The sequence below is a fragment of the Nicotiana tabacum genome, chromosome 12 (assembly GCF_000715075.1).
Source record: "Nicotiana tabacum cultivar K326 chromosome 12, ASM71507v2, whole genome shotgun sequence".
Taxonomy (NCBI): Eukaryota; Viridiplantae; Streptophyta; class Magnoliopsida; order Solanales; family Solanaceae; genus Nicotiana; species Nicotiana tabacum.
The window spans coordinates 86,060,018-86,132,106 of NC_134091.1; the positions used below are offsets into that span (position 1 = coordinate 86,060,018).

At 38.6% G+C, this 72,089-nt stretch overlaps 1 protein-coding gene and 1 long non-coding RNA gene across 2 annotated transcripts; both read right to left on the reverse strand.

Moving 5' to 3' along the window:
* Positions 1-17,568: 17,568 nt before the first annotated feature.
* LOC107771547 (uncharacterized) lies at positions 17,569-18,700 on the reverse strand. Its single transcript, XM_016590935.2, has 3 exons — positions 18,688-18,700; positions 17,965-18,575; positions 17,569-17,829 (listed from the first exon to the last, which is right to left on the reverse strand). The coding sequence occupies exons 1-3, from the start codon at positions 18,698-18,700 to the stop codon at positions 17,569-17,571; spliced, it is 885 nt and encodes a 294-aa protein (XP_016446421.2).
* A 12,631-nt stretch (positions 18,701-31,331) lies between these two features.
* LOC142167432 (uncharacterized) lies at positions 31,332-39,650 on the reverse strand. The gene is made up of 2 exons (XR_012697569.1): positions 38,853-39,650; positions 31,332-31,589 (listed from the first exon to the last, which is right to left on the reverse strand). It is a non-coding gene; the product is annotated as an uncharacterized LOC142167432 (long non-coding RNA).
* Between the last annotated feature and the right edge of the window lie 32,439 nt (positions 39,651-72,089).

The following is a 72,089-nucleotide window of genomic DNA, read 5'->3' on the forward strand; positions in this document are numbered from 1 at the left end:
ATCCCAAATGCTTTATTCATGTTATGTTACTAATTGAGGATGTGTTAAAATATGAGTTGTGCATTAATAATGTTTCGACTTTAAGTCAAAATCAAATGAAGGCGATTATGCCAAATTCTGTGAAATATCTCTATGTGCCTTAGACTCTAAATTACTCACATGTGTACTACACACCTTTATTTGAATTGTATTTGTTGTTGATGATGATAATGATATTTGAAATTGATAAGGCGAGCATGAAATACTGAATATGGCCAACGTGCCAAGAATGATCTTATAATTTTGGCCATTAGTGCCAATGAAATGAAAAGATATGAAAGTAATATGAAATGCGATGATTGATATAAAAATGTTGATGACTGAAATAAGACAGCCTAGCCGGTCGGGTCGTGATCGGACACCATGCCGCACACATGGTGGTGATTGTGCGGGAAATTATAATTGAAATTGTGATTGTGGTCGATGTCCCTAATGGATAGCCTAGACGATCGGGTCGTGATCAGACTCCGTGTTAAAGACCGTGGTATTGATATTGAGAGAAATTGTGGTTGATGTCTCTAATGAGATGGCCTAGCCGATCGGATCGTGATCAGACTTTGTGCTAAGAGTACGGTGGTTCTGATTTTGTGAATAATGGTATTGTGGATAATGGTATATCTATACTAAAAATCTCTCAAAGTGAGATATGGAAATTAATTTGAACATTGTTTTGATCCTAAATTAAGGTTTGATGTTTATTAAGGCTTTCATTGATATTATGATAATCTTGTTTGTATTATTTGTCATTCTATTGAGAGGGTGTTTAGTTATACATACTAGTGCTATTCGACGATACTAACATCCTTTTTGCCGAGGGCACTGCATCTTTAAATGGATGCAGGTGGTTCCACAACAAGAGCTATTGATCAGTGATAGTAGTACACCTTCTTCCCAGCTGACTTGGTGAGCCCCAGTTCATCCCGGGGTCATGTATCTTTTGTATTTTGTGTATTCGGTTTGAGGTATAGCCGGGGCCTTATTGCCGGCATTATCATTGTACTCTTTTTTATCTATAGAGGCTCCGTAGACATAGTGTGGGTTGTGTATTAGTGATGGGGAAAGACAAACTATGTTATGTTGTGGTTGTATTACTTGTCCATTTGAGACTTTAAAAATGATGAAACTATTGGAAATGAATTGGTATTGTAGACATGAATACATTTTTGTCTAATTAATGAAAATATGTATTATCTCTATTCGTGAATGTGTTTGGGTAGAATAAAATCTAACAGGCTTGGTCGGTCGGGTTCAGTCGGTTGAGCGTCAGTCGCGCTCCTCGGTTTTGGAGAGTGACATGAGCCCTACTCTATTCCGGGCCTGATGTCATTCGAGTTGTACATTGTGTTTTGAGGTATAGCTGGGGCCTTGTTGTCGGCACTTCCATACTACTCTTCTGTTATACTTAGAGGCTCCGTAGATAGGTTGTGGATGGTAGTCGATGTTGGGTATTGAACTAGAAATGTTGGTATTTGGCTAATAAGTTTTTCATTATATTTATAAACTTGTAATATTTTGGAAGTTATGAATGAAGCTGCTAATGGAAATGAAATGAGAGTTGTTAATGAAATCTTTTCAATGTTTGATTAATAGAGTACATCTCCTCTTTATTCGGTGATGAGTTTGGGTAGAAGAAAATCTAACAGGCTTGCTCGGCCGAGTTCACCCGGTTGAGCGCCGGTCGCGCTCCTCGAGTTTGGGGCATGACAACAAGTCCCTCAACAAAACACATATATGACCTTGTGCCTGCACCCATGGTTAATACCTGACTCTGGAGAGGCGCGTCCATGCCCAAGTGCTTATTGGATCTAAGTCAACGATCAATATCACATAGCCCAATATAAGGCCTGGCGCACACGTCACCTCATGATCAATACCACTTAGCCCATGTGGAGCTTGGCGTACATGTCACCTCATAGTTAATATCAAACCAGCTTTATGTCCCAAAATCATTCATCAACCACTCAAGTCTTAAATTTTCACGTCTCACAATTCTTAGCTCAAACTATGTCACACATATAAGGGAATCAATAGCATGTGAGATAGCATATAAAGTATGTACAGAGACAGTGATATACTACGCAGCTATAGCATCATGACTCTGAGTATGACTACAATTAATGGGAATATGTTAATATAGCAAGAATATCAGTATCATATCTCAAACAGATAAGCACACAACCTAGATATAATTTTTAGCATGAATAATAGCTCAAATAGTCGTACAAGCAGAGAAAACATGGGAATAACGGAGCACAATAGCAAAACAAGGAACATAATAGCCTATGATCTACCTAAATCATGCACAACCCTAGTATACCCAAATACACCCGTCACCTAGCACGTGTGTCGCCTCCAACTTATCTCAAATATCATAGACAATAGGGAATAACCCTCAAACCAAGTTTAGACAAGTTACTTAGCTCAAAGTGCGTGAATCAATAAAAAGTCCTTCCCGTGCAAAACGACCTCCAAATGGCTCAAATCTAGTAAACAACAACTCAATAACATCAAACACGGACATAAGAATTGATTCATTTTAATAAAGCTCCAATCTTTATCAAATTGTAAAAAGTCAAGTAAATATTTACCTAGGCGCACTTCTCCGAACCCGAAAAAAGTCACAAATATTGACTAACCATTCAAATATGAGAACAATTATATACTCACACTTTCCAACACAATAGTCAAACTCCCCAAATTTCTCCTTTAGATTAAATAACCCAAAAGCCAAAATCAATAGTACAATCATGAATAATAACCAAATCCGAGTTAAAAGCATTTACCCAATCCAAAATTACATATGTGGACACCCATGATCCCAGCCAAACTTACATATGCGACCTCATGTTCGCTTCTGCAGACTCGCACCTACGAACCAAACCTCGTAGGCCTAAAAACACCAGAACTAGATTTCCTACAAAGATCATAACATTCTAAAACACATCTGAAACACACCCGAGACCCCTGCGACCCCGTTTAGTCACACCAACCACTCCCAAAACATAACACATATGTACACGAGGTTTCAAATCATACATGGTAACACCAAAACTACAAGTCGAACCTCGATTCAAGTTTAATGAACCAATCAACTTCAAACTCTCCAAAACTCATGTTGAACCACTTCTAGTCACTCAGAATGACCTCGAATTTTGGAAACAAGTCTCAAATGACATAACAAACATAATCCAACTTTCGAAATAACAATATGTATTGGATAGCTTCAAAGTCAACTCCCAGCCAAACCTTCGAACCCACCTTTAACTTACCAACCTTTGCCAATTAGAAGCAAACCAACCTAAGAACTGCTAAATCCTAATTCTAACATATACCTAAGTCTAAAATCACCATACGAACCTATTGAAACAATTAAATCATCAATCCAAGGTCATTTTCACAAAAGTCAAATATTATTCAACTCTTATAACTTAAACTTCCAACTATGGAATTAAGTGTTTAAATTCACTCCAAAACCATACCCAAAAAAAACCAACCATCCACGCAAGTCGCATAATAATAAATACACATAAGGGGAGTATCAAATGAGGGAGTGAGACTCAAATATAAAAAATGACTGGCTAGATCATTACAGTTACTTTGTGGAGGGGTTTTCATCTATAGCGCCCCAGTATTGCTATTGTCCATGGGTTTGAGGCCTTACACAGCATATTGCGATGCTTCACATGTTGGTTTTGGCACAGAGTTAGTGTAGAGAGGTAGGGTGATTGCTTACGTGTCAAGGCAGCGGAAGCCCAATCTTTGTTTATAGATTCATGAGATAGGGCATCTTTGAGCATAGTGGAGTTATTGCTTACGTAGTTGTGTGGTTGCCTTCATTTTAGTGCATAAGAGCTTGTTAGTGTGATGATCAAAATTTGCTTATCCAAAGAGACATAGTATGCGGGGTGCTGCTAAGGATTTTGTCCTTACAGTGTTGTTGTGTGGTGACTTTAGGGCTGGATTTGTGTTTCCAGTATTGGTGGTTCGAAGGAGATGATCCTTGAGAAGGTTTGTAGTTTGTAGTATTTTGTTCATACAGATGATACATAGACGTATCATGATTTGAGGCAGCATTATGGATGGCAGAGGATTAAGAAGGAAATTATTAGGCATGCCTCGCTCTGTTTGATTGTCAGTTGGTCGAGATTGACTATCAGAGACCGAGTGGATTTTGAAATGTCACTATAACTGCATGGAAGTGGGGGTGTATTGTTATAGACTTTGTGGTACGGTGGCTACAGGCCTTGAGGAAGGTTGGTGTGATTTGGGTCATAGGGGGCAAATCATTATGTATGTGCATTTCATTTTCCTGATGATTTCTTTCATTTGGAGAGTTTGATTTTGACAAGAAGGGTTTGCTTTAGCTACAAAACGAAAGTGAATGTGTGATTATCATCTTGCTATACTATACGATGTTGACTTTCAGATGTGTTGATAGATCTTTTAGTTATTCATTAATGAAATAAACTAGATTCATATGGCATGTGTACGAATGTAGACTCGGGAGGATTCAGTGATTACATAGTGTTAGTGCTCATGGCAATGTCATAGAAAGAATTGAGGCTATACAGGTGGGCTATCTCTTGTGAGAAGATTAAAGATTATATGATTTCTTATGAGGTTCCTACGAAGATTTCTACCTTCTATCAAATGGATTGTATGTACGGTGTGAGTCTGTATCGCTTTAGGTAGATGTCACAACTTTCATGAGGTTCATTATGCATTTGGGCTGATAACTTGGGATGCATTATAGTTAGTGCAACATAAACTTATGAGGAATTCAATTGACTAACAATGTGATGTCATGATAACTATGGATGAACGGCCATTATGAGTTCTTGGGTTAAGCTATTATGGCATAAAGCCAAGTAGGGAAGCCTACCATCAACGATTAGATTAGACGATCATGTGTTGTTGCAGTCTTGGACTTTGCTTCACTTGCAAATTAGTTATGGCTTGAGAAGGATGACTTTGAGGTTGATCCCAACAAGGAATGTGCTAGGCGTGTGTTATATTATGTCTGTTTATTATATGTAGGTTATGGAATGGCTCAGGATAGATAGTCCATGGTGGATCTACTGTGTAAAGGGAAAGGATTCGCTCAATTGTTCATTTGGAGTATTCACGTGATGTCGGAGCACTACCAATTCGGCATGATTGGCTATGTATTCAGAACTTGGTCTGACTGGGTGACTCTCAAGGATTTTTCTAGTGGGTTCGAGGATAAATATGTGATACCTAAGGATTATCATATTCGTCATGTGGCTAAGGAGTTGAGCTTGACATTTTTTTGTGGAAGAGACTTAGGGTATCTCTGTAGCATTTTAAGTTCTACAAGGCAGTGTTTAAGAGGTGGAAGGAACAGTTTAAGATTCTTAGAAGATCTATTCAGAGCAGACATTTCGGTTTGAGGTACTATTGGGTGTAACATAGGGATTAATGTAGATTACAAGTCTTAGGACAACTTATTTTATGTTGAGATTACTTGGGATGCGATTCAATTGAGATCCATAGTGTATTGCGAGAGATAAGTGTTGTTGTGAAGGTGGGTCATGGGTAATATGAATAAGCTGAGTCGGTTTAGTCGTGATTTGGATCAGCATGGTAGTAGAGATAATCAGTTCCTTTGGTAAAATGGGGCTTTACAAATGTTTTGTGGAAAAACCTTTCGGGTTTGGTAGTCTGCATGACTTGGTTTATTTAGAGGGATTAATTTTCCGATGGCTTGGTTATGTACAAATGGATTACAAAGAGATTGTGATGATATGGCAATAACTTGAGGTTGATGCCTTCTACAAGTATGGGGAGGTTTTCATGTGTTGTGATTTTCTTCTAAACTAAGTTAAGTGGAAAATTTATGTTCGATGGATTGTGTATCCCATTCGTTATTCAGAGTTTATAATGAGATTCTTGTATTTTCGTGTTATGGCATGATGATGCAGTGAGCCGTGTAGGATTGAGATTGAATGGAAAAGGTTACAAATCTATTTTTAAAGGATTGTCATGAGTTCTAGATGTCATGGGGGGATTTCAGATGATTAGAAGAGTGCTAGCCCTATCTTGTATCGCCTGGGTAGAGTGTGCATTGTGAAAGGCGCATTTTGTTTTGATTTACAGATCCACGGTTAGTACTACAAAGATAGTGTGGTTGGTAACCATGGATGTTCAGGTTTTTCCTACTTTGTGCTGAAGGTTTATGGTAGTATTTCCCATGAGGCGATTGTGTATGCGTGATGTATCAGTCATTGAAGTTGGGGAGATAGGATCAAGTATGGATATTTGTATTCTCGAGGTTTAGAGATTAGATATTTGTATTCTCGAGGTTTAGAGATTAGATATTTGTGGAGGTAGACTGTGGAAGTGTATTAAGGCTAGACGGCCTCTTGTATATGTCATTGATAGTCATTAAGTATTTTAGGTAAGTTATTTACCCATTTTAGGATGATTTGAATCAGTTTGTGGGCCTATTGGTAGGCCTAATGAGAATGAGCATTCTATACTGGATCAGATGTTCTTACTCAACGTAGCTTTTTCTATGGGTGTTTCATTCAGCCGAATTGATGTTATTACTGCCCTGATCTATTTTATGTGTTACTCTCTTATGCTATGATGGGTTGTGAGAAAACTTGATTATTCACGCGCATGTTGTGGCTCTTTTTAGGCTTTGTGGCGATACAGGTGCGAGATGGCTCTTGAGATGTTGATTGATTATTGCACAGTAGTTGTTCTTGCCTTTTTGTATCTCTCTACGCTATCCGTCTTCCTGTGGTTATGTTTATGCACGATATGTGCTTGTTGTTGGGACACGTGTTCTTAGTGAGCATAAGGATTTTGGATCAATGACTATTCCTATGTGAAGAGGTATGATGTGGGATTGAGTTGCACGCTGCAACGTTGATATGTTTGGATATAATTTCTGGTGTGGACTCCGTGTATTTTGTTTCTGCCTTGTGGGATGGATTCACAGCATTGTTCTTTTGTGATTGTATATGTAAGGCTTGTTGGACAGTTTTCTCATTTTGTTCTCGTTCCATTGTTGGCTACATTTTAGTTGTTGCTTGTTTTGTGCATGGATTATGTCGTATGTAGTTCTAAGTGTCATTTGGTGTGGTCTGTCGGTTAGGCAATTGGTACTAGTTGAGACGAGGTTATTGGATGTAGTATTCATGTAGCCGAATTTTTATAAGCTGTGTTTTTTAAAAAAGAATGTCTTTAGTAAACTCAAATATTTTTGAAGTTGTTCTTGTCGGGGAAAAGAAAACCACGACTTTTTGATTTGACGGGTGGTTATGAGTTTCTATAGGTTTCTTTTTTATATGAGGTATATTACTGGTATTGGGTTTGATAACGAGAAGCTATTATGGTTAATAGATTTTGCTATGAGTACATGAGCTTTGGGTACGTCATGTGGTTATATTCCAGGAGTACATTTATGGTTGATACAGCCCGTTGGGATTGATATAGTGTATGTATGCAAGAATTGGATCTAAGAGGGAGCTTTCAAAGTTGAGATTTGGTTAAAAGGAGTGTAAGATAAGATGGAAGAAAGAATATTCTGTCAGATTTTGTTAATGGAAATATATGGATTGAAGTGACGTGGGATCACTCATGAGTATGTGTATGAGGAGCTTATGTAGATATTTGACCACTTTGGGATGACTCTTGGCACTTTTGAGGATGAATGTATGTTTAAGTGGGGATGAGTGTAACAATCCGACCGATCATTTTGAGATTTAGAATCCTGCCCGGTGGTTTGAAACCTTGAGTAGCTTCATAGGATGTATTATGACATGCGTAAAATGTTGGTTTTTATGCTCACAAGGTTCGGGGTTTGAATTGGTAGAATGATTCTCAATTAGGAAGCCTTTCGTTTGAAGAGTTGACCAGGTTTGACTTTTCGGTAAACGACCTCGGGAAACGAGATTTTATGGTTTGAATAGGTTCATATGGTGATTTTTAATTTGGGTGTATGTTCGGATTTTAATTTGGGTATTCCAAGAAGGTTTTGGGTCTAAAGTTGGCAATTTGAAGAATTGGAGAGTTCCTAAGTTTGACTGGAAGTTAACTTTAATGTTATCGGACTCGAATTGTGGTTTGTTCCAAACCTCCACAACACAACCAATGGTGAAAGAAACAAGTAGAAACTCTTAACCACCAACCAAATCAACAAGTCGTAGAGCTCTCACTCCTAACAAGTAATTATTGCTAAATTATGAGCTGACTAATGACATTATTCTTCCAAATAACCTCGTCTTATCCAGTACAAGCTGCTCGACTGACATGTCACATCAAATGCCAACTAGAACCTAGTATGACGCAATCCATGTGCCAAACACGCAACAACTCAAATATAACCAAGGATTGAAATAGAATACAAATAATAGAACTCTCCGACAAGTTCACCTGATATAACAACATAAGCGCAATGCTATGAATCCATCTAATAAGGGAGAAATAAAACACACGAGATAGTACTATTGCAGGGTGAAACCCGATCTACATCATACCATTGCAGCGTGAAACCCGATCCAATATTCCATTCCATATGGAATACCCATCGAGCCATAATGCTCATAATCAAAAACACATGTGCATCAACATCAACTACACAAAGTGAATACACATAACCATGGGGAGACATATAGCATAATGTGCTATGTAAAAGCAAGCACAAGTATAGTGCGATAACCAAATAAACATCTCATGATCCATCTCGCTCATATATCACCACAAGGCCTAAACAGGACTACAACAAGCATGTGAATAATCAAGTAATCTCACAACCCATCATAGCATAAGAGAAAAATGCTGGAAATAGATCAAGGCTTGAATAACATCCATTCTATCGATAGTACACATATAATAAATGCTATGCATGAATATAAAAATCCAATCCGGTGTAGAATACACACTCACATTAGGCCCCAACTGTTTTCAGCCATTCTAAGAAAGGTAAGTAGCCTCCCGGAGGTCCACAGTGATCTACCCGTAACAGATACAATCAGTTGACTGGCCCTCAACACACTTTTACATTCCGAAACCAAAGGAATATTCTGCCTCTAAGAACATTTAGTCCCTAAACTTCAAATTTCAAAATCACCATACCTGATCTCTAACTCTCCCACTCAAATGACTTGCACATTACTCATACACAATCACCTTATGAGAAATACCTCCACAAATTTTCTGCATCATGTAGCAAAAACCTAAACATCGGCAGTCAATAACCAGGCGATTAGTATAATACTAGTCAAGCAATCTACAAATCAACACACAATAATCCCTCCACAACAAAAAATTTTCTAAGGCGAAACAAGATAGTTCTAGCATCCTCTTAAACATCTAAAATCTCTCAAGTTGTCTAAAACTCATGACCTTCCTTCAAAAACTTAACTGTAGCCTTGTTCATACTATCCCAATGTCTCATGACTCACAGCATCTACCATGCTACTATACAAAAGTGCGTGAATCTCATCATTAACTTTGAATCACGAGTAGGATAAACACTACATCAACTAGAACTCTTCTATTTACCTTAATCCAGGAGAACATCATAACATGCAACAAAGCATCCATACCCGTAGAAGACATCAACCTCGAGACGCGGTCAAAACCATGATGAACCCTTTGAAAGCCATTAGCACATAGCCAAACCACTGACACCGAATCCCTCAAAATCAAGCAAGTCGTGTTGATTGCTAGACCAAAACTACCTCAACCGAAATGCTCACTCTAAAGAGATCTTCTGCAAATTCGAAGTTGTTTCTGATGATATAGAAATACTGCAAGTCTCGGCACCATTTAAGGCAAATCTCAAATCTGTAGCCACGCAATAAAATTCACCAAATCCTCAAGATACTACATAAGAAACTTGAACCGACTAGAACCGTTTTCGAGAGTCACTCACTCTAACCTAGCCCCGAATGCATAGCCAAACATGCCGAACAACTACTTTTCACTAGCATATGCATACCACGAAAGAAGCAACCGAGAAATTCCTCAACAAAGGGATAACAAACCTGAATCATTTCAAGATTTCCATATACCCATAAGGTATAGTACATCATGCATCAAGCAAATTATTTGCTAGTCTAGAAACTATATCAACACAGGACCATATGACCTTATCATCGATGGTAATCTCCCTCACTTGGCTCGAAGCCACAAAACACATCATCTATTAATCGACAGTACTCTTTCTTCATAACTACCATGATCCTGCACTGTCATCCAGCTGAATCTCCTCATAGGCTCATACAGCACTAGTGATCACGCTTTCCAAATCATCCGCCAAGTGCATACTCATCCTCGTGGCAGTCGTGCCAATCTCCTCAAGTGATTCAAACTCTAATCGTAGCACATACATCCCACTGGATAAAAATAAAACTCATTATAGAATCCCCATAAGGATCACACAACCTCATACCTTCTCGCAGGAGATAACCCACCTACTTAGCCTCCAACCAACACCTTTCTATGACCCCACCATGGTCACTACCACTATGCAATCAATTAATCCTCTTGAGCCCGTACTCATCGACCTGATAGAAGAATCTGCTTCATCCCACAAATGAACAGCTTAATGATCTATCAACACATTTGCATCTAATACTAGACAATATATCGAGACGATAATTAAGTATCCATAGCCCCCTGTAGTCCATACGTAGAATCACAAACCAACGGTGCATATCTGAATCCAAGTACTTCATATTGCACATGAATCAAAGAGAAATTAACTAGATATTTAGGCTTCAAGCTAAAACAAGGCCGCGATAAGGAAGGAAGAGAAAATAACGTTTCGGAGATGCCATGTAGCCTTTCGAAGATAAGTATGGACATCATTATACCGATTCACAAGACTCTACTAGGCATTTGCTCATGACTCGTAGAACCTATAAACCTAGAGTTTTGACACCAACTTGTCACCACTCAAAATCCCACCTAGGCATGATGGCACCTAACCTGAACCGCTAGGTAAGCCAAATAACAATAAGTCACTACTTTATTGAGAAACAAACATCGATAATGAATAAAATAGCAAAAAAAATCCAATTCAATTAGTCTAAGGAATGGTAGTACAAGTCATGAGTCACTATGATTTAGATTTACAAAACTGGTAAAAGAATAAATACAACATTTGTTTGATATTTACATAAATAAAGATGAAGTCGTAAACTACCATAAACAAATGGTAGCTTCAATCTAGAACGCAGCTACAACTTCAATGCCTGCCTTTATCATCCAAAGCAGCTCAGCTCCAAAATCTACACGCAAGATGTAGAAGTGTAGTATGAATACAACGGACCTCATGTACTGAGTAAGTATCTTGACTAACCTCGGTGAAGTAGTGGCTAGGTTTTTAAGTCAAAAGATACTCACTTAATATAACATATGCAGTTCATAAGAAAGAGACAATAACAAGGAGGAAAAAGACAAGTAATAATGAAAGGAACGAGTAAAATGATTAATGAGCCTGTTTCACAAATGTAACAACCAAATCTTTACGATAAATCAAGTTTGTGAGGCAAAATACAATATTTACGAACAAATACAAGCCATAACTAGAAACCCGTAAAATAAAAAGAGGTATGTTCAAGCTATCATATCGAATGGCACGGCAACACCCTTTGTGCATTTATCTCATCCTCACTAAACATATGCATATATGTCAAATCAAATGATACAACAACACCCTTCATGCATTTCCACTGTTCCTCACCATTCACATGTATAATAACATCAAATAAGGTAAAAGGCATATAGCTAACAGTAACAATAAGATATGAGGCATAGATGTAGCAACAACAAGCAAGGTATAAGGCATATAGATGATAGTAACAGACTAGAAATAAGGCATGTAGGTAGTGGTAACAAAAAAGATAGAAAAGAGATAGATGTAACGACGGAAAGCAAGGTAGGGGGCATATAGGAAACTGAGGCAGACAAGATATGATACACATAAATGACAATAACAGTAATGACATGAGGTACCTATGTAATAACGATCAACCTAAAAGATAGCATATAAATAACAACAACAATAATAAGAAGGTAAGACATACATAAGTAACATTGACGATAATGGCAGAACACACACACACACACACATATATATATATATATATATATATATATATATATATATATATATATATATATATATATATATGAGGAAAATTTTGACTTCATGCCATGAACTCTAATCCTCACTTGCACGGAAACACTCATTGCGTTATGAACTCAAGATAAATAGAGTACAATGCATGTCCCTTGTTCACACTTGTATGAAAATACCTGTCATGTCATGAACTCTCATACACACATGCACGGAAACACCCGTCGTGCCAGTATCATATCACTCTTCCTTACCTAGCACTGAAACATCCTTTGTGCAATAATAATACTGTCAAAAAGCACGAAAATACCCTTCGTGCATAAATAGAAATGGTAAGAAGCACGGAAACACCATTCGTACATAAATCTGGATGTCGGTGAATCCTCAATACCAGTTAAATCTGCAAAACGGAAAGGCAAAGAAGTTGCTTCCGATGATGATTTTGTCGAAGAAGAAGCTATCATGAAAGTTGCAAAAACTATTAGAGTGTCTCCTACTGTTAAACCTTCAAAAAAGAAGAAGGTTCAAAAATCTTCTAAAACTATTCCCCAACAGTCTTTGGAGAAGGTAAAAATTTAGTAGTTTCAAATTTTCTTTTAAAGCTAAAAAACTTGTTTTCATTCTTATGAATATGCATAATTTTTATTTTTGTAGTTGTAAAAATTTTGTCTACATTGTATAGATTTATTGTAGATTTATGTTTTTCTGATTGTAGATAAATTGTAGTATAAACGTAATTATTTTGTTTTTTGGTTTTGACTCTGTTTTTCTGATTGTAGATAAATTGTAATATAACTGTAGTTATTTTGTTTTCTAGTTTTGACTATGTTTTTCTGATTATAGATAAATTGTAGTATAAATGTAGTTATTTTATTTTCTGGTTTTGAAACAAGTTTTAATAACTTTCTTTTTCTTTTGCTGCAGAATGGACCATTTTTTGCACCTCCTGGTGTTGATTATGGGATCATTAGGTTCCAGACATTATCCGACCCCACTATTCCTGGCCAAATCAAGGATTTGCTGTCTGAAAATGGTTTAAAGCGGTTTAAGAAGACATGTTTTGGGTATTTTCTTTCCTTGCCCAAAATATGTATGTAAAATCAAGCAATTCATCTTCTCATGAAGTACGAATTGAATGCATCTGGTTCCGACTTTTTTTTCGCAAAGATAAAAGGTAAGAGGCTAAATTTTAGTTTGAGAGAGTTTGCCCTGATTAGTGTTCTTAGATGTTTTACGGAAGTGACAGACTTTGGTTACACACCTAAGTATGACTGTAAAATAGTGAGAAGCTATTTTCCAAACAAGGAAAAAGTTGGGAAGACATACTTAAAACAAATTGTAACCAGCCGTAGTTGGGTGAACGATGAGGATGCAGTCAAGCTGTATATTCTCTATCTCATAGAATTCTTCCTATGTCCTTCAAACAAAGATAATGTAGGTTTGTTAGACCATTTTAGATTCTATTTGGTGGACTCAGGGCAGTTTGCGAACTACGCATGGGATAGTGAATCTTATACACAATTGCTTCAGTCCGTTAGGCACAAGCTCAACCCTTCTGTTCATTTTTATGTCATTGGAGGCTTTGCACTAGCTATGCAAATATGGTTGAATGAGTGTTGCTCTACCGTCAACACTGATATAGCTACAAGGGTTTCTAATTCAATCCCTCACATACTTAGCTGGTCGGCTAATAAGAACAAGATATGATTATCTTTAATTGAAGATAGAATGATCAAACCATCATGGATCAAAGTAAATGGTTTTCACTTCTGCGCAGACAATCTAATACAAATTATCTACATATTTTATACATGTTATGTCTAAATCACTCATATTTCTTTTTTTCACTCAGTTCACCAACATAATTGAAGCACCAGAAGAGCTTTCAAGAATGAATTTGCCAAATAAAGTTGAATACATCCTTGAAGAAGTTGAAATAAAGTCCGAGCATCCGATAGATGCTCCATCTCCATCTGGACATAAGCAGACAATTGGAATAGATGACAAGAAAGATATTGTGAAACAAATAAAAAATTAAGAAAAGATGTTGACAAGGTAACATATATACATAATCCTAGATGGTTTCTTTAATTTATGTTATGCAAATTATTTCGTTAACTCTTTCTATTTTAATATGTAGGTTGGTTCAGATCTTGGAACTTTCAAGAAAGAGGTTTTTCAAGAACTAGGTAGTATTCGACTGCTATTCAATAATTCAATCAAGGTTGTTTTACAGGCGATAAACAGTCAAAAGGATAACATTGATGCTAAGGTTTCATTTGAAATATATTCATTTTAGACAACATTTTTTACCATGTCTAAGTTTATTTTATTATTCATAAAGTATATAGCCTAACAAATTATATGCCTGCAGTTTACTGGCAGTTCTACAAAAAATGATGAGCACTCCAAAGAAAAGAACAATCAACACTTTTCGGGCAGTAGTGTTAAACCAGTGTATGCCAGCAGCAGTAAAACAGGCATCTACAATATATCTACAATATATCTACATATCTACATTATGTCTACAATATATCTACATATCTATATTATATCCACAATATATCTATATATTGCATAAATTACCAGCAACTAATTTGTATTATATTTTCAATGGTTTTCTTAGATACAGGGAACGTGAATGATATAGAAATTAAGGAGAATGTTCCTGTAGGTGTTGATTTATCTTCCCAATTTGAAGGGGCATTTGATGAAGAGAAAGCAGGTATGATTTAGTACATGTTATCGTCACATTTCACAATACATTTTGCATATCAGCTGCAGGACAATATTTCAACAAATTTACTAAAATTAAACTACAATTTATATGCAGTGATGTTAATGTTTACTACAAATTATCTATAATTTTATTAAGTTATACATATTTATTATAACAGAGAAGAAAACTATGTATGTAGAATCTCCAAAACAGGAAGCTACAATAAGCATTCCAGGAAAACAGAAAAATGAGGAGAATGGGACAAAAATGCAATCTCCCATTCAAGAAGAGAATGTTATACAACAAGGAGATGATCGTTGTGAAGATTTCAGTGGTATTATACATTATATTATAATTGTAGGAAAATAACAGGTTTAATATAAGTTTCAATTTTCAATAAAGAGCTGATGCAACATGTCTTCTTATTCTTTTGTCTTAAATTTTGAAGGTGAACCAGCCGACTACATTAATGTAGGTGATTCGGACAATGACTCCAAATCTGAAAAAAGAGAAGTAACACTTGATGATTTTGAGCTACCAGAGAACTTCTCCCAGATTGTTAAGTTCGGCGAGCTTAATGAAGATGAAACAACCCCTGTGCATCAAGGAAGAACAAGGCAGCCTGGAAAGCATGCCAGATCCCCCTTTCTCCCTTTTTATAGTTCTGGGGGAGCACTTCTGTTGGACCTCCAATTTTTCTCATCAAGCATCCATTTACTGGGGTTATTGGCGAAGATGTTGATCCTGACTTGTTGGAAGAATTCAATAAGTGGTTATACTTTGGTACCAATACAGTTTCAAAGAGGTTAGTTTATACAATTTGTTCATATTTTCGAGCGCATTCATCTTTTGGATTTCCACTTGAATCTACATATTTATTGTAATTACTATGTATTTAAATAGAAGAAAGGCGCCTTATTCTGTAAAAGATAACCAGCTTAAGCCGTGGTATGATCTTGGAGTGGAGAAAGTTGATAAAAAATAGTGGTTTTATACTTTGGCACATCCCGGGCAAGTCCTCAACGGCACGGTAAACACTTACCCTGGCAGAATTTAATGACTAGCTGTAGTATTCTGTAATCTAAAGATTTTGTAGTTTTTTTGTCTAAACATTGTAGTTAAATTTTATGCAACACATTGATGTTATTTTATACTATTTGAGAAAGAGAGGAAAGTATGGTCCTCAAAACAAAATACGGTTTACAACCACTAATTGTATGTTCAAGACTAGAATTGAATAAATTTATCAAAGGTACATCAATGCTCATGCCGATAAGAAGCTTGTTGTTGTGAAACCCCAGGACGTCGTATCGGAATACATATTGGGGGTACAAGTTACTTGCAAATGTTGCATGGGATCAAGTTGATTTTGTGATTATGCCCATAAATATTGTGGAGAAATTTCATTGGTTGTTAGTTGTGTTTGACATTACCGATAGGATTCTATATGTTTATAATTCTATGGTCTCTTCACAAAATCACAAACTTGTTGAATCTGTTGTCAACAAGTTTGCTGTTATGATCCCCCTCTACTTGTCATGCACCGGCTTTTATGGCAAGCATCCAAACATCAACTACAAGAACACAAAGGCATACATTGAAAAAGGTGTTACTGACCGTCTTGACATTCAGTGGTTGGTCGGTGAGATACCCCAGCAAAAAGAGGGATCACTGTATGAAAAAGCTGTTTTTCCTTCTATCTATTTAAAAGATTATTTTTACAATGAATGCTAAATCTTTTCCCCTAATTTGTTTTTGCAGTGACTGTGGTGTATACGTGGCTGCATTTGCAGAATATGTCAGCATTAGAGAGCTAGCAATTTCAAAGGAAGAACTTTCTGATATTGATCAACATCGTAGACACTATGGAGCACTACTTTGGGATTATGCTAGGAAGAAGCAAGATACTGGTGCAATTAGTGAGAGCGAGGTGACTGGCAGATTAGGAAGAAGAAAAGGTACACTAGCTGTGAACGAGAGAACACAAGTCTAGAAAAAGTAGAATTAGTTGCCCTTTTCTGTAGAAAAATTGTAGTTAAATTGTTTAGTTGTAGCTGTTTTGTAGTAATGTTGTAGACAACTTGTTATCTAAGAACAAGGCAGTTGAAGTTTATTTGTAGAAAATTTGTGCTACAATTGCTTTACCCTATGTTTTGTTATTTTATCCAGGATACTACTACTTAGAATAGGAAACATTTGTTGTTTTTGTTTTTTGGTTGAAAGTTGTTAGTACTTGATATCGTTATTGTTAGCATATAATTTCTTTACAACTTAACTACAATTATGTATTATACATATAAAAAATACATAATCCAATCAAGTTATGAAAGGCTGAAACGAATACACTCAGTAATTAAACAAAACAAATACAAACCAACTGCATTAAGAGCTGAAAATATTTCATTATAGGAGACAGTCTTTATTCAATTTATCAACACAATTACACCTCAACTATAATTCTCCAGAACACCTCAACACAATTTATCAAAAAATCTTGTGACTTTATCAAATTTTATTTCCTCTTGGGATCATTCTTACAAGATCTTTTGTTATGCCCTTCTAGTCCGCAGTTGCCACATGAAACCTTGTACTTCTTTGTATTTACTTCATCATATGGTTTGTATCTTTATTTTTGAGGTCTTCCTGGCTGTCTTTTCTCAGTAGGTGGCATTACAACTTCTTCAGCTATATGTTATGGCACATTCCATTTGCTTTCATCAGGCAATGGGTCTACTGGTATTTCATAAGTATGCAAAAGGCTCTCCATCGTATAATAAGGAGAACAATAGTTTTCATAAGACTCATTCTTGTGCCTCAAAGCCGCCAAAGCATGTGCACAAGGAAGTTCATCAAGCTGGAATTGTCCATAACTACATCTCTTGTTTTGAAGACAAACAATAAAGTGCTTCACACCATCTATCACTGTACGGATGTGATCTGTTGAAGCCCTCACCTATAATTTCATTACAAACACACAACAAGTTGTCAGAAACATATACAAAATAACTACAATTATACAACATTTTATCTACAATTAACAGTACATATTGATGGAATTAATGATCTGATGTTACTGGATATAACTTACTCTCATTTTTCGCGATAATGGCCTGTTGTCCTCCAACTCTTTGTTGTATTTTTTCCTAAGGTATGTGAATGTACCATTTGCTTTCAATAACTTTTCATTAGTCCAACGTTCAAGAATAGTCCTCATGTACTCTAATAGTTCTACTATGGGCATCTCTCTTGCATCTTTTGTTACCGCATTCAATGACTCTGCAATGTTTGATGTCATCGTCCACGTTTTGTTCACCGTAGCATGTACCCGAGACCATCTGTGATAGCCAATATCGTATAGGTATGCTTTAACATGCATATCGATCTCTTCAATCTTTGATAATCTTTCATTAAATTCATCAAGCGTGTATGATCGTGCCGTGGCAAAGTACAATTCGCTTAACTTTAGATGACCCTTCGTGAACTTTGACTTTATATATGTCAAAATATGCCGCATACAAGCATAATGTGGCATGCCGGTATAAACAATAGATGTTGCCTTCAAGATACTCTCATTCCGATCCGAAACAACACACATATTTGGTTTTTCACCATACGCATGTTTGAATTTCTCAAAAAACCACTTCCATGATGCGTCATTTTCTGAATCAACAACAGTGTAAGCCAATGGTAATATTCTACCTATCACAAGTAGCAAAAAGAAATTCAATTTCCATAATAAAACTGGGATGAGAAAAAAATACATACTAAAAAACAAATTTACAACAATATTTCTACAATGAATCTACAATACATGCTGCATCCATTGTGCTAGCTAGGGATGGCTAGTGGGCCGGTTAGGACCGGGACCGGCCCAGGACCGCAAGCCCACATGGGCGGTGGGCCTAAACGGTCCTAACCGGATAGGACCGGGACCGTGGGGTGGTGGGCCAGGTAGTGGGCCGGTCTCATAGAGGAGGCCCGCGAGACCGGGACCGTTTAGGACCGGGACCGGCTCAGAAGTGGGCCGGTTCAAGCGGTCCTAAACGGGCCCAACAGATAATTTTTTTTAAAAAAAAAAATTTACCGTTTGGCCATTTAAAAACTAGCCATTTGGTCTGCCAAAATAGCCGTTGGCTATTTGCAAAATAGCCATTTAACCCCTCAAATTTTGTTTTAACCCCAAACTTTTTATAATTACACTTTTTTCCCTATTTTCAACTATAAATACCCCCTCATTCTTTCATTTTTCTCACAAAATCATCAATCTCTCTCTAATATTCTTCTATAATTGCTTACTTAATTGTTACAATTTGTGCAAAATTGTGAAGTTGGTGAATTGAAGTCTTCAAGTCTTCAACGATAATTATTTTTCAACAAGTTGTTCGTCAATTCGGTAAACTCGTTCCAACTCTTAAGTTTTAATATTATAGTTTTGTTTGTTTTATTTACTTTGCTTGATTAATTAAGATGGCTTATTCCCTAAAACAAATGTTTAGTAAAAATAAGGGAAAATCCAAGAGTGGTGAATCTAGTGGCCAATCTGTTCATCCTCCACTTCCCCCGGCTCCCCGACCGAAACCTGTTACCCGTCCTACACCTGCTATTCTTGATAGCGATAATAGTTTATTACAATTTACCGAGAGTCAATTTTGCCATAATATTGTACCCGGTGAACAATTAAATCATGAATATATGAATGCTCTTTATTGTAATCCAACTATTGATGAAAATGAAAATGATGATGAAGAAATAGATTTTGATGAAACGCAACCGGATGACGATACACCCACTAGTCCTGCTCCTGAAGTTAACCCAACTAATAATAATCCAAATGATCCCACGTCTGACCCTCCTGTTACTGCCCTTACTTTTTCTAGACAACCTTCTAAACGGGCAGAAACATCTCTTGTTTGGCCATTTTTTACTCAACTAAGAGAAAAAAATAGGGCTAAGTGTAAAACTTGTGGCAAAGAGTTAGTTTTTAAATATGTTGGAAGTCGGGGGGACGGGAAGTTTGACTAGACATATATTGCTACACCCTCAAGATAAAGCTAGATATTTTCGTATGAAAGCTTTGGCCGAGGGGACAAGTGCACCTAGTATGGCTGACCTTAGTACCGGGTCAAATCAATTTCAACCGGGAATTAATACTGTTACCGTGGTATTTTATATTATTATCCAAAAAAAGATCGGGAAGAATTGGCAAAAATGGTTACTGTTATGTGCTTACCCTATAGTTTTCCTTCTAACCCTCACTTTGTGCATTATATTAGAAAAGTTTATAATCCTACTTATAAAGGTTTTTCTCGCACAACCGTAAAGAGTGATATTTATAAATATAAACATGAATATGAATAATATTTGCGCTATTTATTTACTCATATAAATTATCGTGTTGCTATTACAACTGATATTGGTAGAAGTGGTAATGACTGTGATTACCTTACTGTTACCAGTCATTGGATTGATGAGGATTGGATAATGCAAAAGCGCATTATTACTTATAGAATAATTAATTCACGTCACACAGGGCAGTTTATTTCTAGCACGATTACGGATATTTGTAGATATTTTTACATTAGTGATAAAATAATGTCAGTTTCAATAGATAATGCTACTAGTAACACAAATGATGTAACATTGCTTACCACTACGCTAAGTCCTGCATTTAGTAACATTTTTCATGTTAGATGTATTTGTCATATTTACCATTTAATTGTGGGTGATGGTATGCGAATTTTAAATGTTGAAATTGAAATGGTTAAAATGGCTCTTAATTGGCTTTTTTATTCAAACCGTAGAAGTAGACTTAGAGAATATTTTAAAAGATGCGATGAATTTGGCCTAAGAGAAAGAAAGGTTCCTAAACCTTGTCCAACTAGATGGAATTACATGTATGAAAGTTTAGTTGTTGCATATGAATATAGAAACCCCATAAACTCAACGTTTAATACTCATGTAAGTGATGATGATGAGCACCTTACAAATGCGGATTGGGCTAATGTTAAAATGCTTGTAGATTTTTTAGAAAAATTTCATATTGCTACAAATGAATTTTTTGGGCAATATTATCCTACTATTTCTAACTGTTTAGTTTATATTGCAGATTTTGCAAATTTGTTTGATCATTTTTCAGAGGGTGGAGAAATTTATCAACTTGCTATTGATTTCATGAGAAAAAAATTTAATTTTTTTTCCCTATTCCCCCTATTTATGGTGTTGCTGCATTGTTAAATCCTACTATGAAATTAGGAGGTCCTCAATTTTGGTATGAAACTGTTTATAATGGTTTAGCACTTGAAGATGAGGGGTTGTCTACACTTGCGGACGCAATAGCCTCAATTAAAATAAATATTCAAACTATTTATAATGCTTATCAAGTTGCATTAGACCATGCTAGACCAAATGTTCCAACTCCTTCTTCTTCTAATTCTCAATCATCTAAAAGAACTGCGGGAGTAAGAGCACTTAGTGCTTGGGCAGGGTTCAGGGGTTCTCAAGGTTCTAGTACTAGTGATTTTTCACAACTAAATGAGCTTGAAGATTATTTGTCACAGGGAATTGAGGAAGTGAATCCCGACGGCTCCTTTAATATTTTGGAATGGTGGAAGGACAAAGAAAAATACTTTCCGATTCTTTCAAGGATGGCCCGAGACATTTTAACTATTCAAGCTTCAACAGTGGCATCAGAGAGTGCTTTCAGTCAAGCAAGACTTCAACTCGGTGATTATAGAGCGTCTAGGAGGGAGAGCTTGGAAAAATCAGTACTTTTCAGAGATTGAATCCGTTCGGAAAGAAGAAATTTTGGACTTGCTGAATCACAACCAGAGGTAGACGAAGCTTATGAAGAAATGCTAGCTGAACTTGCGGAGGATGATGCTTCGCCTGGAAGCGGTGATGACCAAGCTTCATTTCCGCCACCACCAACGGAAATTCCTCTGGACTTTGAAGGATTTATGAAATTTGTAAGAGATACCATGTAAATTAATATGTAACTTGTATTTTGGCACATCTTGATTAGTTTCTTTTTCTTCTCAATGGTGGTATTAGCACCTTGTTGTGCTCATTCCATAGGGGGGAGGAAGACTAAGAAAGATATTGCCATAATTTTTTAATGCTATAATAAAAATATAACGCATTGCTTTCAATCAATATTTTTGTTTTTTTATATACCTTAAGCTATACATATAGTATAATATAATATATACTATACTATATATATATATATATATATATACATCTTACTATATACATAGTATATAAGCCATATTCGATAGTATACATCTTACGATATACTATATATACATCTTAATATAGTAAGATGTATATATAGTATATATATATATATATATATATATATATATATATATAAATCGAATATTAATGTATAAATCTTAAGATGTATATATAGTAAATCGAATATAGCTTATATATCTTAAGATGTATATATAGTATAGTATAGTATATATATTATAACGCATTGCTTTGAATATCTCTTTACAATATTTTTGTCTTTAAATTTGAATTAAAAAATTTAGGTGACAATTCTATAATATAATTTATTAGGAATTGCCTTAGATATTTTTATTACCATTTTTTTTCTCTAACTTGTATAAAAATAATTTAAAAAATAAAAAGTTTCCGTTGGGCCCACTTGGGCCCGCTTAGGACCGTTTGGGCCCGCTTAGGCCCGAGACCGGCCCACTTAACACGGGACCGCTAGTTCGTGGTCCCGATCCTGGACCGGTTCCAACGAGAAGCCCGCAAAACCCGGGACCGCTTAGGACCGGCCCACTTAGGACCGGACCACTTAGGACCGGACCCGCAAAGCCCACTTAGGACCGAGCCCAGCCCACATGCCGCCCCTAGTGCTAGCCGTTAACATTATTTCCCTATATGCCGACTTTAAGAAGGTCTCATCAACTACTACAACTGGTCTATAATACTCCCAACCCTTGATGGACGTACTAAGCGCAACAAATGCATACAAAAAACAGTCATCGTCAGTCTTCTGCAATTTAACTATCGACCCCGGATAAGTCTTATCCAGAATATACAAATAACTTGGCAAGCGACTGTAGGAATCAACATGATGACCTCTCAAAAATTCCAAAGCCTTTTCCTTTACTCTCCAAGCTTGCATGTATGTTAAGTTCACACCGTTTTCCGACAACATATCAGTTTGTATGTCTTTTGGTGTGTAAATTGTCTTAGGATCCACATATTTTGGTATAACCATACTACTAACTACCGTGGCAGTAGATTTGCGTTGTATGTATGTATTGTCTATCAAAGAGCATGTGTGCAAGCTGTTGAATTTTCGAACCTTGAACAATGTTGAATTATTTATGCTGGTGGACTTGAATTGCCATGTACAATTGTCCCCAATACATACCAGGCAGTAGCTACAGAATAAAAATAATTTAAAGAATGATATGAAAAATGTAGCTACAAAATAATAGGTTGTTTAGGCATAAAAATCTTATATTTAACAATTTATATACAAAAAAACTACAAATTATATACTCTCTGTAGACTTGGCCTACTTCAATAACATTTGGTGTATGTTCTTTATGATGGTACTTTCATATTCCACTATCGCCGGAGATGTTGGCATATCAATCAACTTCAGTATTCCAGATGAACCTGTACTCAATTAAAGCTAACTACAGTTCATACAAACATTGTAGATAGTTTGTAGTAAAAATGTAGAACACGTGAAATTCAATACTTCAATATTCATAACAGTTGAAATACACTTGTTATGTAGTATTTTTGTAGCTATACTGTAAAAAAACATCATCACTGAAATAACATAGCAAACCCGCAATTGTGTTAGAATTAGAGATACTGCATTCCAAATCGAAATCACGCATTGTTATACATAGCGGATACATTCCTAAGCTTTTGTTTTCCTTTTACGTCTCCATGTATACTCGAACTCCCATATCGTTCCGAATTTTCATTGGAGGACAATGTTCGTTGACAATGTATTTGATTTCGATGATTTTTCTGATGTATCGAACATTAGATGCTCTGCGATTACAGAATTCAATTGACTATAATTTGAATCATCGCTGACTACAATTCCGTCAACATTAAAATCTCTGTATCTCCCAAAGCTATCCCAATTACCATTTAGCTGAAGCATAATAGCTATTTTAGACATTATGTCGCGGAATTCAATACAATTATAGATAATTGTTTGCAATTTTTGTTTCAAAACCCTTGCTTATGGTTGTGAAACTAGAGGAGATAGAGAAAAACAGAGTATCGGGTATGATAAACTGAGAAAATCGGCGTAATAGCAGGCTTAATTCAATTGCGATGATTGCGTCGCAAAATTTTCGGAAGAATCCTACGCGATCCAAAAATCCCCCCTCTAAAAAAGGAAGGCTACTACAGAAAGGATTCTAGTTTAAATAAATGTATATAATTTGTAGACAAAACGTTTTTAGGCTGGGTAATTAAGTAAACATGGACATTTTATGTAATAAAGTTTCATATAGTGTATAGGAATGAAAAAATCCCTATTGTTATTTGACATACAAACACAATATATACATGAATAATAAAAAAGTAAATAAGAGAGCTTAAACTCTTATTTGGCCGACATGGATCTGGCTCCCTTAGCTGCAGGAAACCCTAAAAAAGCAGCGAGGAACAAGGACAAGCTCAAAGCGGTGTAGCATTAGCCCAGTCGCTAGGACTGGGTTAGAGTTCAAATGAACTCAAGCAGGCCCAAAAAGGAAGTGTTCATGCAAACAAAGAAAGATAAGGATTGGATTAACTAACCTTAACCACGTAAGATATACAATAACAACGTAAACAGGTAATGTTATGACAATGGCAAATAAAAGTAAATTGTGAGTGCTTTTCCTAGAGGATTAATAGGAATCATTTTTTTCTAAGTTTACCCAAGGTCTATGTATGTCAAAAGAGATTGTCACGAACCAACTCCCACCGGAGCCGTGAAGGCGCCCAACTCTACTCGCTAGGCAAGTCAGCAGATTCACAATAAAAATAAACTTAAGAAACAAAAATTAATAATCTCATAAGCGAAAATATCATGAAAGAACTCGGGAAAACAACAATAACACGACTACAATCAGCCCATAAATCTTGCGTCAACCAGTAAAGGAGCATCACTAAATGTCAAAATACAAGGCCATATCCTCAATACAACTGTCTGAATTATAGAACAGTAATAACACGAGTAAATGAAAGAAAACTCCAAGACCTGCGAACGACATAGCAACTACCTCGTAGTCTCCTCAAATTGTACCATTGCGAAATCTAGCAATCACCACGCCTAGAAGTACCTGGATCTGCACATGAAGTGCAGAGTATAGTATGAGTACAACCGACACCATGCACTCAATAAGTAACAACCCTATCCTTGGGCTGAAAGCAGTGACGAGCTTAGAAGAAATAGTCAGTGACCAATATCAATAATCAGTAACAGCTCAAGATATAACAGAACAGTATAAGTGAATAACTCAATGATATCATGTTCAGCTCGATCACATTTCATGAATTGAAACACGTTTTTCAAGTATAACAGTTTAAGCCAAATACGGATAAAACATGTTATTTACCATCTAGCATGAGAAAAGTACATCGCTATACCTACATGTCAAATATACATGTCAAGTCAGTGTCATCACAGTGAAACAATCAAGAGTAACCACACCCAGCACGCTCAAGGTGCCTAGCACAAGGCCCTCACCATCACACACACAACTACACTCAGCACTGTATGGGTGCTTAGCATAATTGCCCCTCACCAAAGTACGTATATATCATTGTGCCTGCGCTCGTTACAATATTAGACTCTGGAGGGGCGGATCCTGGCCCAAGCGCTAATCAATAGTCAATATGACCTGTTGCGGCATGCAACTCGATCCAAATATCACGCACAATATGGTTTTATGGCCCACATCAGTCATCAACCTATCAAGTTTCAAGGGCTCACAATCTCATAAAACTCAGCCCAATGAGAATCACATATGGAAAACAAAAACATGTGATGTAACAAATAAATAATGTATAGAGATTGAGATATGACATACACATGAAGAATTATGACTAAATATATAACTACAGTTAAGGAAAACAACTTAAAACTGAATGAATATCCCCATTATGGTTCAACCAAATAAGCATATATATATGATTTCTAATATAGATCATAGCCCAAATAATCATACGAGTAGAGAAAACAAGGATATAACAAGGCATGATAGCAAAACAAGTGCGGTAATAGTCTAAATATCCAGTCGGATCAAGAATACTCTGATGCACACATACACGCCTGTCACCTTGCATATGCGTCACCGAACCACATCTCATATATCATAGTTCCCAGGGTTAGTTACCCTCAAATCCAATTACTTGCCTCAAAACGCGGGACTCAATACTCCAAAAAGTCCTTCCCACGCGAATAGGCCTCCGAGCGACTCAAATCTAGTCATAACAACTTAATATTAACAATAGAAGCCATAGGAAACAATCTTAAACAATAAAGCTAAGGTCTTTATCCAATTACGCAAAGTCAACCCAAGGCCCGCACCCCAGAACTAAATGTAACATAAAAATTCTGAACACCTATTCCGATATGAGTCAAAATATATGTATTTCATCCAATTCCAACCACAAATCGACCCACAAATCAACAAATCTAACTCTCCAATAACATAGTCTAAAATCTCCAAATTGTACCCTAAATTTACATAAACTAGATGCAATAATCCATGGTAATCAATATATCATCAAAATTGAATAAACTCCACATAACTCTTCAATTATGGTGAAAAACCTCCCAAAATTTGCCTCCAATCGAGCTCCACAGCTCCAAATAATGAAAAATGACCAAACCCTTCAAAATATAAATCCTACGCAGTGATTACACATCTACGCTCACTTAGCCGCTTTTGCAGTACTGCATCTGCGGCCACTAGCTCGCACCTGCAAGTTCCCTCCATCTGCTGATCATGTGCACCTGTGATCCCTCCTGCGCATCTGCGCATCCGCATATGCGGTCCTTAATCGCAGATGCGCTTCTGCTTATGCGTGCAACTAAATACATCTGCGGTATTCCCTAACCTCCAGCCTCATCTGCTTCTGCGGCCCCTTGCCCGCACCTGCAGACTTGCATCGGCGACCAGTCCTCTGCAGGTGCGAAAACACCAGACTCAGCAACACTTCAGCAATGCAACACAATCCAAAACAAGCCGAAACCAATCTGAAACATGCCCAAGGCCCCCGGGACCCCGTCCAACCATTCCAACAAATCCCAAAACATAACACGAACCTACTCGAAGCCTCAAATGACATAAAATAACATCGAAACCACGAATCGCACCACGATTCAAGCCTAATGAACTTCCAACTTCCAACTTCCAAAACACACACCGAATCACATCAAACCAACCCGGAATAATCTTAAATTTTGCATATAAGTCACAAATGACATAACAATCTTATTCCAACTCCTGGGACCAATATCCGAACCCGATATCAACAAAGTCAACTCTCGATCAGACCTATAAGCCTTCAAAACCTTCAGCTTTCCAACTTTCGCCAAAAATACCAACCCAACCTACGGACCTCTAAATCCAAATCCGGACACATGTCAAAGTCAAAAATCACAGTACCAAGCTATTGGAATCATCAAAATACCATTTAGGAGTCATCTACACAAAAGTAAAACTCCGCTCAACTCTTACAACTTAAGCTTCCAACATTGGGACTAAGTGTCTCAATTCACTCCAAAACCTTCCCGAAACTAATCCAACCACATAGGAACGTAAGATGTGGATAGTGCGCTTGGACTACCTTTCTATTTTTGGATTACACGCTATACTCAGCTCGACCTCAGTTCCTAACTCTCACTACACTGCTCTCCAAAAATGCAATCTGAACCAAGTGCCTTGATCCGAGATAATAGACATGGGCACATCATGAAGGCAAACAACCTCACGATTGTAAATTCGAGCCAGCTGCTCTAAAGAGTAGGTAATTATGACTCTATTGCAGTGTGCAGACTTGGTCAGTCTATCCACAATAACCCATACTACATCCAATCTCCTCAAGGTCCGTGGAAGTCCAACTACAAAATCCATAATGATATGCTCCCACTTTAACTCCAAAAAATCAAGCCTCTGAAGCAAACCAATAGGTCTTTGATGCTCTTACTTCACCTGCTGATAGTTCAAACACCGAGCAACATACACAAAAATATCCTTCTTCATCCTCCGCCACTAATACTGCTGCCTCAAATCCTGGTACATCTTTGCGGATCCCGGATGAATGGAATATGGCGAACTATGGGCCTCCTCAAGTATAAACTCTCGCAACCCATCCATATTTGGGACACAGATCTGTCCATGCATCTTCAATACCCCATCATCACCGATAGTAACCTCCTTAGCATCACTGTGTTGCACCGTGTCCTTTAAGACAAGTAAGTAGGGATCATCATGCTGATGCGACTTGATGCGCCCAAACAAAGAAGACTGTCAAACCACGCAAGCATGAACCCGGCTAGGCTCCAAAATATCCAACCTCACAATCGCATTGTCCAATGCCTGAACATCCAGTGCTAACATTTTCTCCACAACTGGAATATAAGCAAGACTCCCCATGCTATCATCCTTCCTAATCAAAGTATCGGCCACCGCATTGGCCTTCCCGGGGTGATAAAGAATGGTGATATCATAGTCCTTTAGTATCTCTCACCACCTTCGTTGGCTCAAGTTCAGATCTTTTTTCTTGAATAAGTGTTGTAGACTTCAGTGATTTGTGAACACCTTACAAGACATGCCGTAAAGATAATGCCTCCAAATCTCGAGCGCATGAACAATGGTTGCCAACTCCAAATCATGTACAGGGTAGTTTTTTTCATTTGGCTTCAACTGACGTGTAGCATGTGTAATAACTCTACCCTCCTACATCAACACACATCCAATTCCAATTCGTGAAGCATCACAATAGACTGTATAATAACCCGATCCCGAAGGAGAAACCAGAACTGGAGATATAGTCAAGGCAGTTTTGAGATTCTAAAAGCTCTCCTCGCACTCATCAGACCACCTCAACGGGGCACTCTTCTGTATCAATCTAGTCAATAGGGCTGCTATAGATTATAATTAATCCACAAAACAATGATAATATCTGGCGAAACCAAGGAAACTCCAGATCTCGGTAGTAGAAGATAATCTGGACTAACTCTGAACAACTTCAATCTTCTTTGGATCTACCTTAATCCCCTCATTAGACATCATGTGGCCCAAGAATACCACAGAATCAAGCCAAAACTCTCACATGGAGAATTTAGCATACAGCTTCTTCTCCCTCAACATCTGGAGCACGATCCTCAAATATTGCTCATTATCCTCCTAGCTGCTTGAATACACCAATATATTATCAATGAAAACTATGACGAAGAAATAAAGATAGGGTTGAAATACATTGTTCATCAAGTGCATAAAAGCTATTGGGGGCATTGGTCATCCCAAAAGACATCACTAAAAACTCATAATAACCATGGTGGGTCCTAAAAGCCATATTTGGAATATCTCAAGTCTGAATCTTCAACTGATGGTACCCCAACTCAAATCAATCTTCGAGAATACCCTAGCACACTGAAGCTGATCAAACAAGTCATCAATAAATGGTAGTGGGTACTTGTTCCTAACTGTAACCTTGCTCAACGGCTTGTAGACAATACACATCCTCATAGAGCCTCCATTCTTCTTCAAAAATAGGACTGGAGCACCCCAAGGCGAGACACTCGATCTAATAAAACCGTTATCAAGCAACTCTGGAAACTAATCCTTTAACTCATTCAACTCTGTTGGTGCCATGAAATATGATGTAATAAAGATTGGCTGAGTGCCCGTCACCATCACCATCACCGTCACCAAGTCAATACAAAAATAAATATCCCTGTCAGGTGGCATGCCAGGCAGGTCAACTGGAAACACATCTGGAAACTCTCTCACTACCGGAACTGACACGATGGTAGAACTATCAGCACTAACATCCCTCACAAAGGCTAAATATGCCAAGCACCCCTTCTCGACCATCCGTTGTGCTTTCACAAAGGACACCACCCTACTAGGAACATGATCAAGGGAACCTCTCCACTCCAACCTTAGCAACCCCGGCATAGTCAACGTTATGGTCTTAGTGTGATAATCAAGAATAGCGTGATATGGAGACAAATAATCCATGCCTAGGATCACGTAAAAATCTACCATGCTGAGCAATAAGAGATCAACTCTCATCTCATAACCTACAATGGTCACCACACATGACCGTTATACATGGTCCACCATAATAGAATCACCCACCAATATAGATACATGAACATGCATAACATATCTAAATAACGAGCAAAGTATGGTGACATATATGAATAAGTGGAACGAGGGTCAAAAACACTGAAGCATCCTTGTGGCACACTGCAACAATACATGTGATCATGGCATCAGAAGCAACCGCATCTGGCCTGGCTGTACATGCATAGCAACGGGCCTGACCACCGCTTGACTAACCTCCCCCTCTAGGGCGACCTTGACCCGTACGACCTTCACCACAAGCTGGCTGAGCGGGTGGTGTAGCTACTGGTGCGAGAGTCATAGTCTGACCTCCCTGCTACATCGAACCTCTGAGAAGATGGGGGAAATACCTCTTCACATGCCCCAACTCCCCACACTCATAGCAACCTCGACCTAGGGATGACTGCGGGGCCTAAACTGGACCTTGTGAACTAGAATAAACACTGGAATAATCCAGTGTACGGGCGACGAGAGTCTGGCTTCCTCCGCCAGCCTGTGAGGTAGTTGGTGTAACCAGTATCGTACCCGCCTGAGCCAAGCTAGTGTACACACTTAAGATCTGAGCCAAAGTCTCGTGAAGACCGGGCATAGCAATAGGTACCGCCGATGTCTAAGCTTCTCCCACCAGCTAATTAATATTTGGTACCTGCTCCTCCACTGGAGCAACTGCTGGCTCCACAGGTGCTGGTCTAACTGTAGTGCGAGCCCCAACTCAGCCTCTACCTCGGCCCCAATGGCCCTAATAAGTAGTATTGGTACCTGATCACCCGAACGTGTCCTCACCATTAGAGAGAGAATAAAAGAACAGAGGTTCAGACTTTAGAATTAACAAATCGGCATGACAAGAATGCAAGAAAGTGAAGTTTCTTAGTAGTTCAATTGCCTCTCCAAGATAATTACACACATCTTTGTACCGATTCCTAATACTCTACAAAACTTGATCATGACTCGTCAGACTTAGGCAACCTAGTGCTCTGATACTAACTTGTCACGATTCAACTCACACCAAAGTAGTGATGGCGCCTAACTCTACTTTCTAGGCAATCCAACAGATTCACAATAACAATAAACTTAATAAAGAGAAATTAATAAATCCATCAGCGAAAATATCATGAAATAACTAGGAAAAGAAACGATAACATGACTACAACCAGCCCACAGATCTGGTGTCAATGAGTACATGAGCACTACTAAATATCAAAATACAAGGCCATATCCACAATACAACTGTTTGGAAATAGAACAATAACAACAGAAGTAAATGAAAGAAAACTCCAACGCCTGTGAACGACATAGCAACTACCTTGTAGTCTCTTCAACTCATACCGGTGCCAGCTCTAGCAACCATCGTACCCAGAACTACATGGATCTGCACATGAAGTGCAGTATATAGTATGAGTTCAACCGAGCACATGTACTCAATAAGTAACAAACCTATCCTTGGGCTAAAAGTAGTGACGAGCTCAGAAGAAACAGTCAGTGACAGATATCAATAGTCAGTAACAACTCATGATATAATGGAACAATATAAGTGAACAACTCAATGATATCATGTTCAACTCGATAACGTTGCATGAATGGAAACATGCTTTCCAAGTATAACAGTTTAAGCCCAAAACATATAAAACACGTTATTTACCAGCTAGCATGAGGAAAGTATATCTCTATGCTATATGTCAAGTTTGTGTCATCACACTGAAACCTTCAAGAGTAACCACACTCAGCACGCTCACAGTGCCTAACACAAGGTCCCTCAAAATTAGACACACAACTACACTCAGCATTGTACGGGTGCTTGACATAATTGCCCCTCAACAAAGCACGTATTTATCACTGTTCCTGCACTCACTGTAATATCAGACTACGGAGGGGTAGATCCTGGCCCATGCACAAATCAATAGTCAATATGACTTTTTGCGATGTGCAACCAAATACAAATAACAATCCATTGCAGCATGCAACCCGATCCAGATATCACTATGTTGCAGCATGAAACCCGATCCAAATATCACTCTTTTCGGTGTGCAACCCGATCAAAATATAACTCACAACTTAGCTCAATGGCCCACATCAGTCATCAACCTCTCAAGTCTCAAAGGCTAACAATCTCATAGAACGCAGCCCAAATAGTATCACATATGGAAAACAATAACAACATGTGATGTAACAAACGAATAATGTACTGAGACCGATATATGACATGCAAATTAAGATTTATGACTGAGTATATAACTACAATTAAGGCAAACATCTCAAAACATCAGGAATAGCCCCATTATGTCTCAACTAAATAAGCATATAGCCTAGACATGATTTCTAAAATTAATCATAGGTCAAATAATAAAGTCCGACAATAGTCTGACAAGCCATGATAGGAAAACAAGTCCGACAATAAAGTCCGACAAGCCATGATAGGAAAACAAGTCCGACAATAGTCTAAAGTCCATTCAGATCATGAATACTCTGGTGCACGCACACACGCCGGCCACCTAGCATGTGTGGCACCCTAACACATCTCGCATAACATAGTTCCCAAGGTTAATTACCCTTAGATCCAAATTTAGATATGTTACTTTCCTCAAAACGCGGGCCTTAATACTCCAAAAAGCCATTCCCATGCGAATCGGCCTTCGAGAAACTCGAATCTAGTCAAAACAACTTAATATTAATAATAGAAGCAATAGGAAGCAATCCCAGAATATAAAGCTAAGGTCTTTATCCAATTATGTGTTTCATCCAATAACATAGTCTAAAATTCCCAAAGTTTACCTTAAATTCACATAACTAGTTGTAACAATCCATGGGTAACAAATATCTATCATCAAAATTGAATAAACTTCACTTACCTCTTCAATTGCGGTGAAATACTCCCAAAACTCGCCTCCAACCGAGCTCTACAAGTCCAAATAAAAAAAATTACCAAACTCTTCAAAATATAAATCCTGCCTAGTGATTCTGCATATGTTGTCTCTTACCCGCTTTTGCGGTACCGTATTTGTAGTCACAAGCTTGCATCTATGATTTCCCTCTATCTGTCGTCGATGCGCACCTGCGATCCCTCCTGCCCATCTGCCCATCTACATCTGCGGTCCTTCACTGCAGATGTGCTTCCGCTTCTGCGCCCAACTAACCGCATTTGTGGTTTTCCTTGACCTCCAGCCTTGTCCGCATTTGCGGCTCCTTGCCTGCACTTGCGGACTCGCAACTCCTACCAGTCCTTCGCAGGTGCGAAAACACCAGACTCCACAACACTTCAGTAATGCAACATAATCCAAAACAAGCCGAAACCAATCTGAAACATACTTGAGGCCTGCGGGACCCCGTCCAACCATTCCAACCAATCCCAAAACATAACACAAACCTACTGCAAGCCTCAAATCACATAAAACGACATCGAAGCCATGAATTTCACCATGATTCAAGCCTAATGAACTAAAGCACTTCAAATTTCTAAAACTCATTCCAGATCACATCAAACCAACCTGGAATAACCTTAAATTTTGCATACTAGTCTCAACTGACACAACAGTCCTATTCCAACTCTCGAGACCAAAATCCGAACCCGATATAAACAAAGTCAACTCATGGTCAAACCTATCTACCTTCCAAACCTTAAACTTTTCAACTTTCGTGAAAACTACCAAACCAACTTACGGACCTCCAAATCCAAATCGAGATATAGGACAATGTCCAAAATTACAATACGAAGCTATTGAAATCATCAAAACAAAATTTTGGAGTCGTCTTCACAAAATTCAAACTCCGGTAAACTCTTACAACTTAAGCTTCCAACCTTGGGACTAAGTGTCTCAATTCACTCCAAAACCTTCCCAAAACCAATCCAACCACCTCGGCAAGTCACATAACCACAAATGAACATAGAAGAGCTAATAAATAGTGTAATAGGGCTACAATACACAAAATGATCGACCGGGTTATTAAAGAGTTCCCTTATTCCCTGACACTTTAGAGTTCACAAGGGCCTCATGGACCCCGAGTAGTGCTTGTGCCAAGGAAGGATCTCTACAATGTATAGTCGACCCAAATCTATCTTAGAAACTACAAATTTCCTTCTCTCAAAATATTAAAAATATACACAAAGAATTAACCTCATATATCCAGTCACTATGTAACAATAAATATCTGGCTTCTAAATGAAATTCAGAGGCTATTAAGAACAATTTAGCAGCTTGGAGCAGAACATGCTTTGTCATATCTACATTTTGAAGTAAGTTATAAAGTCAAAAATCATATCCACATAAGTTGTCTAATAGACCCTAATAGGAAACATGCTAGACTTAAAAAATTCTCTGAGTTTAAGTTCATGACAACAAACAGAAGGTGAAGACTCTATCCAGCATCAACTATATGGTTATAGTTGTAATGACCTGATCGGTTATTTTGTGTATTGTGCTATGTTATCCCTTATATTGCTTCACACTTGGGTGTTTATGTCTTTATGACTTGCATGTTTTATTAGTTTCATTCCGGTAAGCTTTCGCATTGATTTGGACCCTTGAATTCTAGACTTAGAAGTTTAAATTTGAAAATATTGACCAAACTTTGACTTTTGTAAAACGACTCCGGAACTATGTTTTTATGACTCCAATAGCTTTGTATTGTGATTTCGGACATGAGCGTATGCCCGGAATTTATTTTGGAAGTCCGTAAGTTGATTTGCTGAAATTTTGCAATTTTAAGTTGAAATATTTGACCGTAGGTTAACTTTTAGCTATTGAGCTTGGAATTTAATTTTGGGACTTGGAATAGGTCTGTTATGGCATTTAGAACTTGTTTTAAAAATTTGGCGTCGTCCGGAGTTGATTTGATAGGAATCAGACGCTTAGTTGTAATTTTAGAAGTTCTTGAAAATCTCTTTAAAAATCATGCGTTGTAGAGTTCAATTAGTCTTTAGACGTTAATTATGTGTTTAGATTGCGCGAGCGAGTTAGTATGATGTTTTTAGACTTGTGTGGATATTTGTTTAGAAGCCCCGAGGGCTCAGGCGAGTTTCGAACGCTTAGCGGAGTGTTGTTGGAAATCAAAGTTTGCTAGTTTTTCTGTAGGCCTCTAATCTTGCATTTGCGAGATTTTGGTTCGCATTTGCAAAGGTAGGCCAAGTCTGCTGGGTTAGCATTAGCGAACCCAGTGTTCGCATTTGCGATATCTTCTGGGATGGGCTAGGATGGCAATTGTGATGATTTTATCGTAATTGCGAGGGCAACACTGGTCGCAAATGCGATCCAATCTTCACATTTGCGAAGAGTTCCCCAAGCCTTCAGTGCTGCAATTGCGAGGGTTCGAAATTGCGTACCCATGTCGCAATTGCGACATCTGCAACTGATCAAATAGGTGGGAGACAGGATTTTTGAGTTCATTCTCTCATTGTTTGAACCCTAGACTGGGTAGGAGGCGATTTGGAGAGGAGATTTTTACCTACAAACCTTTGGTAAGTAATTCTAATCTATTTCTAATCATATTCCATTAACATATCTTAGATTTTAACATCAAAATCATGTGAATCAAAGTATAAATTGGTGAAACTCTGCTATGTTTTTAAAATATAAGAAATTGAGTTTTGAAAGTCGATTTGGACTCAAATTTTAAAACTAATCATATATATGAACTCGTGGGGTCATGGGTTGACGGAATCTACAATTGGACCCGGGTTTTGACCAGGCAAGCCCCAGGTTGACTTTTGTTGTTTTTTTGGGAAAAGTGTAACAATATTAACTTTTTCTATTGCAATTAATTCTCTAGCTTTATTTGATTATATTGAGGCAATTTTGGTTATATTTGAGCCGTGTGGAGGCAGATTTTAAGGGAAAAGCTTTTTCCTAGTGTTGAATTAGCCTAATTGAGTTAAGTGTCTTTCCTAACTTCGTGTGGGGGAACTACCCCTTAGAATTGGTACAGTTTTATTCAATTGTGCTAAGTGAAATCAGTGTACACAAGGTGACGAGTGGGTACACGGGTTGTACGTAGTATTTGACCGGTGTAGGCTACTTAGACTATTTCATGCTTTAACTAAAATGCCCTATTATGTTCTAAATCCTCAGAGTCAAATTATCCTTAATTGTGTTAGAATATCTTTAAATGCCTTAGTTGACGTGTTTAGCATTGTTCTACATCGTACTTGCTAAATTGATCTCATGCTTTAGTTGAACTTGTTGCCTCCTTTATTGCTACATGATATTTCTTCATTGTTAATTATCATTGTTGAAGTAATTGTTCATGTTATCCCTAAACTTATTGATTTCCATTATTTGAGACTCATTGTTGAATATTATCTCTTTTGCTGTGAAGTTAGTCTTATCTAATATTGTAGTTATACATTATTTCTCTCATTGTTGAGTTATTTAGTGTTAAAGTTGTGGAAGTCGTTAATACGTTGAGGCGATGTTGGTCATTGTTGAAATATCTACCTTGATGAGCATTTTTCATCCATTTTGTTGTCCATTTTTCTCGTACACATTGTGTTGGAGCCATGGGCTATTATTGTGGAAATATTGATGTTATTGTTATTGGCAAGTTGCTGTTGTGATATGATATTGATGTGCATACGGCGGTATAAGGCTTGGATTGATGTGCATGCAGGCAGTATAAGGTGGGACTTATGTGCGTGATTGCTTGTAGAGGAACTACGTGAAGCCACGTGGTGTCATAAGGTGGGCTAAAGTGGGTGTAGCTATTTCGGAAAAACTGTTTTCAAAACCTATTTTCAAATGTAAGGCTCACGTGGAGGTATAAGGAAAGATTATGATTGAAATTGAGAAATGTGAATACGAGGTGGTACCTCGGTTGTGATTCTTGATTTTACGAGGCGGTACCTCGATTTGATTTCATTATACATGAGGCGGTACCTCGATGTGATTCTTGATATTTATTTCACGTTGCAAAGTGTTTTGGTGGGAAATATATTTGTTGTTTCATTCCTTATTGTTCTTTCAGTTGTTGTCCGTACTTGATGATTGTAGTCCTTTAGTTGCTTCTTTTATGCTATTTCTACTGTTGATTTTTCGGTATTAGGTCATGCTATCATATTGTTCCATTTTATATCCATATTTCATTTTATATTGTCTATTTCATATCTTAGTAGGTGTCTTGACATGGCCTCGCCACTACTCTACTAAGGTTAGGCTTAATACTTACTGGATACCATTGTGGTATACTTATACTATGCTTCTGCACATATTTTTTGAGCAGATCCAGGTACGTCCACTCGTGCTGGTCGATAGAGATTTTCTGCATGCCTTGGAGTCTCCTTCCCTTATTCTCAGTTACTGTTGTATTTTGTCGCAAACAGTGATGTATCAGATGTTTTAGTTATTCCATAGTGCTTATGACATTTACCACAATTCTTGAGAATTGTATGGTTGAGACATTTCTTTTTAGTAGTTATATGAGTTTATCAAACTGGGTTGATTATTTTATTATTTACATTATTTACATTAGTTTAATTGCCATCGAATATCAGGCTTACCCAGTCGTAGAGACTAGGTGCCATCACGACTTTCTAAGGAGGGATAATAGGGTCGTGACAATAGAAAAGAAGAGTATGTCTACATTGATTCTTGATGGAGGTATATAAGAAAGTTCCCATTTCTTAAATTCCTACGTATTTCGCATTACCTCTTCAATACAACTAAGTATTACAAAGAACTAATAGAATTACAAAGTCTCTTATATTTTGTAAAAGAAAGCCTCAAACTGCCACTTACAAGGAGGGTTATGTTCATGCTCGACACTTAGCAGTTACAAACAAGTAAATTAAGAAAACAATGTATGTATATAGTAGCTTCTTTCTTAATCATGCTCATTATCTAAATCTCATGTTTATTGTTAAAGGGCAAAGTCATAGGCATAATTTTTATTTCCTCTCTAATATTACATCAAGCTGATTTAGATCAATTCTGTAAATCAAATGAACAATTCCACAATATTTCTTGGAAGAGCTATGCTAGATTACAATTGATCCTTTCCAATACTAATGAAGTATCCCTGATATTCATAAGGAAATTCAGAATATTATGACATATGGTTTTAAGATCACAGATACCAGTCGACTAAAGTTTATGTTTCACATGCATAGATAGAAAAGCTATCCATTCTTTTCACATGCCTAAAATATTTTATAGAGATGGTCATAACACCCGAAGCAAGTTTTAAGCTAGTCTGTCATGATGAAGGTAAACTTGAAAGCCAATAGACTTTAAATAGAATACCAGGAATTGCAAATTATTCTTGTAGAAGTACTGATAAACGAGTTACTTCATCAGGCATTTCACACAGAGTCAAAGATGATCATATTTCTAGCTATGCTTCTCAGGCCTTGAGAGAGAAAATCCTACATGGTAAATTAGGTATTGACATTCCACAGGTTCAACGGCTATGATTCTTGATTTTACTACACACAACTTCTTGCAAAGCACTTGAATCAACATGTCACTCATAGGTAGATGGACATAATAATCACATAATTACTGAACATGCAGCTCTTTACTAAACCTAGAATTTATATAACTAAACTAGAAAATCAAATAACAAGATTCCAAAACACAGTACGATAAATGGAAGCATTCACATATTTTGAACAAAAACTTTAGTAGATAACCAAAGAGAAAGTTCTCACCTTGTGTTGAGAACAAACTAGGGCAAGGATTTTGGATTATCAAGGGCTCTTCTCCTCAAACTCGAACTCAAATGGAATCAGAAAGAAATAGAGGAAGCAGGAGTAAGTGTGAAGTTAAAGCAGAAAATCTAATTTTGTATAAACTTAATGGCTATTCAATTTGTCTCAACTAGTGGTTGGTAGAGTATTAACTCTGGATATTTATAGGCGGGGATTGAGGGTATTTGAAATTTGAAACTTAGAATATTCAGACTTCTTATAAGGAATCGGCGAACTAAAGCAATGACAAAAGGCAAAAGAGGGGAACAGATTTAACTTCGCTGATTGTTGACGAGAGAGGAGAGATATTGGGGTTCAAAACCTCTAGTTTTGCCCATGGTTTTGAAGGATGAACTATTGGGTAGAAGCTATGACCGCTAGGTTTCGCTGAGGTCACAGAATCTTGAGATCTTCATCATTGAAGACGGATCTCTTAAGTTTTTGTCTCCATCCAGGACTACATGTAAGGTAGCAGAGATTACTTGTTTAGGATATGGTTGTGGTGATGAGGTTAGGAGTGATGGAAGTCTAGGTAGCACCTTGTGGTGCTATGGTTTTGAGGGTAGAATAGGTGAGAGGGAATGAGTGGAAGGGAAAAAGGATTTAAAAAAATCGCTGATTGGAGTATTGTCTTGAATGGGTGAAAGGATAGGAAAATTTCAGTCGGTGCAGCATCATTTGGTGCTAGGGTTTCAGGGATTTTCAGAGGTGAGAGAGACGAGAGAGATGTGATAAACAGTAATTGGGGATGGCTATTTTTGGGAGTATGATTAGGGCTTAAGTGTTTGGATATATTTAAAGGGGCTAGGTTAACACTACTAGAAATTCGGTAAAAATCGACCAAAAATACCGACCAACGTTGGTCGGTAATAGCCAAAAATCGACCAAAACGCGACCATTTACGTGTGGACGGTATTTTTGTGGTCGGAAAGGAATACCGACCAAAGTTGGTCGAAAATTACCGACCAACTTTGGTCGGTCAATTAAATTCAAAAAAAAAAAAATATTGCAAAATTGGTCGGTTTTTTCCGACCAAAATTGGTCGGTATTTTAATTATGTAATAAAAAAATTCATCATCTGGGAATCGAACGGGGGTCTGTACTGTGGCAGGATACTATTCTACCACTAGACCATTGGTACATTTTGTTTTAAGATTGTCTTTTATTTGATTTATACTCTTTAATTGTATTTTCGCACGAAAATAACCGACCAAAGTTGGTCGGTTTTATTAAAAAATAAAATTACCGACCAAAGTTGGTCGGTTTTTTTAAATGACCCGCCGAATTAACCGATCAATTTTGGTCGGTTTTTTTAATATTAATTTTTATTTATTTTAATTAAAAAACCGACCAAAGTTCGTCGGTTTCTTGAAACATAAATTTTGCGGGACTTAAAAATAGTTTCCCGCATTTTTGCGCCAAAGAAAACCGACCAAAGTTGGTCGGTTTCGTAAAAAAAAAAATATATTTTAAAAAACCGACCAACTTTGGTCTGTTTTTTGGTCAGTTTTTTTTACCGACCAAAGTTGGTCGGTCGATCTTGGTCGGTTTTTGTCGAATTTTTAGTAGTGTAATGTGAGTCGTCATATCATTTTGATCAATGGCTTAGAATGGGTTATGTTTTAAATATATTTTATAAAAATGAGGGTCGTTAGATTACAATGATTTGACGGTCGTGGCTAAAGATGAAATTAAAAGATAAAATAGGTCAATTGAAGTAAAATCGTAACCATTGAATTAGATCATGGACGGTCGAGATTAGTTGTGCTTGTTGTGTGTAAGTGTTGAGATGCTGACACGACGCTTAGTGATTGGTAGAAATGGAATGGCATAGATTGCCAAATGAGAGGGATGCTGGACTGATTGGTTTATTAGACCAATCAGGGGCTATATTTGGCTGATTTTCTTGTGCTTTTGGTGTAGAAATGAGATTAACCATACAACCACTTTAATTGAACTTTTTAGCAATTGCAAGCGTGGCCTATTGTATTTCTAACTACCTTGTATTGCAATTAATTTAAATAAACTTCCATAATCTAATATCTCATAATAAAATATATTATTAATGGACTAATGTATATGTATATATTTGTAAGTCATTTTTTTATTTTGAGAAAGTTAAAAATTTACAGATATATTAGAAATTACACAAATGGCTGATTGCTTAATTTATTTCAAAATAATGGTGTCATGACCCCAAATCACAAGTGTTGTGATGGCGCCTATCATGATACTAGGCAAGCCGACAACTCACAAATACCAGCTTCTTTAAATCAAAATATACTGAAATAAGTTTAAGCAAATAAAAAGTCACATAAAAACTGGATAAAACACCTCAACTCAATAAAATATTTCCCAAAGGATCCGGATGTCATGGAGTACATGAGCATCTATACAATAACACGGTCTGACAAATAAAATACTGTCTAGGAAGATAGAATAGTATAAACAGAACTAACAGATAAAGGAGGAGAGTGAAGGTCTGCGGACGCCAAGGCAGCTACCTCGATAATCTCCGACTGAAAAAACTCAAGAAATCAGCAACCACCGTGCCTGAAAATTCCTGGACCTGCACACGAAGTGCAGAGTGTAGCGTGAGTACAACCAACTCAATAAGTAACAAGTCTAACATTTGGGGTGAAAAAAGTGACATGCTCGAACAACACAATCCAAATACAGAATTTAACAATACGGAAATTGACAGGAATATGACAATAATATCTCAAAGAAACTCATAATCGGCAGATACAGTACATGAATAAATATATGTTTTCAGGTTTAACAGTTAGGCCCAACACAAATAAAATATGCCAAGTCTAAATAATATGAAGAATATGACACCTCTATATCTACATGTTAGTATGCATATCGTATGTGATGCAACATAATGAAAGCCTCGCATACTCATACTCTTAGAGTACTCAACATGACTGTCTTAATTCTCACTTGCCAAACTCAATCACTCAGCATTGTACTGTACTTGCTACGGCGTGAAGCCCGATCCCATCATGAATCAATAGCAATTATGCTCACTGTGGGTGTGCAGACTCCGGAGGGGCAGATCCAGCCCAAGCGCTAATAAATCCTGCTCTGACGCGCAGCCAGATCTATTCGTGAATCAATAATACCTGTTGCGGCGTGCATCCCGATCCCATCATGAGTCAATATTACCCGCTGTGGCATGGAGCCCGATCCCATCAATATCACTCACAAAGAGGCCCTCTGCCTCACTCAGCCATCAATCTCTCTAGTCTCTCAAGCTCACACACTCATGCAAAGCAACCCAAATCAATGATACATGATGCCACAATGTATGATAACAGAGACTGAGATATGATATGCAATGATGAATGCGACTAAGTACATAAGTGCAATTAAGCAAATAACTCAACAGCAAGGAACAACCAATATGGGTCCTATATCACCTGCACATAGCCTAAACATAATTTCTAACATAAATAACAGCTCAAATGCTCTAACTCATAGAGTGGAGTAATAATATTCAGATAAGATAACTACACAGTTCCACGGAATCGACTGAATCACAATTACTACGGTGCACGCCCAGACACCCGTCACCTAGCATGCGCATCACCTCAACACCAATCACATAGCACGTAATTTCAGGGATTAATACCCTCAGAGCCATGTTTTGAGGTGTTACGTACCTCAAACCGTATAAATCTCTACTCCAACAAGCCCTTGCCTCACGAATCGGCCTCCGAACGCCTCGAATCTAGCCATAAACAATTCGATACAATCAATTCAAGCTATAGGAATCAATTCCATATGAAAATACTATGTTCTTAATCAAAAGTCAAAAAGTCAACTCAAAAGTAAACCCCGGGCCCATGTCTCGGAACCCAACAAAAGTCACAAAATCCGAATACCCATTCAACCACGAGTCCAACCATACCAAATTTATCAAATTCCGACACCAAATCGCCACTCAAATCCCCAATTTTAACACTCCAATCCCTAGGCCAAAACTCCCAAAATTCCACCTCAAAAATACACAAATTACATGGGAAATAAAATGGGAAATCAATATTATTGCATAAAAATGATCAAGAGTGACTTACCTCAAGAAACCTCTCAAAATCTCTCTCAAAATCGCCTCAAATCCGAGTTTGCACACACACATAATAAAAACTCTAATGTATATGTATATATTTATAAGTCATTTTTTCTATTTTGAGAGAGTTAACAATTTATAGATATATTAGATATACACAAATGGCTGATTGATTAATTTATTTAAAAATAGTGATGATATAATTCTAATTCTTAGGATTAAATTACTACTATAACTATTGTTACATGATTAATGTTAGTAACTATTATTATTATTGGTACTAACAATATATATGTGTGTGCTTGTGTCTGTGTATATATATATGTTAGAAAAATATGTAATAAGTATTTTGTATAAATCTTTTTTAATTAATTTAAAATATACTTTACTATGTATTATTGATTAGGAAGCATTGTAATTTAATTGAAAAAGGGAGGGCCAAAATTTGTTGTCAACAGCTGCCCCTCTCTGACCGGAGAAGATGAAAGAGACTGTTGGGCAAAGAAATTAGCATAATGGCCAATTGTTTCCCGACTTTAGGCATACATGGATAAGAAGGCATATGGAGTTATGAAATAGGGAGCCATGAATTTATGGCCGAATCGCCTACATACCTCGAGCTTAACGAGCATCAGGACATATGTAGCTCTTGAAGACAAATTGTCGTTTTACCCTAGTGTGGAAGTTATGATGACACTAGGTATAACATTCTTTTCCACGAATAAATTGGGTACGACCGTGCTAAGGTCTGAGCTACCTACATCTCTTGAGTGTCACAAGTATCAGGCCGGGTGTAGTTCAAGAGTAAAGCCTATGGGAAACGCTATGTGTATGGCAAGCAAAATGGGAGCAGCCTAAAGCATAAAATGGGGTTTTTGGAGAGCAATACAAGCATCGTGCTACTAGGAGAAGCAGCCCGAATGATGCACCCTAGATGGTGAAAGTCCAATAGACAAAAGCATTACTAGTTTATGCTCTGACTCGAGTATCATGGAGCACGTGGAATCCAGTGTGAATGAGCAAGGACTACCTTACAAGGGTAAATACTTCTGGGTGACCGATAGCGAAGTAGTACCGTGAGGGAAGGGTGAAAAAACCCCCATCGGGGAGTGAAATAGAACATGAAACTGTAAACTCCCAAGCAGTGGGAGGAGCTGGGGATCTGACAGCGTGCCTGTTAAGGAATGAGCCGGCGACTCATAGTCACTGTCTTGGTTAAGGGAACCCACCAGAGCGGTAGCAAAACCGAGTCTTCAGAGGGGAATTGCCGCTGCTTATGGACCCAAACCTGGGTTATCTATCCATGACCAGGATGAAGCATCAATGAAACTAAGTGGAGGTCTGAACTGACTGATGTTGAAGAAGCAACATATGAGTTATGGTTAGGCGTGAACTTTCACTCGACCCAAATCTAGTTGGTTCTCCCCAAAATGCGTTGAGGCACAGCAGTTGACTGGACATCTAGTGGTAACGCATGGTAAAGTAGTTGACTATCTCAATTCTCACTTATCACACTCAATCACTCAGCACTATACTGTACTTGTTGCGGCATGCAATCCGATCCCATCATGAATCAATAGCAATTGCGCTTACTGTGGGTGTGCAAACTCCGGAGGGGCGGATCCAGGCCAAGCGATAATAAATCCTGTTGTGACGCACAACCCGATCCCATCGTGAATCAATAATACATGTTGCGGCGTGCAACCCGATCCCATCATGGGTCAATAGTACCTTCTGCGACGTGCAGCGCGATCCCATCAATATCACTCACAAACAGGCCATCGGCTCAGCCATCAATCTCTCCAGTCTCTCGGGCTCACAACACTCATACCAAACAGCCCAAATCAATGATACATGATGCGACTGTCACGACCCAACTGGAGGGTCATGACTAGCACCCGGACCATACTTGCCGAGCACCAACGTACATTTTATCTAACCTTCCTTATTATCTTTAAGGGTCGACAAGATCAATATAAATAGTAGACATGGATCATGAACATCCAACAATGAAAGATAATGTCATGAACATACATAACATGGGACGACAAGACTGTCAAGAAACTATATATAAGGTACGAGCTATCATGATGCCATGAAAGACTATACAACAAAAATCAGCTGAAAAGGCATTCTAAACCATACATAAGTCGACACCTGTCTATGAGCCTCTAAAAGAACATAAGTGCTACAACATTGCCGGAACAGGGCCCGGACATACCCATAAGGTCTATAACAAAAATGCATACCAAGACCATGGCAAGTCCGGAGAAGGGATCTCGCCAATAACCGCTGAACTGGACAGCCTATTGTGGTGGGGGAGCTACGTCTACCTGTCTATCAGGACCTGCAGCACGACATGCAGCGTCCACAAATAAAAAGGACGTCAGTACGAATAAAGTACTGAGTATGTGAGGCAAGAAAGCATAAGTAAGAACAATAATGTAAACATGGATAGAGAATATACAACCTGTGACATCTGGGTACCTCTGAGGGCTACTGACATGAAATACATGATACATATATATATATACATAAACTTTTAAAACATACGCCTTTGTGGGCATCACCATCATCATATCGTACCCGGCCATAATAGGCTCGGTAAAACGTACCCGGCCATCATAGGGCTCGGTAGAATCGTACCCGGCCACGTGGAGCTCGGTAAAACCCAACTGATCAGTGGTTGCACAATAGGTGCCATACCCGGCCAACTATAGCGTGGCTCGGTAGAGTAAAATAGATACATATATATGATGCATGCTGGACTCATTGGAATCACATTTTGAACCTTTCGAAGTGACGTAAGGTCGGTATCCTTCGTACACGTTATTAGGATTAACTCTTCATCAAGAAACTTATAAGAATCAGGAACTACCAACAACATTGATAATATAAGAATAAGAGAAGTAACATCAATACCAATCGTTTCATAAGAAGGGCAGCAATGTAAGTACTGCTAGCTTCTAAGAGTAGAGTATCTTTGGGAGCTCGTTCATTATATTATGTACAATCGGAGTCGTGCAAAAGAATGAAGGGGATAGCCTCACATACCTTGTATATACTGCCCAACCTCAAGCTATGCAAATATCACGACTCCTTAGTCTACAATAAGACAAATGACACTATCATTATCGTTTAAGCGTCGTAACTATTATGTATCGACCACAACCTATTTTACGATGAAACGGACAGCACCTCCCCTATTTATATGACTTCCCACAAGTCAATACAATCACCAAACAGCCCAAACAACATCATTAATAATCATATTGAGCCTCCAAAACAGTCCACCAACCAACAACATTACTACCAAGCTTTTCGATATATATTTCACAAGTTCTAGCTTCAACGACTTAGCTGCAACTTGGATAATCTTAAATATATATAGAGTAAGAGGTTCCTTACCTTTAAACAGAAAGAACAACTCCAATTTGACCTTAATTTTCCACGAAATATCCCTTCAATTCTACCACAAGAACAAGGAAGCGAAACTAGCAATTAATTCGGGTTTTTTGGCACTAGAATTACTTTAGAAGACTTGAAATCACCTAGGGTTGATATTAAAAACTTTAAGGTGTATTTACAGGACATAAAACACTTAAAACAACCTCCCACACGAGCTGGAACAACACAAAAATTAGCAACAACAAGAAGAACAAGAAACTTACTAGCGCCACGGGATTCCCGATATTTGATTTGTGTTGTTTGCCCTTTGTTTGGGTCTTGGATCATGAGACAACCTTGAGAGACTGTTTTTAGGGTTATAAGGTCTGAATATACTGAAAAATAATGACTTAAAACGGGGTTGAGGTATCTTATATATGTCCATATGTCTTAAACCGCCTTTGTGGGCCCCATAGAGAGCAGCTTGGCGCACTCTCGCGAAAACGCGAATATCTCTCTATTCCGAGATCGTATCAACGAACGGTTTAATGCGTTGGAAACTAGACTCATAGATCTTCAATTTTATAGGTAGATCACCCCATAATTCCAAGCACATTGGGAGAAAAATACAGTAACATTTGACCTAAAGTTTAAGTAAAATTATAAACCTAAGTTGCGACAACTTTTATCGACTTTTATTTCATAACTCGCTTGACTTCAAGACTTATGATGCGGATATTATATGATTCAAATACATTAAAACAAGACCTCTTGGGACAGTTAATCACCTCTAGTGTTATCCGAAAATACGGGTTACAACATCCTTGATTCGTTTAACTTCTAATATTTGTTAACCACTCTTATACACCCTTGTATCGTTTAAGACCAATAGGATTAACTTCTTATCATCTAAAAGATAATCTCTTCTTGGATTTACATCGACTAACTTACGACGTGATCTATGGTATGCGAATTTGGTTTGTAACACCCTCTCCCCCTTAGGAACATTCGTCCTCGAATGTAAGGGTTTATGGGGTGTCTAACTCATCGTGGATTCCGACGGAGATTTCCGGCTGAGTTTCCCCCATAAAATGGACACTAGCCAAACTTGCAAGCAGTTAAACCCAACCTATGGCCTTACAAGACTATACAAAGCATTATGGATATGTACATTATCTGCATATCACCATTTTGTATTAAAAAAAAGAGTATTCACAAGCTATTGCTTACCTCATAGAGCCGTTTCACCTTATAATGCGTCCTTCTTTCCCCCGGCATCCTCGTTATCTTCACTTTGGAATAGGTAAGGGTATTTAGACTTCATCTCCTCTTCTGCTTCCCATGTCATTTCTTCTATATTCTTGTTCCTCCATAATACTTTCACGGAAGCTACATCCTTTGTTCTCAGCTTGCGGACTTGTCGATCTAATATAGCCACTGGCACTTCATCATATGATAGATCCTTTGTAACTTGTACATCTTTGATAGGGACGACCCGAGAAGGGTCTCCAATACATTTCCTCAACATAGATACATGGAATACCGGGTGGACAAATTCCAATTCAGATGGCAATTCTAACTCGTAAGCAAACTGTCCAATTCGTCGAAGAATTTTGTACGGCCCAATATACCGCGGACTCAACTTACCCTTCTTCCCAAAACGCATAACACCCTTCATCGGCGAGATCTTCAGGAAAACCCAATCACCAACCTCAAATTCCAGATCACGACGTCGGACATCGGAATAAGACTTTTGCCTGCTTTGTGCCGTCCTCAGTCTCTCTTGTATCACTTTCACCTTCTCAATGGTTTGGTGAATCAAATCTAGCCCATATAATTCTGTCTCACCGACTTCGAACCATCCAACTGGTGATCTACATCTCCTCCCGTACAGTGCCTCATACGGGGCCATTTTAATACTGGAATGGTAGCTATTATTGTAGGCAAATTCTATAAGTGCCAGATGGTCATCCCAATTCCCCTTGAAATCTAGAACACATGCTCGTAGCATATCTTCAAGCGTCTGGATGGTACGTTCAGCCTGTCCATCAGTCTGCGGATGGAATGCAGTGCTGAGATTTACTTGTGTGCCTAAACCCTTCTGAAAAGACCTCCAAAAGTTAGCCGTAAATTGAGCTCCTCGGTCTGATATAATAGATACCGGCACACCATGAAGCCTAACAATCTCCTTGATATACAACTTCGCATAATCTTCAGCCGTGTAAGTTGTCTTAACTGGCAGAAAATGGGCAGATTTTGTAAGTCGATCAACTATCACCCCGATGGAGTCAAACTTATGATAAGAGCGAGGTAATCCAATAATGAAGTCCATATTAATCACCTCCCATTTCCAGGTCGGAATCTCTATATTCTGAATCAATCCACTAGGTTTCTGATGCTCGATCTTTACTTGTTGACAATTAGGACACTGGGCTACAAATTCTGCAATAGACTTCTTCATGTTATCCCACCAATACTGCTCCTTAACGTCATGATATATCTTTGTCGAGCCAGGATGGATAGAATATCAGGACTGGTGAATCTCAATCATAATCTTCTCTCGCAACCCTGCCACACTAGGTACACATAATCGGCCCTGGTATCTCAGTGTCCCATCTCCTCCGATCTTGAAAGCTGTAATCTTACACTGCTGAATTCCCTCTCTCAATCTTACTAAGGTAGGATCTTCATATTGCCGTGCTTTTACCTCGGCTACCAAAGATGATTCTGCTTTATTCTGTACAGTAACACCTCCATCATCAGAGTCCAACAATCTGATTCTCATATTGGCCAGCTGGTGAAGCTCTTTGGTCAACCCTTGTCTACCTGCCTCAATATGTATTAAGCTTCCCATTGACTTACGGCTGAGAGCGTCTGCCACAACATTAGCTTTACCGGGATGGTACAATATCTCGACATCGTAGTCTTTCAGTAATTCAAGCCACCTACGCTGCCTCAAATTCAACTCCTTCTGCTTGAAGATGTATTGTAAACTCTTGTGATCTGTGTAGATGTCAACATGGACGCCGTATAAGTAGTGCCGCCATATCTTCAAAGCATAAATTACTGCAGCCAATTCCAAATCATGAGTCGGGTAATTCTTTTCATGCTTCTTCAATTGTCTTGATGCATAAGCAATCACCTTCCCACATTGCATCAATACGCACCCCAAACCTATACCTGAGGCATCACAATATACCACATAACCTTCTGTTCCTTCTGGGAGAGTGAGCACTGGCGCGGATGTCAATCGATTCTTTAGCTCCTGAAAACTATGTTCACAAGCATCAGACCACTGGAACTTGGTAGCTTTCTGTGTTAACTTAGTCAATGGTGCTGATATAGAGGAAAACCCTTCTACAAACCGCCTATAATATCCTGCTAGCCCCAGGAAGCTGCGGACTTCTAACGGTGTTGTAGGTCTCGGCCAATTCTTCACTGCATCGATCTTCTGAGTGTCGACACTAATACCCTCATCAGATATCACATGGCCAAGGAATGCTACTGAGTTCAGCCAGAATTCACATTTAGAGAGCTTAGCATATAACTTATGATCCTGAAGGGTCTGTAATACTATCCGCAAGTGGCCCGCATGTTCCGCCTCCGAACGAGAATACACCAGAATGTCATCAATGAATACGATCACGAACACATCAAGATAGGGCCTGAATACACTATTCATGAGATCCATAAAAGCTGCTGGGGCATTTGTTAGCCCGAACGACATCACCAAGAACTCAAAATGCCCATATCTTGTCCGGAAGGCCGTCTTTGGAATATCCTTCTCCTTAACCCTCACCTGATGATACCCTGAACGCAAGTCAATCTTGGAGAAATACTTGGCACCCTGGAGTTGGTCAAACAGGTCATCAATTCTTGGAAGTGGATACTTGTTCTTTATTGTAAACTTATTCAACTGTCGATAATCGATACACATCCTTAACGACCCATCTTTCTTCCGCACGAACAAGACTAGCGCACCCCAAGGTGAAGTGCTAGGCCTAATGAAACCCTTATCCAGCAAGTCCTTCAACTGTGCCTTCAACTCTCGCAACTCTGCCGGGGCCATCCTGTATGGAGGGATAGAGATCGGTTGAGTGTCAGGCAATGCATCAATGCTAAACTCAATCTCCCTTTCAGGAGGAAGGCCTGGGAGTTCATCTGGGAAAACATCTGGAAATTCATTGACCACGGGGATTAATTGTAGAGTAGGCAGCTTCGCCTCCGCATCCCTAACGCGAACAAGATGATAAATGTAACCTTTTGAGATCATCTTCCTTGCCTTAAGATAGGAAATAAACCTACCTTTCGGCGTAGCAATGTTCCCCTTCCATTCAATGGCGGGTTCACAAGGAAACTGAAACCTAACCATCTTCGTACGACAGTCAACATTTGCATAGCATGAGGCCAACCAGTCCATTCCCATTATCACATCAAAATCAACCATTTCTAACTCAAATAAATTTGCCGAGGTTTGACGACTACAAATCATCACAGTGCAACCTTTATAAACCCTTCTAGCAATCAGAGAATCTCCTATCGGAGTGGATACCGCAAGTGGTTTACTTATCAATTCAGGTTCAATGCCAAACTTATTAGCCACAAAGGGTGTAACATATGATAAGGTAGATCCTGGATCAATTAGCGCATATACATCATAAGAAAACACAGATAATATACCTGTAACAACATCCGGAGATGACTCGAGATCTTGTCGACCTATTAGAGCATAGGTTCGATTTTGAGCACCACTCGAACTCGGCACTGAACCTCTACCTCTACCACGACCTGTCGACTGTTGAAAACCTTGTGCTGGAGGTCGAACTGATGAGGAAGAACCAGACACAGATCCAGTCGATTGAGCCATACCACCACCTCCTCTGTTAGGACAATCCCGCATCATATGGCCACGCTGTCCGCAAGAATAGCACGCATCGGAACCTCGACGGCACAGTTCAAAGTGGGCCTTGCCGCACTGATCACAACGAGGTGTTGGGGGTCTCGTCTGACTAGTATCTCTATGAAATTGTGAGCCTGATGCCCTCGAACTCTGACCTGAACCAGAATAGGTAAATCGATCATACCGAGGCCTCTGAAACTGTGGAGGAGCACTAGCTACAGGTGGCGCCGAACTCCTCGAAGATTGGGGCCTGATACTGCCTCTGAACTCATCAGAATACCCTGCAAATCTTGCCCTCTTATGCTGGCCCCTATCCTGCTCCCTATCTGCCCTTTGCTGGCGCTTACGATCCTCTAGGGTCTGGGCATAAGCCTGAATACGGGAAATATCCATGCCCTCTACCAAGGAGGCTGTTGTGCACTCATTTATCAGATGTGGTCCCAACCCGTTCACGAACAGATGCACCCTATCACTCATCTCTGACACCATATGGGGAGCATACCTTGCTAAAGAATCAAACTGTATACTATACTCTCGTACACTCATATTACCCTGTCGAAGGTTCAAGAACTTATCAGCTCTAGCTCGTCGTATCTCAACTGGCAAGTAGTGACGAAGAAAGGCCTCAGAAAATTCCTTCCACACGGCTGGAGGAGCGTTCGGACCCCTAGATCTCTCCCAACTATCATACCAGAAAACCGCTAAATCCCGTAACCGATAAGAAGCCAACTCTACTGCCTCCGTATCACTAGCATGCATAACCCGCAATGTACGATGAATCTGATCAATAAATATTTGTGGGTCCTCCTTGAGGTCTGATCCGGTAAACACTGGAGGGTCTAGATTAATAAAATCACGAACTCTCGCACTAACCGGTTTATCAGCAGCACCGGTATTCTGCCTCTGAGCCTGAGCAGCTACCAAGCTAGTCAACAATTGCACCGCACTGCGCATATCATGGTCTGTAGTGCCAGACGGAGGAACTGGATGTACTGGGTGCCTCCTAATATCCTCGGGAGGAGACAGAGAGGTATGAGACGGCATCTCACTCTGAGCCTCACTTTGGCCTGCTCTGGCTGGAGGCACCTGAATGTTACCCTCTCCCACAGCTGTATCAAGCCATTTACTAATCGCTTGCTTCCTAGTCGAAGGCATCGCTGAAAGAAAACAAGGTGAATATTAGATATGAACACTTACTACTCAACTCTACGCACGATCTAGATTCAGGAAGAAGGTAACAACCCTAGATATCACGTAGCCTCCTGATTATAAATGTGGCACGCTACACATCCATAATCAAAACTCTACTAGACATGGCTCATAGACAACCCCTAGGACAGACTTGCTCTGATACCAAGTTTGTCACGACCCAACTGGAGGGTCATGACTAGCACCCGGACCATACATGCCGAGCACCAACGTACATTTTATCTAACCTTCCTTATTATCTTTAAGGGTCGACAAGATCAATATAAATAGTAGACATGGATCATGAACATCCAACAATGAAAGATAATGTCATGAACATACATAACATGGGACGACAAGACTGTCAAGAAACTATATATAAGGTACGAGCTATCATGATGCCATGAAAGACTATACAACAAAAATCAGCTGAAAAGGCATTCTAAACCATACATAAGTCGACACCTGTCTATGAGCCTCTAAAAGAACATAAGTGCTACAACATTGCCGGAACAGAGCCCCGACATACCCATAAGGTCTATAACAAAAATGCATACCAAGACCACGGCAAGTCCGGAGAAGGGATCTCGCCAATAACCGCTGAACTGGACAGCCTATTGTGGTGGGGGAGCTACGTCTACCTGTCTATCAGGACCTGCAGCACGACATGCAGCGTCCACAAATAAAAAGGACGTCAGTACGAATAAAGTACTGAGTATGTGAGGCAAGAAAGCATAAGTAAGAACAATAATGTAAACATGGATAGAGAATATACAACCTGTGACATCTGGGTACCTCTGAGGGCTACTGACATGAAATACATGATACATATATATATATACATAAACTTTTAAAACATACGCCTTTGTGGGCATCACCATCATCATATCGTACCCGGCCATAATAGGCTCGGTAAAACGTACCCGGCCATCATAGGGCTCGGTAGAATCGTACCCGGCCACGTGGAGCTCGGTAAAACCCAACTGATCAGTGGTTGCAAAATAGGTGCCATACCCGGCCAACTATAGCGTGGCTCGGTAGAGTAAAATAGATACATATATATGATGCATGCTGGACTCATTGGAATCACATTTTGAACCTTTCGAAGTGACGTAAGGTCGGTATCCTTCGTACACGTTATTAGGATTAACTCTTCATCAAGAAACTTATAAGAATCAGGAACTACCAACAACATTGATAATATAAGAATAAGAGAAGTAACATCAATACCAATCGTTTCATAAGAAGGGCAGCAATGTAAGTACTGCTAGCTTCTAAGAGTAGAGTATCTTTGGGAGCTCGTTCATTATATTATGTACAATCGGAGTCGTGCAAAAGAATGAAGGGGATAGCCTCACATACCTTGTATATACTGCCCAACCTCAAGCTATGCAAATATCACGACTCCTTAGTCTACAATAAGACAAATGACACTATCATTATCGTTTAAGCGTCGTAACTATTATGTATCGACCACAACCTATTTTACGATGAAACGGACAGCACCTCCCCTATTTATATGACTTCCCACAAGTCAATACAATCACCAAACAGCCCAAACAATATCATTAATAATCATATTGAGCCTCCAAAACAGTCCACCAACCAACAACATTACTACCAAGCTTTTCGATATATATTTCACAAGTTCTAGCTTCAACGACTTAGCTGCAACTTGGATAATCTTAAATATATATAGAGTAAGAGGTTCCTTACCTTTAAACAGAAAGAACAACTCCAATTTGACCTTAATTTTCTACGAAATATCCCTTCAATTCTGCCACAAGAACAAGGAAGCGAAACTAGCAATTAATTCGGGTTTTTCGGCACTAGAATTACTTTAGAAGACTTGAAATCACCTAGGGTTGATATTAAAAACTTTAAGGTGTATTTACAGGACATAAAACACTTAAAACAACCTCCCACACGAGCTGGAACAACACAAAAATCAGCAACAACAAGAAGAACAAGAAACTTACTAGCGCCACGTGATTTCCGATATTTGATTTGTGTTGTTTGCCCTTTGTTTGGGTCTTGGATCATGAGAGAACCTTGAGAGACTGTTTTTAGGGTTATAAGGTCTGAATATACTGAAAAATAATGACTTAAAACGGGGTTGAGGTATCTTATATATGTCCATATGTCTTAAACCGCCTTTGTGGGCCCCATAGAGAGCAGCTTGGCGCACTCTCGCGAAAACGCGAATATCTCTCTATTCTGAGATCGTATCAACGAACGGTTTAATGCGTTGGAAACTAGACTCATAGATCTTCAATTTGATAGGTAGATCACCCCATAATTCCAAGCACATTGGGAGAAAAATACAGTAACATTTGACCTAAAGTTTAAGTAAAATTATAAACCTAAGTTGCGACAACTTTTATCGACTTTTATTTCATAACTCGCTTGACTTCAAGACTTATGATGCGGATATTATATGATTCAAATACATTAAAACAAGACCTCTTGGAACAGTTAATCACCTCTAGTGTTATCCGAAAATACGGGTTACAACATCCTTGATTCGTTTAACTTCTAATATTTGTTAACCACTCTTATACACCCTTGTATCGTTTAAGACCAATAGGATTAACTTCTTATCGTCTAAAAGATAATCTCTTCTTGGATTTACATCGACTAACTTACGACGTGATCTATGGTATGCGAATTTGGTTTGTAACAGCGACAATGTATGATAATAGAGACTGAGATATGATATGCAATGATGAATGCGACTGAGTAATAACTGCAATAAAGCAAATAACTCAACACCAAAGAACGACCACTGTGGGTCCCTATAGCACCAGCATATAGCCTAAACATGATTTCTAACATAAATCAAAGCTCAAATGCCCTAACACATAGAGTGCAGTAATAATATTCAGATAAGATAACTACACAGTTCCACATAATCGACTGAATCACAATTACTATAGTGCATGCCCACATGCCCATCCCCTAGCATGCGAGTCACCTCAACACAAATCACATAGCACATAGTTTCAGGGATTCATACCCTCAGAGCCAAGTTTAGAAGTATTACTTACCTCAAACCGTGCAAATATCTACTCCAACAAGCCTTTGCCTCACGAATCAGTCTCGGAAAGCCTCGAATCTTGCCACAAACAATTCGATACAATCAACTCAAGCTATAGGAATCAATCCCATATGAAATTGCAAAGCTCTTAATCAAAAGTCAAAAAGTCAACTAAAAGCCAACCCCGACCCACGTCTCGGGACCCAACAAAATCCGAACACCCATTCACCCATGAGTCCAATCATACCAAAATTTAGCAAATTCCGACACTCCCAAAATTCCACCTCACAAACACACAAATTAGGTAGGAAATTCAATGGGAAATCAATATTATTGCATAAAAATGATCAAGAGTGACTTACCTCAAGAAACCCCTCGAAATCTCTCTCAAAATCGCCTCAAATCTGCGATCCACCTGTTCTAGCCCACTTCTGCATCTGCGGTCAAACTTGCGCAGATGCAAGTCCGCATCTGCAGAACACGCTCCACACCAACGCTCCCAGGCTCACTCCCCGACCTCGCACCTGCAACCATTTCTCCGCATTTGTGACTTCGCAGGTGCGGACAAAACCATCACACCTGCGAATACTACCCACTTCCTTCCAGTCCGCTTCTGCAATGCCATCCACGCACCTGCGACCATGACCTTCGCAGGTGCGATCACACCAGTCCAGGTCTGCCCAGCTATTCCTTAAGTTCCAAATTCGATCCGTTAACCATACGAAATTCACTCGAGGCCACCGGGAGATCAACAAATATACCAAAAAGTCCCAAAACACGATACGAACTTAGTTGAGGCCTCATGTAACCTCAAACAAAATAAAAAAACACGAATCACACATCAGTTCAAGCCTAAGGAAAACTATGAAATTCCAACTTCTACAACCGATGTTGAAACCTATCAAATCAACTCCGATTAACCTCAAAATTTGTACACAATTCATAAATGACACAACGGACCTATTCCAACTCTTGGAACCAAATATCCGAGCACGGTAACAACAAAGTCATCTCTCGATCAAACATCTCAATTTCAAAGACTTCTAATTTTCCAACTTTCTCCATTTATTGCCAAAATCAATTACGGACCTACACATCACTATCCGGACACTCTCCTAAGTCCAAAATCACCATACGGAGCTATCGGAACCATCAAAATGCCATTCTGGAGCCATTTACACATAAGTCAACATCCAGTCAACCTTTACAAGCTAAGCTTTCAACCTTGAGACTAAGTGTCTCAACTCACTCTGAAACATCCTCAGAACCAAACTAACTACCTTGGCAAGTCACATATCATCAATGGGGTATAGAGTAAGCAGTAAGTAGGGGAACGGGGCTACAACACTCAAAACGACCGACAGGGTCATTACAAGTGGTGATATAATTCTAATTCTTAGGATTAAATTACTACTATAACTATTTTTACGTGATTAATGTTAGTAACTGTTATTTATTATTTTTATCAATTGGTCGTCTATCCTTTCAAAAACTGTAGGAAACTCCATTTCGGATTCAGTTGGATCAAGATCTGGAATAGCATTAGCAATATTATCTCTGCTAATCCTAATAGTTTCGATCCTGTTATTATCCCTAATTTGTGATGTAGATACTCTAGATGGAATATCTACAATACAATCAATTGGCTATATATATATATATATATATATATATATATATATATATATATATATGTTAGAAAAATATGTAATAAGTATTTTGTATAAATCTTTTTTAATTAATTTAAAATATACTTTACTATGTATTATTGATTAGGAAGAATTGTAATTTAATTGAAAAAGGGAGGGCCAAAATTTGTCGTCAACAGCTGCCCCTCTCTGACCGGAGAAGATGAAAGAGACTGTGGGCAATGAAATTGGCATAATGGCCAATTTTGTCCCGACATTAGGCAACACTACAAAGAAGGCATATGGAGTTATGAAATAGGGAGCCGTGAAATTATGGCTGAATCACCTACATACCTCGAGCTTAACGAGCATCAGGACATATGTAGCTCTTGAAGACAAATTGTCGTTTTACCCCAGTGCGGAATTTATGATAACACTAGGTATAACATTATTTTGCACGAATAAATTGGGTACGACCGTGCTAAGGTCTGTGCTACCTAACTCTCTTGAGGTCACAAGAACCAGGCCGGGTGTAATTCAAGAGTAAAGCCTATGGGAAACGCTATGCGTACGGGAAGCAAAATGGGAGCAGCCTAAACCGTAAAACGGGATTTTGGGAGTGCAATACAAGTGTCGTGCTATTAGGGGAAGCAGCCTGAATGATGCACCCTAGATGGGAAAAGTCTAATATCCAAAAGCATTACTAGTTTATGCTCTGGCCCGAGTAGCACGGGGCACATAGAATCCCATGTGAATGAGCAAGGACTACCTTGCAAGGTAAATACTCCTGGGTGACCGATAGTGAAGTAGTACCATAAGGGAAGGGTGAAAAAACCCCCATCGGAGAGTGAAGTAGAACATGAAACTGTAAACTCCCAAGCAGTGGGAGGACCCGAGGATCTAACAGCGTGCCTGTTGCAGAAGGAGCTGGTGACTCATAGGCACTGTCTTGGTTAAGAGAACCCACTAGAGCAGTAGCGAAACTGAGTCTTCAGAAAGGAATTGTTGCTTCTTATGGATCCAAACCTGGGTGATCTATCCATGACTAGGATGAAGCATGGGTTAAACTAAGTGGAGGTCCGAACTGACTGATGTTGAAGAATCAACAGATGAGTTGTGGTTAGGGGTCAACTGCCACTCGAACCAGAGCTAGTAGGTTCTCCCCGAAATACGTTGAGGCGCAACAGTTGACTGGACATCTAGTGGTAAAGCATGATACATTATATGCTATTCTATATGTCCATGAATCGAGGAACTTTGGCTTTAATTGTATTATTTGGGCTACACACCGGAACTGATAACATTTGAGATTATGCAGCATTATACACAAAAGATCCTTTTTTGGCTCTCTATTTAGCCATATATCTCTTCTCCCAAGGAGATCTTCCTCCACTACTAGGTATTTTCGGAAAACTCTATTTATTTTGGAATAGAATAGGATCTTCATAAAGTTGATCATTATGAGTCTTACGACGAATTTGATTGGCAAGTTATATGGCAACGAGAAGGGGATTCATTAGCTCATTATTTAGTATGAATTGGTGAAATGACAGTATCCATAAAGATTATTCAATAGGTACTGAAAAAAGCAGGGATTGCCTAGTGTCATGTTATGGCGACACTGAGAGACGAAGAGATTTTGAGATTTACGGAATGATCATAGAGGCGGGGTTAGTTTAATACTTTGAGAGATTTTGATGATTAAACTTTTTGCTGGCCGAGCTGAGTTGGAGAACGAACCCTTGATTTTCTTATGAGGTTGATTTCCCTCATTAGCAATGTGCCCTAGTTTTATGCTTAGAGATAGTTCCACGTCATAATGTTTGACCTGTAGAAGAAAGATGCAAACATACCTATATATTGTGAAATAAATATGTTAGAGCATAATGTATAATTGAAGCACATGGAGCCGTGTGGAGGCAAGTTTTAGGAGAAAAACTATTTATGAGGGTTGAGTTAGGCTAGTTGAGGTAAGTATCTTGTCTAACCTTATGTAGTGAAACTACCCTTTATGATTTGGGATTGATTGTGCTATTTGTGTTATGTGAGAGCCGTGTACGCAAGGTGATGAGTGGGTATATGGGTTATATGAGGTATTTGACCGGTTTTGGTTATTTAGACTTTTTTCATGACTTTAATTGAATTGTCATATCATGTTATAATTCTCATTGTTAGTCTGCCTTTACATGCTTTATTTGACTTTGTTAACATTTTCTCTACCTCTTACTTGATACTTTGCTCTTAAATGCCTTAGTTGAAATTATTGACTTCCTTATTGCCTTGTTACATCTTGAATTATTGTATTTCGTTTACTTGAAGTTGTTATTTTGTGGAATATCATCTTGTTGAGTTATTGGTGTTGAAGTTGTAAAGACGTTATCATGTTGAGGTGAAATTATCTATTGCTGAGATATCGTTCTTGTTGAGCAATTCACATTCATTTTGTCATTGTTGAGATTCTTGTATATATTGTGGTTGAGCCATGGGCTAGTTGTTGCGAAAACATTAGTATTGTTGATTCTTGTGCAAGTTGTGGCATATGATCACTTGTGGTGCGAGTTATTATTGTATTGTGATATTGATGCACATGCGGCGGTATAAGGATAGGGTTTAATGTGCATGCAATGTAATTGGGTGGGATTTATGTGCGTGTTGCCAGTAAGGGAATGACTTGAAGCAACGTGGCGGCATAAGGTGGGCTAAAGTGCATGTAGCTATTTCGGAAAAAAAAGTTTTCAAAAACTATTTAAATGTTAGGCTCACGCAACGGTATAACGAAAGATTATGATTGAAATTGAGGAATGTGAATACAAGGCGGTACATTGGTTGTGATTCTTATTGTGCATTTCATATTGTAAAGATTTATTGGTTGAACAAATTCTTGTTGCTTTTATTCTTCCTTTTCTTACCATTTTGTCTGTATTAGACTATTTGTGGCTCTCATTAATTGCTTCCTTTTTGTTATCTTATGCTTACCATTCTATCATTAGCTTACTATATTAAATTGCTTCGTTATCATTCATTTCTCTATTTTTTATTATTCCTTGGTATTATATTTTGTTCTGTTTATCATGTCCTAATAGGTGTCTTGACCTGGCCCCGACACTACCGTTTGGTGTACTCATACTATGCTTCTATACATTTTTGTGCAGATAAATCTGCCCATACTGAACGCTAGAGGTTGATTGAGTAGCTGCTCTTGGGAGACTTTAAGGTATACCCACTCGAAGTCTGCAAGCCTCGGAGTCACAATCTGTTTTTAGAGATTCCACTATTTATTTCTTCTTTCAAAATAGTATTGTATTACGAAACTATTAGTACTTTCTTGTACAGCTTATGACTTGTTCCACAAGGTTTTTGGGAGGTATTGTCAGCTATATTGTTGAATTTTATTATTATAGTTTGCATAGTTTAATTTGATCTTTTATTATTATTTCTGTCGTTTCTCAACGCATGTTAGGCTTACCTAGTCTTAGAGACTAGGTGCCATCACGACATCCTAAGGTGGGAAATTGAGTTCGTAACATTAGGCTACATATGTATCCGAATGGAATCATATCAAAACATAGTTCGATTACAACAGAAGCAAAAGTGAAGAGATAAAATTTGGAATGATATGACTGAGTCTGACAGCCTACGTATCCAAGCAGAATCAAGTCAAAACGTTGTTCAATTACAATAAGTGACTGAATCACCGTATAGTTCTGAATAGATGAAAATGATATTTGGAATTTCTATTACAAACGGAACCAGACCCTACGCAGGTTGCCTACATATCCCGTCGTGGGAAGTCAGGTCAAGCATAGTTTTGTATACATGGAGATGCAACAATACCTAAATTGATCATCTTGAAATGTCGTAATTCTTGATCGCATCTGAATTGACGTGCTTTGTGATCACTCTTCCATCCATTTATGCTAGAATCATCACTCCTCCTTAAAGCACCCAATGAACCACTTATGGACCTTGCCAATTTGGCACGAACTTCCCATGGCTTCGCCTTGATGGGGGAATATCTTATTCCACACCAACTTCCCTAGTGCAAATTGTCGGGGTTTCATTTTCTTACTAAATGCCTTGGTCATTCTGTTCTCATAAAGCTTACCATGGAAAAGCGCGTCCATTCTCTTCTCATCAATGAGCATCATTTGTTCCTACCTGTTGCGTACCCGTTTTGCATCGTCCAACCTGACTTCCTGGATAATCCTTAAAGAAGGTATTTCAACCTTCGCGGGTATTAAATCTTCTGTTCCATAAACCAGCATGTATGGAATTGTTCCAGTGGACATTCTCATTATAGTTCCATAGCCCAGTAAAGTAAATGGAAATTTCTCATGCCACTGTATGTGGTTGTCTACTATCTTTCGCAAAATCCTCTTAATGGTCTTGTTGGCCACTTAAACAGCTCCATTCATTTGTGGTCTGTAGGCCGTGGAGTTTTAATTTTCACAAATTTCTCTCATGAGGTCACTATTAAGCTTGGCTGAATTTTAGGTTATGATTGACTCTGGAATCCCGAATCAGTAGACTATGTTGTTGCAGACAAAGACTGCTACCACCTTCTTTGTGATGGCTTTATAGGTTGAAGCTTTGACCCATTTAGTAAAATAATTAATGGCCACTAGGATGAATCGATATCCATTTGATACAGCTGATTCTATGGGTCTGATCACATCCATTCCCCTAGCAGCGAATGGCCAAGGGGAACCCATCACATTAAGCTCATTTGGCGAAACTCAAATGATATCTCTGTGAACCCGATGCTGATGAAATTTCTGCAGATAGAAAATGCTATCTCGTTCCATAGTCATCCAAAACTATCCTTCCCTCATAATCTTTTTGGCTAAAGTTATCCCATTTATATGAGGTCCACACATTACTGCATGTATTTTATTCAACAACTGTGTCTCTTCCATGGAATCGACACATCTTACAGACCCAATTCCGGAGTGCTTCTATACAGGACTTCTCCATTAAGAAAGAAATGATTTGCCAATCTCCTTAGCATCCGCTTCTGGCTGCTAGTGGCATTCTCAAGATACTTTCTTGTCTCAAGAAAACTTTTGATGTAATAATACCAAGGTTTACAATCTGGTCCTTCATCTAAATGGAAACAATATGCATATTGGTCTAGGATCTATTCCTCGATGGGATCAATGTATTCTTATCGCGATATTGAATCATCGATGATAATGTAGCAAGAGCGTCCACGAATTCATTGTGGATTTAGGGAACATACTTGAATTCTATCTTGGTGAACTTCTTGCACTATTCCTTCACACAATGCTGGTACAGAAGAAACTTGACATTCTTGGTGGTACATTCTCCTTGGACATGGTGGGCTAACAGATCAAACCCTCCTATGACCAAAAGCTCTTTGATGTTCATATGAACTGCCATCCAGATTCCAATGATGCATTCTTCCTATTCTGCGATATTGTTCGTACATGGGAACCTTATTTTTTCTGAAATCGGGTAACGTTGCCCCGATTCGGAGACTAAAACTGCTCCGATTCCCATTCTCTTGAAATTCTAGCTCCATCGAAGAACACCCTCCAACCTAGGTATGGCTCCGAAATATATTCTCTTGCAAACAGTATCTCTTAATCTGGGAAATAGGATGTAAGCGGCTTGTATTCCTTATCCACTGAATTTTTTATGAGATGATCAGCCAGAGCTTGTCCCTTAATGGCCTTCTGCCTCACATACACAATGTTAAATTTACTTATAAGGATATGTCATTTTGCCAATTTTCCAGTAGGCATTGACTTTTGGATAATATGCTTGAGTGGGTCCATTCTAGAGATCAAGTATGTGGTGTATGCTAACAGGTAGTGTCTTAGTTTCTGGGCGATCCAAGTTAAAGTACAACAAGTGCGTTTCAACAGGTTGTATCTTTCTTCGTATGGCGTGAATTTCTTACTCAGATAGTAAGTAGCTTGTTCCTTATTTCATATTTTATGGTGTTGCCCCAACATGCAAACGGATGCGTTATCCAACACGGATAGATACAACAACAATGGTTTGCTGGTTTTTGTGGGACCAACACCGGCGGATAAGACAAATATTCCTTAATTCTGTCAAAAGCTTTTTGGCACACCTTCATCAATTTTGTGGCGACATATTTCTTCAATAGCTTGAAAATTTGTTCACATATCACCGTTATATGGGCTTTGAATTGGCTGATATAGTTCAATCATGCGAGGAAACTCATTCCGTCATTTTTGCTTTATCAGAGGAGGCAAATCATTGATGGACTTAATCTTTGAAGAGTCCAACTCTATTCCTTTCCTGGTGATGATGAAACCCAATAATTTCCCGGTAGGAACTCCAAATGCACATTTTGCGGTATTCAGCTTCAAATTGTACCTTCACAATCGCTCAAAGAACTTCTGCATGTTGTTTAGATGATCTGCACTTCTACGTGACTTGATGATGATGTCATCTATGTATACCTCAATTTCCTTATGACTCATGTCGTGGAAGAGAGTAGTCATAACCCTCATGTGGGTAGCATCGTCATTCTTGAGGCCGAATGGTATGTCCTTATAACAATAGACATGCATGGTGTGGTAAATGCTATCTTCTCCACATTCTCCTCATTCATCAATATCTGGTGATACCCACCAAAGAAATCCACAAACGACTGTAACTCGTTCTTTGCACAGTTGTCAATGAGGATGTGGATATTTGGTCAAGAAAAATCTTTTTTTGGTTAGGCTTTGTTAAGGTCTCGATATTCTACATATATCCTTATTTTCCTATCCTTCTTAGGCACCGGTACTATGTTGGTTAACCAGGTGGGGTAATTTGTGACCCTCACTATGTTTGCCTCAATTTGGTTACTACTTCCTTTATCCTCAAACTTAGGTCAGCCTTGAATTTTCTATGTTTTTGCTTGATTGGCATTCTAGCAGGATCAGTAGGCAATCGATGTGAGATGATATCAGTAGTTAATCCCGGAATTTTGTCATATTACCATGCAAACACATCGATGTATTATCGGAGGAGCTCAACTAGTTCTTCCTTCTGCTCTACTTCTAGATGGATACTGATTCGGGTTTCTTTCATGTCTTCCTTGCTTATGAGATTGACCACTTCTGTTTCTACAAGGTTAGGATATTTCTGGCTTACCAACTATTTAATCTCTTTTAGGAGATTGTCTGGCATCATACTCTCGTTGTATTCCTCGTAATCTGGGTCATTTTGCTCGAGGGTTTCGTTATCAGTCATAATCGTAGAACGAGAATTTTTATTAATTTGATCACTGAAAACAGAAAAGACGGTTATAAATTAGAATAAATATAATTTTATGTGAAATTTAAAGAAATGAGAAAGATTTATTTCTTTAAATAAATGCCTATGCGTTCAAAGAGGCGATTTAACAAAAAAGCGTCGGCATGATTCAAGCCTCATTTGATTATGCATTTTTCAAAATAACTACAATTTCACACTACCAAGACTCATGGAGAACTAGAGACGGACTGGCGGTCCAGTTCTATAATATCTCCCTTAGTTTGGTATCCAGATTGGTCGGTGTCTTGGTATCAGTTTTAGTACAACATTCCTCAATCATTGCCACAAACATCTTCTAGTGTTCAGCTCTGACCCTGGCTCGGAATATGCTTAGGCTCGAAAGCCTTCTTCCCGGGGTTGCCGATATGAACTCCTCTGATTGTAGACTAATACCCCAAGCCAGTGGTGCCTTTCTGTTGTTTCAGTTGAATTAACTCAATTATCCGATTTGACCTAGATCCCAGCCCAGATCCCGACTTATACTCATACTTCATCATCTCTCTGATCGGCATCCCTGACCCCTAAGGTGACAAAATGTTATAGAATGAAAGGGACTTCTCCTACCATATGTATCCATGGTCTTCCAAGTAGCAAATTATGGGAGGACGAGACATCCATAACTTGAAATAGCACCGGGAACTCGACGGGTCCGACTCTTTAGGGCAGGTAGAATCTCTCCAATGATGCCTTTATGCGATCCATCAAAAGCCCTTACTCTCACATGGGTTTCCCTTACCTCTCCTATGTTGATAACTAGTTCTCGCAATGTAGAAAATAGGCAGATGTTCACTCCATATCCTACATCAACCAGGACTCTAGATACGACCTTGTCGCCATACTTGACGTTGATCTGTAGAGCCTTGTTATGATCCACTCCCTCTAAAAGAAGCTTATCCTTTTGAAAAGAAACCTTGTTGGTATGCACCATCTTCTCAATTGTTGCGGCCAATGCCTTGCTAGTAGTAATACTTGGCATACTTAACCCGTTCAACACCTTCATTAAAGAATTCTTGTGACGATCAGAATACATCAGCAAGTCCATATATGGGCGGGGATCTGCTTCAATATAGTACTCCTTAGTGGTCATGTTTCTCAAGAACTCTGCTACTTTTGCATCAATTATGTTTCTCCTTTGGTTCTTCTTCCTAACCAAATTTACCCAATTCAAGTGCTCAGGAGTGTACCATCTCCTCAACCGAGTCATCCCATGAGCGATTGTAATTTCTGACAGTTTCCTTTTTCCTTTCGACTGGTAGGAAATTATTCTCGAATCAGGGTGGCTGCGGCAGGCCACGATTGGTACGTTCGGACCATTACTTGTGAAATCAGTTGTACTGTGATCAAAGGAGCCACTCAAGGAGTTGTTCTTACTGCTTTAGAGTTACCAATGGTGATGATTGTTCCTGTGAAATCATAGTCTTCTTCCTAGGTGGTCATGTTTACTCCTTGGTTCTTCTGGTTTATTAGTGGTTGTGGTTCACATTTGATGGAGCTGGGGTGCACTAGATTGCTCCAATTCCTTGTGGTTTAGTATAAGGCCACAATTTCAGCAATTAGGGTGTGATTTCTGGGGCTTCGAGTTTTAAGGTTAGGGCGCAGTCTTGGTGGTTAAATTAGTATGTTCATATGAGTTGTGGTTTGGATAGGGGAATATGGTCGTGGTGGGTTATGATGCGTATTGGCTCGGGGCAGATTGTAATTTGGTTGGGTATTGTAAACGGGGGTATAAAGAGGGTGCGATGGAATGTGAGGATTTGTGGGTTATTGGTTGGCTCGAGGAGGCAGAACTAATTAGTAAAAGGGGAAAATGTGCCCATGGATTGTATTTTCCGAGACTTAATACCTTCTTATAAGAAATCACCATCTTGACCAAATCAGGGAACTTCTGACCCATCATTCCCATTATTTGTTTCGAAGCAAATGCCTTCCTTGACATGGATGAAATATTTTGTCAATTCATTGTCATCTAACGGAGGTTGTGCTCTGGCTACTTCAATCTCCAACGTCGGGCGGATTCCTGGAATGACTCTAAAGGTTTCTTCTGTATATTCACTAAGGCAAATCTGCCAGGTGTGATCTCGGTGTTGAACATGAAGCGGTTCATGAAGTATTTGACCATATCCTGCTATTCCCTCAAGTTTTGGGATCCTGCCTAGTGTATCAAGTGAGTGCCTCTCCGGTAAGACTCCTGATAAACAATTTCATCCTTAATTTTTCATTTCTCCCTACACCAACCAGCTTGTCGCAATAGGCCCTCAAGTGGGCATGGGGATCGCCTGTCCTATTGAAAATGTCAAATTTTTTATGCTTGTATCCTACCGGCATGTCAACATCTAGTTGTATGCATAGGTCCTAGTAGTCAAGGCTCTCGCTCTCTAGAGCGACCTGTAAGTTCTTCATTTTCTTTTTCAAGGTGCGTAGTTGATCAGACAATGACTCATCCTCTTTAGATCTTGCTTCTCTCTCCATCTAGGCATACTAGTCAATCTCATAAGACACCTTGATCGTGACACCCGCGGCGAGTGGAACATACCACTCATGAGTGGCGATGTGTGCCGCAAGTATATATTGTGTATGGGTATTAGCATGGGTGACAGCATAGCGAGGGGAGTTTGGACAAAAGTGATTGTGGTTGGAGGAATTTGTGGGGTTTAGATATAGTCCAGGACGTAAGGTGTATGTATAGGAGGGTTTGGTAGATTAGCAGGGATAAGCGGGGGTATAGCCTTCATGGTAGTGGGAAATATGGTGCTGGTAGTGGCAGTTGGGGTATTGGCAGGTTGCCTGGTAGATGAAGGAAAATGATCAGGAATAGAATCTAACTATGGGAAGATGGGTGGTTGGGGGAGCATTGTCACGGCCAGGTGTGCCAGATCTCGAATTTGTTGTACTCCCCTCTCAACAGTTCTACTTCATGTTCCAATCGGGTGACATACTCATCATTTTGTGTTTCATATCTTTATTTTGAAGCCACCAAGGCATCAGTTACTGTTAGAGCATTTCCGACCGGTTAATCTTCGACAGTCATCTTTCCTTTCGATCTTAAATTTATAATGTGGCTTGGCCAGTTTGATTGTCAACACAAATCAACATCTGTCTGGGGGAGAACAAAATAAAAGTAGACAAGAAAGAAAGCAAAGGAAAAAAAAATGGGAGTTAGTTCGAGAGAATAATTAATACATGTCACTGCATAGAATCACATAAAGCAGTTAGTTCACATATTGTTCAAAAATGTATCCTAAATGTATTGAAGGAACCTCTCTTTGACGAATGTAGGCCTACATCGTAAGTGTCAACAACTTATCCGAATTACCCAATACGTTCGAATTCGGAGCAAAATTGGAAATTGGATTTCATTGATAATAAATTTTGTTGGGTACAAAGAAGTGGCATGGAAAGGAGACTACAAAGTCTTCACCAAATGATACAAGAGATAGAAGAAGAATTGTCAAATCCTACGATATGGCCCCTGAGGGCTTCACAAAGACTACACGAAAATGGAATTATATGATCGCTGTTAGGGAATCTAGAAAATACAAAATGGAAACCAATAGGGACTCATTTGTCTTCTCCTAAATCCACCCCAAGCTTTCTTCTTCCGGATCTTCCTCAGGATCTTCTTCCAACTCTCTTTTATGTTCTCCCCATGGTACTCAGGCTCTTCCTCTGGATCCTCTCAAACTCCTCATAATACTTTATCTGCACATACTCCAATACATCATCGTCCCTTTCAGGTGGTGGTAGCATGTAGTCGACTCATCTCGGCACCACTTGATGGTACATGGCGGGACTGACGAGGTAATGAGATAGTATCTTATGTTACACCTGCAGAGCCGCCTTTGAATCTTCAAAATCTAAATGCCCCTCCGGACTTGGTATAGACAACTGGTCCTCTTCGAATATCCGTGCAAAGTATTCTAGAGTGCATCATGCGCTTTCTCCCATGCTCATTGTAACCAAATCGCTCCATTCCTCCTGAACTGGCCTTACTCTCGGGATCGGGATTTGGCCATTGTAATCATACTCAAACAGGGCCATCCAAGACCATAAGGATACATCTTGGACCAAACCAAATTGCCTCAAAACTCGCCATGGTGCGTAAGACTGATCCCTTCTAATCTCATCCGCTCACGATGTATTTTTCGGGTCCCCTAACTATAGATCTCCCACTCATCCAGGAAAGCTTCCATTGGATGAATTCTCCATTAATATGGGTCAAAAATACATGCCACTCTTCCTATCCATGGGGTGCTTCCTAGTTCCTCTTCCATTCTTCATGGCTCCGGATCATGTTGCCGATGCCGACAAAGTAGTCTACGGTAAATTCCCTCTGGAAGAAGTTCTTTGTCGTCTATACGTGTAGTAGCAAGTTGCAATCCTTGAAGAAGTTATAGCCTCTGGAACATGCTGCCAGAGCCTAGACATTTTCGCTAGAAGCATTGAGACGAAGGCGACTCTCAAATTTCATCGAAATTTGGCTAAAACTAGGGGTAGCACATTGACAATGATCAGTCCCCTTCGTTGTGGAATGACCAAGAGTACCAATAGTGCAAGAGAGAAGGTTAGGGATCGGATGCTTTCCCATGTCTCTTTGTTGCATAGCATCGCCTCCTGGTACCTATCGTAACTCTCCAGCTGCGTGAACCTCTCAAACAGTTTATTCAAACTTATCTATCAATTCTCAACATTCCTCAATTGTCGGCTTCTTTTCAATTCCAAAGCACACAGGAATCTGTGACCCAGCATGATGACTGGTAGTATTGGCCTCCGTCCGGCAAATTGCAGTTCCGTAAAGCTGGTAACCTCCTCGAGCGTGGGTGTTATTTCACAATCAATGAATTTGAAGACTGCCTTAGAAGGGTCTCAAAATTCGACCAGTAGCTTTGTAAGTGCCCTGTTGGCCCAGACATTCATTAGTACTGTCAGTGCTCCCAAGTGTATTCTACTACCATCTCCGTGTGCCCTCCGAATATTCCTCCGCCGCTGCTTCAATTTTGTGGGGGTCTCCCATGACAATGCCAATGTCTAGGATGTTGCATTGATTTTAATCTAAAGGAATGTAGATGAAAAAATCTTAGTAAATGTTATTCTGAATCCTTGGCGTCTTAAATTTGGATTAATTTATTATTTTCATATAAATACATGTCATTAGGTGCAAAACCTGTTGATATTAGGGAGGTCTTCCTATTTGTGGGTCAATGCCAAGGATCGACCCACCTAAGGTATATGCAACATCACCTATATTTCTAAGGGTAGAGTATTTCCTAAACTTTCAGCATCAGACTGAATAACTACGAGATGACATTTTAGTTGACCTCGCATGACATTCTTGGAAACTAAAGAGTTTTTGAAAGAAGGTTCGGAGGGGTGAAAAGACAACCATTGCGTGATTTGTGTGTGATTGTGCACGACCAAGACTCGATAGAAAAGTGCAATGACAGTCTATTAAAAGCAGTGACAAGTAATTGTGATAGACATGTGATAGTATTGGTGATAAAGCAATAAGCATGTAATAGCAAGTTGTGAAAGTATATAAACTAGACATGTAACGAAAGTTAAACGAATATTAAAGCAGAATATAAACAAACATCCCCAAGTGTTAGAACTTTGACCAAGTCCGCTAAGGTTAGAACCTAAGTATCCAAGCGGAGTCGCCATGCTGTTGCGCCCTATTTTATACTAGTTAAGACATGACTCAACATAATGGTAATTCTGAGGTTCATAAAGGTAAGGAGTCACCACCTAATATTTAAGGTATATCAGTGTATCTATAAGTCGGATAAAGATCAACAACTTAATAATCTGCTAAACCAGTGAGATTTTAGGTAACGGTTCAAGCTATTCTATGGGGAAGGGTAAGACATCCCTTATAATATACAAAAGTAGTTCGTTAAACTTAGTCTAAAAATGGAAAAAAGAATTGCCTATGTTCCGATTATTTGTTCATCAACTAAAAGAAAGTTAACTCTAAATTAACGAAGGATGTCTGTGTGTTAAAGTATAGAAGCAAATTTATTTGATGGTTATAGGTAAAGATAAGTAGTAATAGGATTTATCAAAAAAGTAGAATTAGGAGAAAAGTTGATGAGGTTCGATAAATAATATAAATGCGGGTATAGTTTAAGTTATATGGGCGCATAAAATAATCTAAGTTGTCTAAACTTACGGAAAAATATAAGTGGAAGGAAGAAAAAATACCATTTTTTGAAATAAAGGAAATAACTGATTTTGGAGCAAAGGAATTGAGCCTTTAAATAGCTTCTTAAACTTCTAAAATGTATCAGGCCAATCTGTTTTAGAAGGAAATCAACTAGGCTAAGTAGCCACAAATGGTCGAAATTCTTCTTCTTGCAAATCATATTTGTTTTCAAATATAAGCAGGACTTATGAAGCCCAGTTCGTGGTCCTTGTTTTGTTGCATTTTTTCATAAAAACTAATTTTATGTCTAAAGTGCCGCTTGTTGTTTCGGAGAATGATTAGCCTGTTTCCAAACTCTTTTTAAGCTGATTCACCCCTAAACATTTGCCTCATAGTTAATGGAAATTTGTTTCTGCAAAACATTTGGTAAATTAAAGAGTACTAGAAAGCAATGACTTGTATATAAAAAAATGAGGAAGATTATGAATAACTCATATTTAAATTTCCTTTACCTACGAGTAGTAATTAGCTAGGTTAGCTACTATATATTTGCACTAAATAAAAGAAAATAGGGCATCCAAATATTTTGTTAGTTGACGTACAAACACAACATATACAGGAATAATAATAAAGTAAGTAAGACAGTTTAAACTCTTATGGGGCCGACATGGATCTGCCCCCCCTTAGCTCTAGGAACCCTTAAGAAATAGCAACGAGGAACAATGGCAGGCCCAAAGCGGTGTAGCATTAGTAGCCTAGTCGCTAGGACAGGGCCAGAGTGAAAATGAACTAAAAAAGGCCCAAAAAGGAAAGAAATATAAGGATTAGATTAACTTACCTTAACCAAATAAAAGATATATAATAACAACGTAAATAGGTAAATGCTATGATAGCAGCAAATCAAAGTTATTTGTAAGTGATTTTCCTAGAGGGTTAATAGGAATCAATTTGTTTTCAGCTTACCCGAGGTCTATGGATGTCAAAGGAGTTCCCTTATTTTCCTGATACTTCAAAGTTCACAAGGGCCTCATGGACCCCGAGCAATGCTTGTGCCTGGGAGGGATCTTTACAAGGTATAGTCGACCCAAGGCTATCTTAGAAACTACCGATTTCCTACTCTTCCAATAAAAAAATTATACACAAAGAATTAACCTCTTATATCCAGTCACAATGTAACAAATAATATTTATCTAGCTTCTAATTGCAAATTCAGAGGCTATTAAGAACAATTTATCAGCTTGGAGCAGAACATATTTTTCCATTTCTACATCTTGAAGTAAGTTATAAAATCGAAATTCATCTTAACATAATTTGTCTTACAGACCCTAATAGGAAACATTCTAGACTTAATAAACAGTATGTGCTTTAGTTCATGACAACACACAGAAGGTGAAGACTCTATCAGCAATTGTATGGTTATAGCGTAGAAGATTATATCTACATTGATTATTGATAGAGGTCCATAAGCGAATTTCCATTTCTTATATATTCCTACTGATTTCCCACTACCTCTTCAATAAAGCTAAGCATTACGCTTCAGACTACCAC

Bases quoted from the DNA above. Each gene is read 5' to 3' on its own strand.
- LOC107771547 (XM_016590935.2), bottom strand. The intron at 17,830-17,964 runs GTAAGTTATATC...ATGAAATTATAG, and splicing joins CATTATCGCGAAAAATGAGA to GTGAGGGCTTCAACAGATCA.